Raw genomic sequence first — 52917 nt, 5'->3', positions numbered from 1 at the left:
AACCCATAATCCTCCTGCCTCTGTCTCCTCGATGCTAGGAGGGCAGGCATGAACTGTCACACTTATCTTAGTTTGTCGTATTCCCCATCCCCTGTGCATCTCCCCACCCTGTGCCCCAGGTTGTGAGCCTAGCCTTTAACAGCTGAGCCAGCTCTCCAGCCCCACTCCAATTTTACGTAGCCCAGGCTGACCTCAAGCTTACTGAATGTTACTGTGAATGCCTTCCAGTTCTTTGCCAGTCTCCCCTTCTCAGTGTTGGGGTGACATGAATCCCCAATCGGTGCTGAGGGTGGAACACATGGCCCTGGGGATTCCAGGCAAGCCCTCCTTCAAAGGGCATCTCCAGCCCCATTCTATCTCTGTCTGCTCTGATGATCGAGGGTTCCCAAGCCAAGATTGGGACTGTAGAGGAAAATAGTGGAGAAAACTTCTAGAAACATCCCCAATGCCCTGATCGGAGATTATCATCTCTCCTGCACCATGTATTTCAATGATTGGGCCCAGCAGATGGAAGCCCTTTACTTTGATGGCCAGAGCAGAATAGGCTTTATATATCAATGGCGGAGCTCTCCTACTGCAATCACTCTTTGCTGCTCAGAACCAGACCTGCTGCGTCTTTTGTCTTCCAGAAGGTGGGCCACTCTGAGCACTCTATGGCTGCTGTTGTCTAGGGCTGTAAGTGGGCAAGGGCCGTGGCTCTGGGTCCAAGTGTTGAGAGAACATCCCTGTGTGAGTAGGAAGGAATGCCAAGCTTAAAGTGGGTGAGGAAACCTTGGGAGTCGTTGTCGGAGACTTACAGAAATGCAGTGTGCTTGGCCCTAACTTCTCCCTGTGCGCCATAAATTTTGACTATGTCTTTTCTCTGATTTCTGCCATCAGGGTTTCCTATGTGCTAGGTAAGCACTGAGCTGTGTCTCTAGTATGTGCTTCTGGTTGAACCTGTGACCTACTCCTGCAGAGGGATTGTCAAGCCTCTATCCATGGGTCAAATCCATCTTAGCTTATAACCTGAGATGACCTAGAACTCCCAATTTAGTCAAGAATAACTTTCTGGGGGCTGGAGAGATGGCTCAGTGGTTAAGAGCATTGCCTGCTCTTCCAAAGGTCCTGAGTTCAATTCCCAGCAACCACATGGTGGCTCACAACCATCTGTAATGAGGTCTGGTGCCCTCTTCTGGCTAGCTGTATACATAATAAACAAATAAATAAAATATTAAAAAAATAACTTTCTGCCTCCCTCCCCAAGACAGGGTTTCTTTGTGTAGTTCTGGCTGTCCTGTCAGTTTGTAGACTAGGCTGTCCTCAAATTCAGAGATCTGACTGCCTCTACCTCCCGAGTGCTACTTAGTCAAGAAAAATTTTTTTTTTTTTTTTTTTTTTTTTTTTTTTTTTTTTGGTTTTTTCGATACAGGGTTTCTCTGTAGCTTTGGAGCCTGTCCTGGAACTAGCTCTTGTAGACCAGGCTGGTCTCGAACTCACAGAGATCCGCCTGCCTCTGCCTCCCGAGTGCTGGGATTAAAGGCGTGCGCCACCGCCGCCCGAAGAAAAATTTTTAAAATAACTTTCAAGTCCCGATTCTCCTGTCTCCCCACACCTTCAGTGCTGAGGTTATGCACTGTGCCACCATCCACAGTTCACGTGGGGCTGGGACGGAACTTGGGGCTTCCCGCACGCTAGGCAAGTGCTCTACTCACTAACACACCCCAGCCTGTTTGGTTTATTTCCATTTTTTACATTGTGGAAAACAACCACTCTGCCACACTCACGTAAGACACCTGGGGATGGCACAGAAGGCAGGTTTGGGTGCTTATGAAGAACTTTATTGGCACATACCCCTCTCTCCTCCAGGGCTCTGGAGTCTTCACAGGCAGAGTTAGTATCTGTAACATCACCTGTGGGACCTGCGCATTGTAAATTACTTGCTGCTTACTCCCTTTGTGAAAATTTTTGTGGGACTGGGGCTATGCTCAGTGGGTAAGGCGCTTGCCTAGCATGCATAAAGTTTGGGGTCCCCCCTCAGAACTGCATCAGCCAGGCATGGTGGTGCATGCCTATCATCGAAGCACAGGGGAGAGGCAGGTAGGAGGCTCACCCTTGGCATATAGCATCTTACAAGGCGAGTTCCAGGTTTCCCTTTGCTGCTGAGGGAACAGCCTATCACCATCCTGAGATACCACATTCCGCTGTGCAATGAAACAATTGTCTTGGGATTGGGACTGTTGTAAGGAGACTGCTTTGAACATTTTTGCATGTATCATCCAGTTACCATGCAAGTACCCAAGGCATGTAATTGCTGGGTCCTGGGGAGGGAGCACACTGAACATTAGCAGATATTACCAAACCAGCTTCCAAAGTAGCTCATTAAAAATTTCACTGCCAGGCGGTGGTGGCACATGCCTTTAATCCCAGCAATCAGAGACAGAGGCAGGAGGATCTCTGAGTTCGAGATCAGCCTGGTATACAAGAGCTAGTTCTAGGACAGGCTCCAAGGCTCCAAAAGCTACAGAGAAACCCTGTCTTAAAAAAAACAAAAATAAATAAAATTTTCAGTTAAAAAAATTGATCACTTTTTTGTCAGTGTGTACATGTGTGTGGGTAAATACACATCATGGTGTATGTATAGGTCACAAGCAGGAGGGAGTTTGTTCTTTTTCCACCTTGTGGGTCCCAGGGATTGAACTCAGGTCTTTATGCTGGGCAGCAAGCACCTTTATGTGCTGAACTGTCTTGCTGGTCCTCACTTTTTAATTGTATGTGTATTCTGTTTCCACCTGACTTGAGTTCCAGGGCTCAAATGCAGGTTTCCAGGCACCTGTGGCAAGTGTTCCTACTCACCAAGCCTGCTCACTCGCCCAGCTGTACTGGTTTTTGACTTCTTGCAGGGCTAGGGAAGTGTTCTGATGTGTTAACACTGAAATATTCCTTTTATTTCTTTGACATATTCTCGGGTATGTGAGTGTGTGTGTGTGTGTATGTGTGTGTGTGTGTGTGTGTGTTTTGAGGGGAGGGGACACACTGAGTTTTGTTTCTGTGATGACTAATGAGCTTGGACAGTTGAACCTTTTACCATCACTGTGGGTGAAGCGTCTCTTTAGCCCTTTCTGTCCCCACAGGCCCATCACTGAATCTGGAGGAGTTCTGACTATAGGCTGTAGCTAGCTTTTTAATCAGGTCTGTGGGCTGCCGTGGAGCTGAGGGGGTGATTGAGCTCTGAGAAGCCATTCAGGTGCAGTAAGGAAGGGCAGATGTTCTGCATATGGCTTTCACAGCTTCCTCCATGCTGGCATCAGTGGGAAGGCCAGGAGCCTAGGGATGGGGAGAGTACCTGGAGGGGCAATGTGCCAGCTGACTCAAGGGCTCTTTGATATCAAACTGGCAGATTCTGGAGTCAGTATTTGTGACGCCAGAGTTCTGGGGTTGCTCAAGGGGCTCTCAAGGGGGAGGTGGCTCTGCCCAGCGTACTCCAAAGGACTTGGCTCTGTCTGGATTTCTGACTTGGACAAGTTACTCAAGCCTGGGGAGAAGGTGTGTGCTTAGTTTTCTGTGTATTTTATGATTGAATGTGTGGTTCTGTGGTACTTGTATAACAATTTCTGGAACTTCTCATCTTCTGAAATGGACACTGTAGGCCTTGCACTACTTTCCTCTGCTCTGCGTGTCTTTGTTCTCTAAGTCTCGCTACCCTGGAAGTTCACTGATGTAGCCTCATGTATTTGTCCTTTTTCTACTTCACTTAGCTCAGTTTTCTTTATTTTTAAGTTTTAAATTTATTTTATGTGCATTGGTGTTTTGCTTGCCTGTATGTCTGAGAGTGTTGGATCTAACGGAGCTGGAGTTACAGTTGTGAGCTGCACACGGGTGCTGGGAACTAAACCCAGGTCCTCTGGAAGAGCAGTCTAGGCTCTTAACCCGCTGAGCCATCTCTCCAGCCCCCATAGCTCAGTGTCCTTAAGGTTCATCATGTTGGAGCTAAACAGATTTTCTTTATTTTTCCTTTTTTTTTTTTTTTTTTTTTTTTTTTTGAGACAGGGTTTCTCTGTAGCTTTGGAACCTGTAGCTCCAAGATTAAAGGCATGCGCCACCACTGCCCCGGCTGCCTCAGGATTTTTTGGATAGATTATTTTTTTATTTTTTGTTTTTTGAGACAGGGTCTCTCTGTACCTTTGGAGCCTGTCCGGGAACTAACTCTTGTAGACCAGGCTGGCCTCGAATTCACAGAGATCTACCAGCCTTTGCCTCCTGAGTGCTGGGATTAAAGGCATGCGCCACCACTGCCACCACCGCAGGGCTGTGCCTCAGGATTTTTAAAATTAACTTTGGCTGGAGGTGATAGTGCATACCTTTAACCCCAGCACTGAGGAGACAGAGGAAAGTGGATCTCAGTAAGTTCGAACCTAGCCTGGTCTACATGACTTAAGTCTCTTGTGAACTCCATTTTCAAGGAGGTGCTTTCAGGCCTGGTTGGCAGATAAGAACAGAGGATAAGTCCTGATGGTGTACTCAAGGTTATTTTAGAGGGCAAGGGGTGAAGACTGGGTTAGCTATGTGGCCTTTGGTCAAATATTTTTTTAATTATGTGTTTGTGTATGCGCCTGTGAGTGCAGTGCCCCCAGAAGCCAGAAGAGGGCGTAGGATCCCTTGGAAGTGGAGTTACAGAGGCTTTGAGTGCCTGGATGTGGGTGAAGCAAACCAACCCAGGAATCTCTACCCGCTCTCAAGGGCTGAGCTACCTCTCTGGGGAAAGGAGAGGTGGGGGTGCCAGCCGAGGTGCGGAAGAGACCACTGCAGCCAGGAGGTGTGCGGTGCGCCTGTCCTGCGCATGCGTGCCCGCTCCGCCCCGCGCGCTCTTCCCCCACTCCCTCAGCCCGTGGTACACGCTGCTTCCGCTTGCGCCGCCCCCTCCCAGTTGGTTTCCGCGCGCGCGAAAAAGCCGGGGTCTCGTTCAGAGCTGTCCTGTCGGCTGCGACCTGCGAGATGCCAGCACGAACAGCCCCGGCCCGAGTGCCCGCGCTCGCCTGCCCGGCAGGCCCGCTGCCCGACCATGTCCGCAGGCGGTAGGTGCCACGCGGGGTGGGGGTGGGGGGCTACACCGATGCCGAGGCGTTTGTGGAGGCATCTCAGGGTGCCCTGCGGCCGCTGACAGCCGGGGCGCGCATGCGCGGGGCAGTGCTTGGCGCGGGCCGCGCTTCCGGTCGGGAGTCCTCCAGGCTCTTGGCGCCAAAATGGGTGGGGGCCGGTTTGCTGGCCAGTCCACTGGCTGGGAAGCCCGAGGGAGAAAGGCGAGGGTATCTCCTAGCCTCGTGGAGGTGCAAGCTTGGGGCACCTCCAGGGTGCCTCCTCTTTGGTCAGCCAGGCTCCTGGGTATGCAGGAAATGTCCCCCTCCCCGCGGCCTGTGGACACCCCCAGATCCCTCCCCCCCAGCTCTGGCCTCCACTTCCGGTGCCCTGTGGATCTTGCCGTGCCCACCCCAGGGTCGTTCCGCAGGGTCCTCCGGAGGCCCTGGTGCAGGAGCGCTGCCTCGGCGTCCCCCCTCTTTCCGTGCCCCGCTGTCAAGTCCTCAGAGCTGCTCTTTCCCGGTGCAGCACTGGGCCTGGGCAGCTTGCAGCCCACGTGGGTTTTTGTTTTGCTGTTATCCTAAAGTAAAGGAGCCCCTGCGATCCTGGAGCCATCAAAGAGACTCTGCCAGGAGAGGGGTGGTGCGGAATAGGCCCTCCACTTTTGCAGTGACATAAAACCAGGTCCTGAGATCCCAGAGCAATCGAGGGAACGTGTGACCCTGTCCAAGAGGGTGTGTCATGGGGAGGGAGAGATGGATGGTAACGTTAGTGAGCTGTCTCGGGTCTTCCCATGGCTGTAGCCCCTGTGAACCAATTCGTTCGATCCTGGCACCACTGAGGAAGCTTTTTACGTTGTCCCATGTGCCTATTCCGTATACCGAGTGTCTTTTCTAAGGAGTGAGGGATGGCAAGTAACCCCACCCCTCCATTTTAGTGCATGTGAATCTCCCCCCACTCCTCCCAGCGGTCCGGTGTGTGTCACTGGCAGTGAGGGACCCTGGGTAATGGTGCCTCTTTGGGTGTTTCTGTGCGCAGAGATTGGCGGGAACGCTGGATCCCGCTTCCTGTTCCAGAAGGACATCATCAGTCAGTTCATTTCTGAAAACTTGTCCCACGTGCCGCTGTGCCTTGGTCATAGGGTCTAGTCATGGGTGCCTGGACCAGCCCTGGATGTATTCCAACCCGACCTACTTCTGCTGTCTGTGTCCATGGGTTTTGTTTACTGCGGTCATGCCAGGCCAGTTCCTAGTCGAGCTTTGGAGAAAGGAGCATGATTGAAATTCCCCGCCCCGTCAGACGCCCCCACCCCAGCTTGCTCCCAGGGTTGGACCTGAAGCTTTGTGCATGCAAGTTTTCTGTCACTGAGCTACACCTCCAGCCCTTTCTCTCTTTTGGTGGTGGGGGGAGAGGACAAGATTCTTGATGAGTTCCCCAGGCTGGCCTGGAACTCTCCATTTTCCTGCCTCTGTCTCAATGTTGGGATTACTGGCATGTGCCACCATGATGGTTTAGGTTTTGAATATGTTTTTGACTGTTATAGAGATAAAAAATAGGCAGCTTTTGTGACACCCCTCAACAGATTTTTTTCTTTTACAATTTAACCTTTCTAGCAAAAGTACGTAGTTAAAGCCGTTGATGGCTCTTTAGACAGTGAGATGAGCTCCCTTACTGTCTTTCCTCATTTGCTCCCTTGTGGTTTTTGTTTCCCAGGTAGGCTAGCTTCAGGCTGGTTTGTATAGCTCGGGCTAGCCTTGATCTTGTATCTGCTTCCCAAGTGCTGGGATTACAGGACTGTTGACACCACACCTGGCTTAACTTTGCTTGGTTTAGGAAAATGTAGTAGCAAAGTATAATCTACAGTGTGAAGAGGTGTCTATCTCTGGTAGGATAGTCAGGAGCTGAATTAGGCCTTGCGGCAGCTTCTGTCCATGCTGCTAGTCTGTATTTAAATGGCACCTGCCTAATAACAGCTTGTTTGCATAGTTCTGCCAGACATATAAAATAAAGTGTTTTCGACATTTGGATTCTAAGTCTTTTATTTATATGTATGTGGGTACATGCTACCGCTGGTGTGGAAGTCAGAGGGCACTCTGCCGGAGCTGGTCGTCTTAGTCAGGTGTGGTGGCACATGGTCTATAACCTAAGCCCTTAGAAGGCATAAGCAGGAGGGCATCTAGTTAGAATTCAACCAAAGCCTTGTTTCAAAAACTCATGCCTTTCAGGATGAGGTACTTCTTTTCCTGAACATGGTGGCGTCTTTCCCGTAGCTGAGACCTCCTTATTGACTCGGGGTTCTAATTTCTTTCAGCTTTATACATTTTTTTCAAGGCAGAGTCTCTGTAGTTCAGCTGGTCTTGAACTTAACGATGCTTGGGCCTCCCGAGTACTGTATTGACAGGTGTGCTTTACACGCCTGTCCTGCCCTTATTTTTTTAAACTTGTGTATGAACAGTGTGTGTCTGATGTACGTGTGCCACAGCATAAGGACAACTGCACTAATTTCATTATATGCACATGTACCACAGCATGAGTGTGGCTGCTAGACTTGTTTACACCATCATCCACCTTTATGTGGATTTGGGATCAAACTGAGCTTGTCAGACGCACCGATCCATCTGTCTCACCAAGTCAGTTAGTATTTGCTGTGTCTGTGTGCACATGTGAAGGTCTTTCCGAGTCAGTTCTCGGGGCTCCTCGAGCTGAGAGTCGGGACAGCAACAACTCAGGAAATCATAGCTGGCAACGGGTGCTTTTACTCATGGGCCATCTCATCTGACTTTTAAATTTTTTTTTTTCTTTTGAGACAAGAGTCTCACTATGTAGCCTTTGGTAGCCTGGAACTCTTTGTAGGCCAAACTGCCCTCAAACTCATATCTACCTGCCTTTGCCTCCCAAATACTGGGATTAAAGACGGCATGTGCAACCATGCCCAACTTAACTATATTTGAACTTTTTTTTTGTTTTGTTTTGTTTTTCGAGACAGGGTTTCTCTGTGGCTTTGGAGCCTGTCCTGGAACTAGCTCTGTAGACCTCGAACTCAGATCCCCCTGCCTCTGCCTCCCGAGTGCTGGGATTAAAGGCGTGCGCCACCACCGCCCGGCTATATTTGAACTTTTTGAATTGATTTCTTGCCTTCTACCTCATGCTGAGTGTGTGCAGGGGGCGGGGTAGGTAAATACAGGTGTTTTGCCTGTGAGTATATCTGTGCAGTTTACGAGCCTGGTGCCTAAGGAAGCCAGAAGAGGGCAGTGGATCCCTGGGACTGGATTTTTGCTTTTAATCTTAAATTTGAGACAAAGTTTTCCTTCATAACCCTGGCTATTCTAGAACTTAATATGTAAACTAGTCCTACCTGGAACTCTACAGACTCTCCTACCTGTATCTTGAGTATGGGGATAATTAACCTTTTTGTTGAGACCAATTGCTCATAACCTTGGAACTCACTGATTGAGCTAGTCTGACTGGCCTGCAAACCCAGAGGTCCTTTCTCCATCCATGTTTGGCTTTCTGTGGGTGTTGGGATTCAAACTCGGGTTTATGTTGTAGTATGACAGTCACTTTACTAATCTCCCCAGTCCTTTTTTAAAATTTGTTTTTATTGAGCTATATATTTTTCTCCTCTACCTTCCTCCTTCCTCCCCTTTTATCCTCTCCCATGATTCCCATGCTCCCAATTTACTCAGGAGATCTTGTCTTTTTCTACTTCCCATGTAGTATGTCTCTTAGGGTCCTCTTTGTTGTCTAGGTTCTCTGGGATTGTGCATTGTGGCTGGTTTTTCTTTGCTTTATGTCTAAGTCACTTATGAGTGAGTACATACTGTATTTGTCTTTCTGGGTCTGGGTTACCTCATTCAATGTTTTCTAGATTCATCCATTTTTCTGCAAATTTCAGGATGTCATTTTTTCCACTGTGTAGTACTCCATTGTGCAAATGTACCACATTTTCCTAATCCATTCTTCAGTCGAGGGCATTTAGATTGTTTCCAGGTTCTGGCTATGACAAACAATGCTGCTATGAACATAGTTGAGCACATGTCCTTGTGGTATGACTGAGCATCCTTTGGATATATACCCAAAAGTGGTATTGCTGGATCTTAATTTTGGTTTCCTAATTTTCTGAGAAATCACCATACTGATTCCCAAAGTGGCTGTACTAGTGTGCACTCCCATCAGCAATGGAGAAGTGTTCCCTTCACCCCACATCCTCTCCAGCATAGGTTGCCCCAGTCCTCTTACTGAGTTTTTCAGACAATTGGGGAGCCCAGGCTAGCCTCAGCTGCCCTGTGTAGCTTAAAATGACCTGGATTCTTGACCCTCCTGCCTCCACTTCCAGGTTACTTCCAGGTGCCAGTATCCATGTGGTGCTGGGGATGAAACTGAGAGCCTCAAGTGTTCTAGGCAAGCGGTTTACTCAGTGACTTTCCCTCTTCGATGCAGAAGTTGAACCCAGACCTATGTGTGTGTCTGTCAGCTCTATGCTAGAGGGGGTGTAGCTCACCGCAGGTCTGGAACACTGTCACTTGGTTGACAGGTGTTAAGTCCTTGGTGCTGTCCCTTACAGCTGTGTGGTCGTCATATTAATCTTAGTGCCCTGTCTGTGTTCATTTTTTAAAAAATATTTATTTATTATGTATACAATTTTCTGTCTGTGTGTATGCCTGCAGGCTAGAAGAGGGCACCAGACCCCATTACAGATGGTTTTGAGCCACCATGTGGTTGCTGGGAATTGAACTCAGTACCTTTGGAAGAGCAGGCAGTGCTCTTAACCTCTGAGCCATCTCTCCATCCCCTCTGTGTTCTTTTTTTTTTTTTTTTTTTTTTTTTTTTTTGGTTTTTCGAGACAGGGTTTCTCTGTAGCTTTGGAGCCTGTCCTGGAACTAGCTCTTGTAGACCAGGCTGGTCTCGAACTCACAGAGATCCGCCTGCCTCTGCCTCCCGAGTGCTGGGATTAAAGGCGTGTGCCACCGCCGCCCGGCTCTGTGTTCATTTTTTAAAGACTTATTTTTACTTACGTGTATGTGTGTGTCATGTGCATGCGGGTGCCCATAGAGACCACAAGGTGTCAAATCCCTTGGAACTTGAGTTAAGGAGGGGACATTGTAAGTCACCTGACCCAGGTGGGGAACCTAGGTTCTCTATAAGAGCAGTACATGTTATTGACCACCAAGCCCTATCTCCAGGGCTCCCCATCTGTTTGGGGGGGCACTGGGCATAGAACCCAGGTCAGATATTTTATGATTTAATGTGCCACTTAAGAAATGAGGCTGACCACTCCTGGTGGTTTTGTAGACCAGCTGAACTCCTGGTGGGAGTGAGTTAGAGTAGCAGTCTGGAGGCCACCACCCTGGGCCATCACAGCAGGGAGCAGGGAGCTTCTGCCTTCCAGGTGCTAATCTATCTAGTGCACTGCTATCAGCTGGGTTGGCTTTTTATGCCAAGCTTGTGGAATGCTCTAGGCTTTTTCTATGATTTGCCTAGATTTTGTCTGGACCTGTTAACCCTTCTGTTTGAAACTATCTTTGAATTCTCTTTGCTGCCTCAGCCTCTGAGTGCTGTTGGGATTCTTGGCATGAGCTGCCAAGACTGGTTTAGTTTTAGATCTTTTTCTCTGGTGTTGAGGTGAGCTATTCATTTTCTTTTCATACCTTCTTTTAGTGCTGGCTGTAGATTTGTGCTAGGCAAGTGCTATGCCTGAGCCACACCTTGGACCAAAGAGAGTCAGTCTCTTGTGTGGTGAGGGTCAGAAATGAGGGAGGTATAGGGTAGAAACCAAGATGTTCCTAGCTTGGGTTCTTTTCTGGACACACTTAGGCAGAAATGTATCCTCTCTCTGGGGAACTGGTAATTTAGTTTATGACTATTGCCAAGTCTGGGGTACTTGATTATTTTCTTGGGTGTGTGTGTGTGTGATTTTTAAGATTTTTTTTGTTTGTTTTTGTTTGTTTTTTTTGTTTTTGTTTTTTGAGACAGGGTTTCTCTGTGGCTTTGGAGCCTGTCCTGGAACTAGCTCTTGTAGACCAGGCTGGTCTCGAACTTACAGAGATCTGCCTGCCTCTGCCTCCCGAGTGCTGGGATTAAAGGCGTGCGCCACCACCGCCCAGCTTCATCAGTTTTTTACATGGGTTCTGGGCCCTTAACTTGGGTCCTTGCTAAGTCATCTCACCAGCCTGCTCCAGACCTGTTATGTCGCTGGGAGTACTGGACGTTGTGATGTTCCTGCCTGGGCCTCATGAGTGCAGAGGTGCGCACCACTGCTTCGTCAGCGTCGCCAGCATCTGAAACTGTCTGTCTGACTCCCATCCCACCCCAGCCCCCAAGTCAACCTCTTGGCCATGTCCTTGTCTCTCTGACCTGCAATGCAGCTGGAAAGCTCTGTGCTGAGGGAGTTTAGAATAAGCCCATGCTGACTGTCCCTGATAATCTTCCCATCTTTCCATCAGAAGCCCTAGAATCTCTTTTTAAAATATTTATTTATTTATTATGCATACAATATTCTGTCTGTGTGTATGCCTGCAGGCCAGAAGAGGCATCAGACCTCATTACAGATGGTTGTGAGCCACCATGTGGTTGCTGGGAATTGAACTCAGGACCTTTGGAAGAACAGGCAATGCTCTTAACCACTGAGCCATCTCTCCAGCCCCTGCCCTAGAATCTTAGTCACATTTTCAAAGTTGCTCTTGCCACATAAGTCACAGGTCCTGGGGTCAGGGCAGCAGCATTTTCTGAGAGGGACATCATTTTGCTACCCAAGATGCTATCATCAGATGGCCTCAACCCATCTGCTTAGCCAGAGGCTGGGGGGTATAACTTAGTGGGAGAATTATGTCCTTAGCATATTTCCAGGCCCTGGCTCTCATCCCCAACAGCAGACAGAAAAGGTGGGGTTCTAGAACTTTGGGCTTGTCTTGTAGGCTCTACTCTGCTGCCAAATTGTATCTCAGACCAGCATTTCTGGTTTAGGATGTTGAAATAACCTTTGCAAACTCCTATGTAGTTCATGTTTCTGTTGGACTGATTTTTCTAAAATTGTGGTTCCAATGTTGTCCTATCTTTCCATGGCTCTTCTAGTGGTAAGCTGCTGAGCTTTCTTTGTTGGGTCCTCTCCGGACTTCTTTCTGTCTGGCACTGTTAATGGCTGTTTCTTGGGTATCCCCTGAAGCAGCTGTCCTGCTGGAACTCTGCTCAGGAGGCTTCCTCTGCTAGAACTCACAGGTCCACTTGCCTCTGCCTGAGTGCTGGAATTAAAGGTGTGTGCCACCATTGCCTAGCTATATTAGATTTTTTTTTTAAATTAGGTTTATTGTGTGTGTGGCTTATGTGGGGAATGTAAGTGGAGGTCAGGACAATTCCAGGAGTTGGTTCTCTCCTTCCACTTGGAGGGGTTGAACTTCGGTCAGAATTGGAAGTGCCTTTATCCACTGAACCTTCCACTGGGGCCCTACATTATGTTTGAGACAGAATGGAGCCTTAAAATCCAGGCTGGCCTGGAACTTGCCATCCTCCTACCTCTACCTCTGAAGTGTTGGGATTGCAGTTCAGTGCTGCTGTTCCTGGCTATGTCTGCCTACTTTTTCAAAGGTTTATGTGTATTTTATCTTCCCTAGGTGGCTAAACTGTTGGAAGTAGTTAGGAATGGATCATGGCCTGTCAGGTCAACGTGGGGTGAAGGATGTTTCGAGTTCTCTACTTGGACTTTCTCATTCTTTTTAGACATACTGCTTTTTGTAGCACAGGGTAGCCTTGAACTTGATCCTGTGAACTCTTCCATCCGGTGTGCTAGAATTCCAGGCCTGAACCATCAAGCTTAATTGAGTCTTACCTGGTAGAATCTCAGATCTAGGGCTGTTGAGCTGGCCACAGCCGCTGTGCCCTGTCTTCATTTTGAGGGAGTGTGATCTCTTGCTGGGTTCCATCCCAGCATCTGGTGGGGCACCAAAGCGACAGTCACATGCATTGCTGTAGCAGCTGTGTTTATGCCTCTGGCTATAAACGTCCACCATGCAGCTGACTTTGAGTCTTGCCTTGGGCCAAGTGACTGTAGGGTAGGATGACTTGCCAGTGAGAAGCTATGAGCCTGGAGGGATTTTTATTTTCCTTTGGGTGCTGCAGTAGAACTCGGGGCTTTTTGTGTGTTAGGCAGCACTCTGCCACACTCCAGTCTGAGCTTTGGAAAAACAGCCATTCCAGAGCCTTTTTCTTTTAGTTTCCTGGAGCCTAGGCTTGCCTTAAATTCATTTTATAGTCTAGGCTGGCCTTGAACTCCTGAACCACCTCCTCCTAACTTCCTAAGAGCTGGGCTCACAGATAATGCACCCACGTTCCTGGATTGCTGGTACTGGGATGGAACCCAGGATATGTGTATTGAACACACATTTCTCAGGGCCTCAGCTCTGCAGAGCTAGAGTCCCTGTTGTACTGTGGTTAACTGTAACTGTATCGTTGGCATGGCATTGAACATCTTTTCTAAGGGAAAACCCCTTTGCTGATATTAGTCCACTTACCCAGCTTCTGACCAGGAACAAAGTAGGGTCTGCCAGTAGCTGGAGTAACCACCGTGCCCCTGGTCCAGCAGCCGCTGGAAATACTGAATCTACCCTCTAGCTACCGAAAACGGAGCACCCAGACTTCAGGGCTGCTGGAATGGGGCAGAGTTGGCACAGGCCTGGCTCCTGTCCATGGCGGTTAGACCTGTTCACCTTCCACTGTCCCCAGGCTTGGTCACAGGCTACCACTTCTTCTCGTGGTCCCTGACCAGAGAGGTGAGATAATCAGCAATCTGACAGCTGTCAGACAAATCCAAGAGAATTCCGTACTTCCAAACTTAGGTACATATTCTCGAGGTTGAGCTCTTTGAGATCTTGGCTGGCTTTGCTGTCGTGTCCGTACCCTGCCACCCGTGGTGCTAGGGATGAAATCCAAGGCCGCCTGAGCTGCATTCTCAGCTCACCATCTGACCCATCAGATTTCATCTCCAGCGCCTCTGTAAATGGGCATGCCTGATGCCCTAGACACCTCATTTTCCCCATTTTATCCCTGGCCTTTAGGAGCCATCAACTGGCTGGGCCTCACAGTGCAGCCATGACTCATGCCGACATCACTCACGCTGTGGCAGACCCAGTTGGAAAACAGTTGTGGGTCATCCGGGAAAGACCCTGACCTTGGCCTGTTCCCAGTTTCCTTTCTTGTACCTTCTGCCCCTCTACTTTGAGACAGGGTTTCCTGTAGTCCAAGCTAGCCTCAAACTCGCAATGTATAACGAAGATGACTTTGAGTTCTTGCTCCTCCTGCCCCTTCTGCTTCTCAGAGGTAAACGAAGTTGCTTATTTTATTTTTGTATCACTTTCTTTACTCAGGCTCAAAGACTTGGAAAGAGACGGTTTAACAGAAAAGGTAATTGCTCTTCCTTCAAATATTCACTTGTATATGTACGGTGTGCCTGTGCGTGTGTTCGCATATACATGGGTGCCCATATGCAATCAGGTGAATGCATGTGCATGTAGAGACCAGAGGTTGATGTCAGATGTTTTTCTTTATCACTGTCCACTTTGTTTGCTAAGGTGAAGACTCTGAATCTGGAACTCATGGTTCAACCAGTCTTAAGTAGCCAAGCTTGGCCTAGGAATCCCCTACCTGCCTGCTGAGTGCTGGATTCTGCCAAGCTTTTATGCCAGTACAGGAGATCTGATCTTTGGTCTTCGTGCTTGCATGACAAGTGCTTTAATGACCAAGTTATCACCCTAGTTCATTTCTGAGGCAGGGTTTTGATCCATAGCTTGGGCTGACCCTGAACTTATTAGATAAACTGACCTCAAATTAAACTGGCAACCCTCCTTGTCTAAGCTTCCCGAGTGTTGAGATCTCAGGCATCCTACACTATGCCTAGCTTGATATTTTTTTTTTTTGGCTGAGCTAGGGATGTCAGCACCCAGCCACTGGGATGGCCAGGTGGCTTATCTATGAGTTTGTTAATTGCTGTCTTGGGAGACTGGGGGTTCCTCAGCTGTGTCCTTCCACAGGAGTGTGTGAAAGAGAAATTGAACCTGTTGCATGAATTCCTGCAAACAGAAATAAAGAGCCAGTTATATGACTTGGAAACCAAATTACATAAAGAAGAATTGTCTGAGGTAAGTTTGTTTCCCAGTCTTTAGGGAGGCAGAGACTCCTGTTAGTCTCACTGTGCCTAAATATTCCTTTGCTGTTGTAGGAGGGCTACCTGGCTAAAGTGAAATCCCTTTTAAATAAAGATTTGTCCTTGGAGAACGGAACTCACTCTCTCACTCGGAAAGCCAACGATTGTCCAGCCAACGGGAGCCGGCCAAGCCGGAAAGCAGAAATGGCAGATTCAGAACAATCCTCCAAACTCCAGCCCAAGCCTCGGACACCCAGGAGAAGCAAGTGGGACAGTGAGGCCAGCTGTAAGGACACGTGACATAGTGGCTTACGGTTGTTTGCTTATTTTGGGTTTCTGGCTGTTTTGAGACTGTGCTTGTCTATATAGCGTAGACTGGCCGTAAACTCTGCCCTCCTACTTCAGCCTCCTGAGTGCTGGGATGATAGGCCTTTGCTACCTCGCCTGTCTCACTTGACTTATTTCCATCTTGAGCATGCACCGCATACATGTATTTTAGTTGTTTCTATTAGCTTCTGGTGCTGAGAGGAAGCCTAAGGCCCTGTGAACACTTGAGAACATGCTGACATTTAGCTGCACCCTTATTCTCTGGTTAAGTTTTTTAGCTTTTCTTCCCTTATCTGTTTGTCCTGTCTGTCTCTCTCTTTTGCAGTGCCAGGGATGAAACCTAAGACCTGCAGTGTGCTAGGGAAGGGCACATCTACCAAGCCCCAGCTGTTCTATTCTCTTTTGGGGGGATGGTGGTGGTGTTGATGGAGCCCAGAGCAGTGTGCATGCTGTACAGGTTCTTTGCCACGGAGCTGCACCAAGCCTCTGGTTTATTTTCTGTGCACCTCTACCTATCTTAGACTCTCATAGATGGACCCTGCATGAGGTTTCAGTTTAGGGATTTTGTTTATAATGGTTTGACATGGTGCTTGGTCACCGTAAATCATTCTTGGGTTCTGGGCTTCCTTTCCCTGGGTTGTATGCTATCGTCAGCTACTGGACAATGGCAGCTCTGAGGGACGGTCTGATGACATGTGCAAGCTGGTATGCAATTTAGTCTAGATTGAAAGCCAAGAAGTGTATATTCGTGCAGCCCTTGGCCTTCTGCAGTCATTTGTTCTCATTGAAGAATGCCATGTCCTTTTTCTTGTTTTTAAACAGCTGAAGCGTCATCTAGCTCCATGGCTGTGAGAAGAATCACTAGGCAGACCACCATCACATCTCACTTCATGAAGGGGTCAGTATGTAATGAAGGGGCTATTAGCCACTTCTTGGGGTCTGGTAATTTTCGAAAAATATGAATGGCTTTCATAATTTTTTTTTTTAACCTTTATTTTAGTACTGAGGATAGACTCCAGGGTCCGGTTCACATTAGGAACCACTGAGCCATGCCCCTACCCCCATAGGGATTTCTTTTTTTTTTTTTTTTTTTTTTTTTTTTTTTTTTTGGTTTTTCGAGACAGGGTTTCTCTGTAGCTTTAGAGCCTGTCCTGGAGCTAGCTCTTGTAGACTTGTAGACCAGGCTGGTCTCGAACTCAGAGATCTGCCTGCCTCTGCCTCCCGAGTGCTGGGATTAAAGGCATGCGCCACCACCGCCCGGCCCCCATAGGGATTTCTGACAGAGGATTTCCCACTGAGCTGCAGCCCTACATATGTCTTATTCTGCAGGTTTTTGTTCTGTGGACATTGTCAAACATTGCTTGTAAACACTTCGTCTTTTTTCACTTTTTGAGAAAACTTAAAGCATACATAAAACTCTAGTATATAGTGCTCAGTGCTGGAGAGATGGTTTAGCAGATAAGAGCACTGGCTGCTCTTGCGGAAGACCTAGATTTGATTTCCTCCACCCACGTGGTAGTTCATGGCCATCTGTAACTCCAGTCCTGGCAATGTGATGTCCCCTTCCAGCCTTCTTACGCACTGTAAGCATGTGGTGCACAGATACACATGTAGACAAAACATCCATACACATAAAACTTAAAAGCCGGGCGGTGGTGGCGCACGCCTTTAATCCCAGCACTCGGGAGGCAGAGGCAGGCGGATCTCTGTGAGTTCGAGGCCAGCCTGGTCTACAAGAGCTAGGTCCAGGACAGGCTCTGAAAAAAAAAAAAAAAAAAAGCTGCAGAGAAACCCTGTCTTGAAGAAAAAAAAAAAAAAACAAACTTAAAGAAAGAACAAAGAAACAAGAACCCTCATACTCATCACCCATAATAGAAAAATAAAGCATAATACTGTTTTCATGACTTATGAACTTTTTTTTTCCCAGTACTGGAACCTTCACAAAGCTATAACAACCAACTTCATATGGACCTATTTATATAGGCATATCCATGTTTTGTTACAGTTTTGTTAAGATTTAATTTTATGTATGCGAGTATTTTGCATGTGTGTCTGTGTACCACATTGTGTAGTGCCTGCAGAAGTCAGGAAAGGGTGCTGATCCCCTGGAACTGGAGTTGCTAATTGTTCTGAGCCACTGGGTGCTGAGCCCTGAACCCAGGTTCTCTGTAAGAGGAGCAGGTGCCATCTCTCCAGCTTCATATGTACACTGTGTACATTCATAGTGTGTATATGTTATGTGTATGCCTTTCTTCAACATGATCACCCAACTGGACAGCCAGGGCCTAGGTTGAACTCAAGCCTTCAAGAGCACTGGGTGGTCTTAATTGCTGAACCATCTCTATTACAGCATACAGTGTTCCTCTGAAACATTAGAATTTTGCCTGCTACTTTGTAAGTCTCAGAGCAATGGGTCTAGACAGCAATGGCTTCTTTTGTGTTTTCTTGAATTCAGATATCCGCCTGCCTCTGCCTCCTGAGTGCTAGAATTAAAGATGTGCGCCACCACCGCCCAGCTGGCTTCTCATTTTCTCATTTTACAAAGAGATACAACAGATTTTTGACAAAGGTGACTCTGTCCTTTGAATCAGCCTCAGAAAATATAAAGCTGAACAGCGGCTTTTCCAGAAGATCTGGTTTAACTTCTAGCCCCTACATGGTTGTTCATAACACCTTTAGCTCGGAGATCTGATCCTCTTCGGGCTTCTGCAAGTACCAGGCATACACAGTGCACAACATACATGCAAGCAAAACACTCATACACATTAAAAATACTTAAGTATAAAGCTGGAGATAGTGAGATCTAGCAGGCAAAGTGCTTGCTTGCTCTGCAAGCACAAGAACCTGTTTTCAGATCCCCAACACAATGTTAAAAGCCAGGAATGCCAGTGCATGTCTGCAGTCTTAGCACAGGGAGGGCGGAGACAGGTTCTGGGCCCTGGCTGTCCAGATAGTCCAGCTAAGCTGGTGAGCTCTATGATCAGTGAGAGACTGTCTCACAAAAAGCAGAGAACAGCTTTACGCAATCCAAAATGGGTAATCACATTGCCGAAATGCATGCATATAACATACATACACTATAAATGTATATGAATATGTGTGTGGGCCTGGAGAACTGGCTCAGTGCTTAAGAGCACCTGATGCTCTTGCAGAGGATCAGGGTTCAGGGCCCAGCACCCAGCTCACAACCTCTGGTAATTCCAATTCCAGGGGATCCAGCACCCTCTCCGTTCTTCTACAGTTACTACCCAGTGTGGTGCGTAGACACAAATGCAGGCTGCTTTAAGCAGCCAGGTGGTGGTGGTGCACACCTTTAATCCCAGAACTCAGGAGGCAGAGGCAGGCGAATCTGAGTTCCAGACCAGCCTGGTCTACAAGAGCTTAGTTCTAGGACAGGCTCCAAAGCAACCCAGAGAAACCCTGTCTTAAAAAAAAAAAAAAAAAAAAAATGCAGGCAAAGCATTTGTACACATGAAATGAAAAGATTTTAAAAACAAATATATGGATGTTGAGCACTGGTGTGTTCACAACTACCTGTAACTTCAGCTCCAGAGCACATGATATACTCTCCTAACCCCTAAGATACTTGTATGGTTTGAAGTTGTGTAATGTAACTTTAAAAGAAACTCTTCAGTCCTGGAAAGATGGGCCCTCCTGGCGGGGAAGACAAACTGTGCCTTCAAGAGGTTCTTTTGTAAAAGAAAAGTTATTGAAGGCCACTGAATGGCTGGGTTTGTGTGTGTCTCAGAACTAACGTCTCCTTACCGTGTGACAGCACCACTAAACGGAAACCCAAGGAAGAATCCGAGGAGAGAATCCTAGATGAGTCAGTTGCAGAGGAGAGAGACCAGGTGGGCCATCCTGTTGACTCTGGACATTTAACTTGGATGTGTTTGGCAAAAGCTGGTCTGTCTAAACAGATTCCTTGTAGTAGGGGTGTTCAGTGCTTGTGGGACAGGGCTGCTGCCGCAGTGTGCTCTTGTGCTAGCGCCTGATGGCTTTGAAAATGGCAGTGTAGCCCAACAGACTGGAGTCCTATAATAGTTGATGCTGTGGCTCTGGTCTGAAGGCATCGGGAGGCAGGTCTATTTTTTTCAATGTTGGACTCAAACCTAGGGCTTCACCCATGGAAACACTGTACTACTCAGCTACACACAGGGCCCCTGTGTTTGATATACACAAATACATTGAGACAGTATTGTATGGCCCGGGGTAGGCTTGAACTGTGTGTACTTGGGCCTGGACTTGAAGTCTTGGTCTTCCTGCCTCCACCTCCCAAGTGCTAGGATGACATATTTGCACCACTATCCCAGATGGTTGGGATTTTTGTGTGTATGTTTGTGGTTTTTGTGTGTGGGTATGTGTACATGCATGCAGGTGCCCAAAGAAGCCAGACATGCCAGATCACTGGAGCTAGTTCCTGGGGTGGTGACCATGAACATGTGTCCTGAGAAGTGAATTCTGGTGCTCTGGAAGAACAGAGTGCACTCTTAGTGAGTGAGCCACCTCTTCATGCATCTTGGTTTTTTTTTTTTTTTTTTTTTTTTTTTTTTGAGTCAGGAAATCACTGGATAATCCAGGCTACCCTGAAACTATCTGAGGCTGACCTTGATTTTATAGTGATTGCCCTGCCTCAATTGCCTGAGTGCTGGGTTGTAAATGTGGGCTAGCATACCTGGCTCTACCCCTCTACCCACTCTATTTAACTGAAGTTGGAGGTTGATCAATTTTTTGGTTTGTTTTATTTTTTGAGCTGCGGACAGAACCCAGGGCCTTGTACTTGCTAGGCAGTCACTCTACCCCTGAGCTGAATCCCCAACCCCGATGTACCTTTCAAACCAACATTGTCTTATTCTCTATTCTTCCCTCTGCCCAGGATAAGAGACGCAGAGTTACAAGCACGGAGCGGTGAGCATCCTTATAATCTCCTCTTTGATTTGTCTCAATTATAGAAATTATTTTCTGAGAACTAAAGAGTTCTGTAGTAAGTTTCCATGGCAACTGTAATCCTGTTAAGGATGCTGAATTTGGAAACAAAGTACTAATCTTTTAATTCATGTAGAATTCTCCCTCATCCCAGGAGTTGAGGTCTCCTGGTATGAGACCTGAGTTGAAAGGGTCTCCCTCAGTATTCGATGGTGAGACTGTCAACTGTCCTGGGGTGGCAATTACTCTTGGTGTAGGAAGCTGGGCTCGGGACTGAGCTGCTTGGTTCCTGCCTATATAATAGTCTACTTTGCCTGACAGTGGTGCTGAAGTTTCTGTAGTGGAACCGGAAAGTGTAACACCAGGAACCCCCTCGTGTCGGGAGAAGCCAGGTGACCAGGTAAAGCCCTTGACACCTTCTTTCCCTGAGCCTGTCTCTCTGGTTTCCCTGATGAGGTGGAGGTGGGGAGAGCAGCAGTGAGTCTAGGAAACCTTGACTGAGTCTCTGTGGAGGTCTCCTTTTTGAGCAGTGGGAAATGCTGGAGGTTTCATAGCACCATCTAGATTCAAAGCCGCCCTCCTGGGCTGGGTCCTGGTTCAGTGGCAGAGTTTTGGCATGGCATGCTTGAGGCTCCGGGTTCCATCGTAAGCATAAACAAAAGAAAGCCTATCCACATTGCCCCCGGCTGGAATCCTTCTTTCCATCAAGCCAGCACTGGGAGGAAATAGTGGTGAAGGTTCTGAGCTGCACATATCCTTTGCTTAGCAGTAAGACATGGTTAAGTTTTATACACAGAGGCCTGGGGATATAGCTTAGTTGGAGCACTTGCCTGGCCTGCATGCAGCCTTGGGTTTCATCATTCCCAAGAACGACAGAAAATTTCCAGGCACACTTATACTCTTTAGTACTTGAGAAATAGATTTCATTCTTTGTTACATGGTAAGTTCAAGGCAAGCGTGGGCTACATGACACTATCTCAAAAAAATCAAAAACAAAACATTTATTGTGTTTGTGGGTCCACATATGTGGATATCAAAAATCAAAAAATAACTTGTATGCATTAATTCTGTTTCATCAAGTGGGACCCAGATATCAAACTCAGGTCATCAAGCAAAACAGCAAGTGCTTTTAGCACCGAGCCCTCACTGGCCCTGGGTTTGGCTTTCTTGTGTTCAGAGAACTCTAACTCAGGTCATTAGGCCTGTGTGACCCTCCCCACCAGGGTTTGTCTCATCAGAATGTCTTCACTGTCTGCTGACTCCACCAAAAGAAAAGACAGTTGTTTCTTTCTTTATTTTACTTTAGTTTTTTTTTTGAGGCAGGATTTCTCTGTGCTGCCTTAGCTGTCCTGGAACTAGCTCTGTAGACCAGTCTGGGCTTGAAGTCGAGACCTGCCTCTGCCTCCCGGTGCTGGGATTAAAGGCGTGCGCCACTGACACCCAGCTGGACTTTATTTTTTTACTTTTTCAGGGGAGAGCATGAGTGCAGTCTTGTTTTTAAGGAAGCAGAATTGAGGTTTTATAAAGATACTTTAATGTGGGATTAATGTGAGGGTTGAGAGAAAAAGACCACCCTAGAGCCTGGGTATGACTCCTTAGTCACAGAGTAAGACAAGTCTTAAGTGTGGTCTGGATTCCAGGGAGAGCCGCCCTAAACAGTGGTCTTGGTAAGTGTTCATCGTACCGACTTCACTAACTAGAATCCACTAGGATTACTGCAGGTGTGTTAATTCCATAGCAGGAATTCAGGACAAATTGGGGAATTGGCGTTTTTCGTGGTGGTGGTGCCAAGAGTCTCACTGTAACTTTTATTCTCTTTTAGGAACCTGACAGGAGACTCCGGCGTCAAACCAGAGAACTGTAAGTGCAGCTGGCATGCCTCTGTGCCCTGCGGTGCTCAGCTGTGGTGTCACAGCTGCAAGTGAGGGGCAGAATAAGGCTGGCTGGAGAGATGACTCAGCTATTAAGAACACTAGCTACTCTCTGGAGGGCCTGGGTTCTGTTCCTGATAACCACATGGAAGCTAACAGCTGCCTTTAGCTCCAGATTCCAGGGGATCAGACATAATGTTGACAAAATACCCACATGCCTAAGGTATTAATAGCTGAAAAATAGACCAAGGCACAGTGAGATGGCTCGTCTGGCTAAGTACTTGTAATATAAGTCTGACAATTTTGAGTTCAATCCCTGGAACCCACACAGTAGAAAGAGACCCACTCCCGAAAGTTGTCTTCTGACTTCCATATGTATCTACACTCACATTATACAGATAACTAAAGTTAAAGGAAGCTGGGCATAGTGGGACACATCTGTAATCTCATCTTGGGACTGGAAGCTAAGGCAGGAAGGTTGCCATGAATTCGAGGCCATCCTGAGCTACAGAGTGAGACACTGTCTCAAAAAAAAAAAAAGAGAAAAAAAAAAAAAGAAATTGGAGCATGTGGTGCATGCCTTTCATCCTAGCACGAAGAGACAGAAGTGGATCTCTGCAAGTTCCAGGTCAGCCAGAAATACATAGACTCCATGTCTCAACAACAAAAAGTCTTGACTACCCTAGCAAAGACTGACATAGTCGCCTTTGACCTTTTGACTCAGGTCTTGCCTCCGTGGTCACACTGAATGGTGTGTGTGTGTGTGTGTGTGTGTGTGTGTGTGTGTGTGTGTATGTGTGTGTGTGTATATATATATATATATTATGTTAGCTTGTACTCAGAGTGCTGGCTGATAGTCCCAAAGCTCAGCAGCTTAAAGCTAAGCATTTATTGAGCTCCCTGGAGGCTTACTAGCTGGCCGCTGATCCTGGCAGGGACAGTGGTCTGACTTGTCACCTGAGCATATTATTGTGGCAGTGGATAGGCACAAGTGAGTAGTGCTGGTCTTTTAGTATTTATTAATTTGTTTGGATGTTTTTAATAGATAGGCTCTCCTGTGTATCCCAGGCTGGCCCCAGACTTAATCCTCCTGCCTCGGCATCTGGAATGCAGGGATTGCAGGCCGGTTCCACTAGATCCAAATAGAGGTACTCCTTTTTCTTTGACACACGTCTTACATGTGGGCATGTGTGTGCAAATGAAATGTAGCCCGAGGCCGACATAAGTGTCTTCCTTATTGCACCTGTTCATTCAGGCAGGAGCTCTTGATTGAGTCTAGGGGTCACTGGTAGGACTAACCTTAATGAGTCAACTTGCTCTGGGGCTCCCCTGCCACAGCCTTCTAAATGCTAAAACTGTGGGTCCTACACAGCCAGTGTTTACGTAGTGTATTCGTCAGTTTGAACTCTAGTGCATATCTGAGCTATTTTTCCAACCTCAGAGATAGGGGTTTTTTTTTTAATTCAATTTTTAATTTATTTTTTGTGTTTATGAATATCTTTTATTTTTTATTGAGCTCTACATTTTTCTTTGCTCCCCTCCCTGCCTCTCCCCTCCCCTTCAACCCTCTCCCAAGGTCCCCATGCTCCCAATTTACTCAGGAGATCTTGTCTTTTTCTACTACCCATGTAGATTAGATCTCGTTTTTGTTTTTAAAGCTTCTATTAGTACCCACTTGAGTGATGCAAATATTGAAGTCCCAGGTCCAGAGGACAGCAAAATATCTGACCTGAGGGCGGGGTTGCTACTGAAGAATTAAGTTGACAGTTGGACTCTGAGGCCAGCCTTGTGCTTGCTGATGCTGACCGCACGCCAGTCCTTCCATCTCAGCAGTGTTCACAGGGCAGGTGCAGACAGCCCTTCAGGCCCGAGTGCCAGTGGGGCCTAATCTAAAGAACTGAGGGGTGTGACTCATAGATCCAGGGCACTCATGCATGTGCATGCAAGTCCATTTGAAAGTATTCATGCTACAGTTGCCTGCAGAGGTAAGAGGGCTGCTCTCCAGATTCAGTTCATAGCTACCATGGTGGATTGCGGAGATCACGTAGATCGTCAGGCTTATGTGTCAAATCCTTTATCTGTTTAGCCATCTGGCTGGACCCAATTGAGAACTTGTCATCAGTTCATAATGAACTAGGTTTGAGCCCCAATTCTGCAAAAATATATAAAGTCATAAGGATATAAAGGATAAACAGGTGGAGGATAGGAAAGATCCCCTCTTCTTGAACTCTGAGAGGTTGTCATTTAAACCATCCATGCTTGGATGGTGCCTAGAGTCATGGTCACCAGTGCTCATGTGAGTTTTTCTTTTATGTGGCAGATCGTCAAGGCGGAGATCATGGGAGGAGCCAGACAGAGAAGCAAGACCAGGAACTCATGAGGAAATGGACGATGACGAAGATGAAAAGGCAGAGTCCTTATCTAACTTAAATGGGCGTGTCTGTGTGTCTGTGTGCTCCTGCTGGATTGGTAGAGATGATGCTGGGCAGGCTTCTGCGTGCAGATCTACCCATCTCACTTGTCACTCTGGACTTGTCTGGTCTCCCTTGGGTGTTGTCACTGCATGTCTGAGCCTGTTTACCTGGACCAAGGTGCTTGTGAAGTCCGTTTCTGTAGAGACCTGGTCCACCTAGAGTTGAAGTTTGAGTTCTTAGTTCAACAAGCCCTCCCCCTTCGTCCTAAGTGCAATTCTTGACTCTCCCTCCCCGCAACTTGCTCACCTGAACACCCTCACAACCTAAGACAAGTCTGGGAAAATGGTGCACACTTGTAATCTTGGCATCAGAAGGGCAGAGACAGGAGTAGGAATTTCATCTCCTTAGCTGACGATGAGGACCAAGGCCAGCCTAGGCTGTTGGAGACTGTCTCAAAACAACAAAAGACCTCCATTCGAGGTTAAAGCATACAATTGGAAGGTGGTGCAAGGATTTTCTGTAAAATGTGTTGAGGTTGTTGTGTGAGCAGCCCAGTGTTTGCCTGCGTCCTTGTGACCTCCACAGATCTCCTGTGCATGTGTGTTACCTAGTACTCAGAATGCTGTTTACTATTACAGCATTGTTTAGGGAACATGGCAAGGACAGTCTGTGTGGGCTGAGGATAGTTTTCTGAACCTCTTGCATCTGTGATTGGTTGAATCTCCAGGACATGGAAGACTTTATTCCCCAATGTGCCAAGGCCTCTGATAGGGTACAACACTTGGTTTGTGAATTCCTGCTTTATGGAACTCTAGAGCAGTAGATGAGGTCACACACTCGTGTCTTGGCTCTCCACCTTAGATGTCTGAGAACTGTCCACCTGGTTTCCTCCACTGAGATTTAGAGTGGAGACTGAGCCAGTGTGAGTGTTCTCAGTGCTGGTCTCGTATCACCCCAGGGCGTAGTAATGCTTCCGTACCTCCCTTTGCCCAGATGCAAGTGGGTCACTGTCAGGGCTTGCCTCAAGTCAGGGAGCTCTTGTTTATATTCATTATTTTCTGTGTGTCGGTGCATGTAGACATCAAGAGGACAGCTTGTAGGAATTGGTTTTTGTCCACTGTATGGAGCCCTGAGATTGTCAGGTTTATGTGCGAGTGCCAAGTCATCTTGTTGGCTGAGCTTTGTTTGGGATGGGTTCTTGCTGTGGGACCAGAATGGCTTCAAGCTTGCGTGTCCTTAGCCCAGAGTGCCTCACAGCTGCCCTGTGGAAAGGGAGGGCTAAGGTTAACACTTGGTTGATGTGCTAGACCCACTCATCCAGATGAGTAAATCAGTGAGGTGCACTCTACGTGCTCAGAAATTACTAGACTTGCCGGGCGGCGGTGGCGCACGCCTTTAATCCCAGCACTCGGGAGGCAGAGGCAGGCGGATCTCTGTGAGTTCGAGACCAGCCTGGTCTACAGAGCTAGTTCCAGGACAGGCTCCAAAGCTACAGAGAAACCCTGTCTCGAAAAACCAAAAAAAAAAAAAAAAAAAAAATTTACTAGAATTGTGTCTAGATGTGTACTTTCTGTTTTGCTTTTAAACAGTCTCACTATGTAGCCAAGGGTCACCTTGAACTCCTGGTTCACCTGCCTGTCCCCTACTGCAGCCCTCAGTGATGGGATCACAGGTCTGTTCCACCACTCCAGTTCATACTGAGCTGAGGGTGGAACCCAGGACGTCTTGCATGCTTGGCAGACACTTGACTCACTGAGTTCCAGACCCTGTTTGTTCTTGAGACAATCTCATTATGTAGTCCTGGCTGGCCCAGACTAACTCACGTGTTAACCAGGTTGGCTTCAAATTCAGAGATCACCTGCGTCTGCCTCCCAGGTGATATGATTAATAAAAGTGGATGCCACTGCTCTCAGCTGTGGTTCTTTTGTTTCTGTTTTAAGGCAAGGTCCATGTTGACTTGGGCATAAGGAGGCTCCTGCTTTTCCTTCAAGTGTTAGGTTACAGAGTTCTTTAGAAGATTCTTTAGTGCCTGCTGATTTGCAGTATTGGGGAAATGGGGGACACAGTCAGCCTCTGGTCCCAGGAGAGAATGTCTCCTGGTGTTCAGAACCAAGATGCTGACCCTGCACACTTGAGCTTGAAGTCACCCTGCTTAGCCTCTGAAATGTTGTTTCCCCTCCTCTCCTCCATTTCTTACTGTCAGGATAAAAGAAGGCCCAGGCCCAGAAGTCAACCCAGAGATCTGTAAGTGTCAAAAGTGCTCATGTCTTGCTGTCGTGTTAACTCCGAAAGGCTCTGTTAGGGAGAAGTACAGAACTGACAGTCTGAGGGGCCAAGCCATACCTGCTCAGCTGTGTGGGGCTTAGCTCTATCACCTTGCTCATTAATCCGTGGGGGTCCTCTGGGCCATCTGCAGACCCTTCAAAGGAATTCTGCCTTGAGTCTTCATGACTTTTTGGTTTGGGGCTTGGGAGTGTTTAACTGTTTCTCATGGGGAGGTGTTCATCTGTCATTTCCAGAATAGTTATGCTGGAGTTGGATTCTCAAAGCTAATGTTCCTTATTCACAGAGCCACCAAACGGAGACCTAAGGAAGCAGAATCAGAGCAGATAGCTTCAGAGTCTGAGGAAGGAGATGAAGAGGAAAGGGTAAGTAAGAAGAGCCTGGCTCTTCTGTTTCTTAACTTTGAGGGCGGGGGGAGGGAGGGAGGAAGGAGGGAAGGAAGAAAGGAAGGGAGGAAAAAAGCTGGGCAGTGGTGGTGCAGAGGCAGGCAGATCTGAGTCCGAGGCCAGCCTGGTCTACAAAGCAAGTTCCAGGACAGTCAGAGCTTTTACACAGAGAAACTCTGCTTTGAAAAACAAAACAAATAATTATTGTACATGTATAGGTGTTTTGCCAGCTTGTATATCTGTATACCATGTTTGTTCAGTGGTCACAGAAGCCAGAAGAGGGTGTCATTTCACCTGAAACTGGGTTTGGATACTAGAACTTACACCTGGGTCCTCTGAAAGAACAGACAGTATTAACCACTGAGACAACTCTTCAGCCTCACATTTGTTTAGAATCAGAATCTGCATGTGTAGCCCAGGCTGACTTCAAACAGCAGAAGTCATCCTCTGGTTGTTACCTGCATACCATGACACATGAACACTCACACATAATACACATACACACACAAGATAGACAAATGTAATTTTAAAATCTCTAAGAGGGAAGGACTTGTTGTGAATAGAACCACAGTACCACAGTGAATAAAACCCCAGCGCATGTCTAGTCTGCTAGGATCGTAGTCTTCCAGGGTTTATTTGTATTGAGACAAGGTCTCCTTATAAACATAGCCTTGCACCTCTGGTTTTGAACTCAGGCATGTGCCATTTCAGCTTGCTTCCTGTCTGCTGTTTTTTTTTTTTTACATGAGCTGTGACCTACATTAAACCAGAAAACAAAAACCAGGCAGTGGTGGTGCCCACCTTTGATTTCAGTACTTGGATCTACAGAGCAAGTTCCAGTACAGCCAAGGCTATACCAGACCCTGTCTTTGGGGAAGAAAAAGAAAAAAGGATCTAGACTATATGCAATGAATTTCATGCTACCTAATGACCTCAATATGTTCCAAGAAATTGGCCATTAGGTAACTTTGTCTCTAAGAAGTTAAACTTTAATTTATGTAGTTAACAAAAACAAAGATGCTGCAGGTCGCTATATAGTCACAGATGACGTATCACGGTCTTCTAGATGGTCCATAGATCAGAGCATCGTTATGTGGCTCAGGTTTGTTACAAATAATGTTGGGAAGATCTCAGCACAGGCCCCAGTTTATGGAAAGTGTCCTGGGTTTTCCGAGCTTCTTAGTTGTCTCTGGCCTGTTTCTTGCTGTTGGCTGCTCTCTGGGAACTCTGGAGGTGTGGTGAGCCAGTGGCCCCTGTGATGAGGTTTTTAGCTCAGGCTTAGGCACTGAGGACTTTGTCCAGAGTACTCTCCATCCTTTCAGCTTCTCATATCATTTGTCTTTAAGTATTGGAATGAGAGCCAAGTGTTTGTCTGCTAGGCAAGCGCTCTGCAACTTGAGCCGCACTGTCAGTTCTAACCCAATGTTTTTATTCTTTTTGGTTTTTTGAAACAAGGTTTTTATTCTGTAGTCCAGCTTTACCTCAGTCCCGTGTCAATCTGACTGCTGGGATGTAGACACGACATCATACTTGCTAGTGTTGTCTAAGACTGAGTAGAAGTTGCCGAGTGCAAGAAGCTGATTCTCTCCTTTGCTTGTTTATGGGAGTTCATTTGAAACTGCTGTCTTTGTGCGAAGCCTGTCTTTGCAACTTGAGCCATATTTTTTTCTCGCTGTTTGAGATAGTTTGTGTCTGGGGTCAAACCTCCATGGTTGCTAGTGAGGCCACTCCGGTGACCACTTAGCCTGTGCAAGGCTCTGGATTCCCTACCAGCTCTGCAAAGGGAAAGTGAAAGGTTGAGAGGGAGCCAGAAGTGGAGCTATGACTGCTTTCAAAGCACCTGGGGCAAAGACGGGGTCACTTCAAGCTTGGTCATAGTGAGATCCCATGTCAGCCAGTAAGACATACCCACAGCCTCTGGTCACTGTGTTTCCAGATGGTGCCACCTCCCAAGTTCCAAAAAAAAACAGCCAACAGCTCTGTATCTGCAGGAGACAGGACTGGCCAGATCCAGAACCTAGGAAAACAGACTGCCTTCCACAAGTTAGGACTTTATATTTGAACACATAGGCTACATAACACTTGGTCAGGTCCCGTGGCTATCACGTGGTGCCATCATAGCCATCAAGGTACTGTCACAGTGCATTGTCTCTTTTGGTATGGGTCCTGATTTGACTGTAAAAATGGCTCAGGGGAAGCAGGGAAAGGTGGCTCATACCCATAATCCCAGCATCAGGAGACTGAGGCTGAAGGATCTAGAATTCAATGTCAGCCTGAGCTATATAGTCAGACAATCTTGAAAAAAAATATTTAATTGAAGACTTGACAGTTTAATGAGAGGTCAGTTGGAAGCGCACACATCAACTAGCCTACCCTTTCCTAGACAAGGGGCACATTTAGATGTCGGAGAATAGTGCTGCTTCCAAGTGATTCTGTGGAAACCATAATCCAGAGTGTCAGTGCTCTGGAGCTAGGATGCTTAAGGGATGGGAGAGCAGTGTGGGACCTTGGCTCTAATAGGTTTGACATTGTATGGGAGGAGGCACCAGAGTTTACTCCAGCTCCTCTACTTACAGTTGCCGTTCTAACCTACAGAGTAGCCACAACCCTGTACTCAAGAGGCAGGAGGGCCGGGCGGTGGTGGCGCACGCCTTTAATCCCAGCACTCAGGAGGCAGAGGCAGGCGGATCTCTGTGAGTTCGAGACCAGCCTGGTCTACAAGAGCTAGCACCAGGACAGGCTCTAAAGCTGCAGAGAAACCCTGTCTCGAAAAACCAAAACAAACAAACAAACAAAAAAGGCAGGAGGCAGGCAGATCTCTTCAGTTTGAGGCCAGCCTGGACTATATAGGGACTTATTTCCAGGCCAGCTAGGGCTACATAGTGAGGTCCTATCTCAAAATAAAGTAGCAACATGACTTTCCTTTTTGCATTTTGAAAGTCCTTTTAAATGGAAGTGATTCTATACATTGCCTTTCTCAGCCTACCTGCGATAGGCATCTCCAGTAATGCATGTAGTTTTTGAAGCTTGTGGTTTCAAGACGTCCATGTTTAGGAGGACCCTACAGTTAGCTGTGAGAGAGACTGCTCTGGCTCCCAGAGCACTTCAGTGTTGCTATGCCCTCACGTAGCTTGGTGTAGTACAAGGAGAGACTGGACTCTGCTGTCCTTCTCATGAAAATGGCGTGTCTTTTGTATCAGCGCTTCACTGTTGGGGCCACGCTGAACCTCACTCACCTCGCTAGGGGCCTTGGCCCTGATATAGGAGGTGGGCTTTTTTATTCTTTTGGTTTTTTGCTTTTTATTTGTTCATTCATTCATTCATTTTGGTTTTTCAGAACAGAGTTACTCCGTGTAGCCCTGCCTGCCTGGCTTCAGACTCAGAGATCTTCCTGCCTCTGCATCCCAAATGCTAGGATTAAAGGTGTGTGCCACCACCACCCAGCTCTTTTTTTCTTTTTTTGAGATTGGGTCTTGCCAAATATCCAAGGATGACCTCCAACTCATGGTCCTTCTGCCTTAGGTTTCTGAGTACTGGGTTAGGGCAGGCTTTTCATGGGATTTGGACATTGGTGTGATTTGGGCCTTAGTACCTACCTGACCCTTTACCAGCTTTCTTCCTGAGTTTTGTGACAATAACATATAGGAAGTTTGTTTGTTTGTTGTTTTCGGAGAGAGAGAATAGTGTCCTGGAACTCGTTTTGTAGACCAGGTTGGCCTCAAACTCGGATCCACCTGCTTCCACCTCCTGAGTGCTGAAATTAAAGGTGTGCGCCACCACTATCTGGCAGTATAGGAAGTTGTTAATCTAAAGTGCCATTCAAGCCTAAGGTGTCCTGACTCTGTTCTTCTTGCTCCTGTTTAGGAAGAAAAGAGACGAAAAATGACACCCAAAAAACCGTAAGCACTTCGCTTTCCCTTACAGAGCAGGTGATGCTGTTAGGCAGTTCTAGAGAGGGGTGAGAGGAGGCTGTTCAGCAAACCGCTGCACTAGCCTTAACTTCCTGTGGGTCAGAGTGGAAGCCAGGCACTTTGCTTCTGCTGGGCAACCTCAGTACCATGATGGTCACTGTGGATATTGGCACCAGCATGCCTGGGCTAGCTTAGGAAGAGTTGGTGCAGGGCTGATGGTGGATAGCGTATTCCAGTTTGATGAAATGCCAGCAACCTTGTGCTTCTTCCAGAGTGGAGAAAAAAGCGGCTCGAACCAAATCAGCCGTGATCTCAAAGGTAAGGGCACCTCCAGGAACTTGGCCAGCAACAGCACAGCAGTTCCTAGATGTTGGAGAGCGGCCCTGAGGCCGTACCTGTTCTTCCCACAGACGGATTCACCACGGTGCCCCCAGTGCGGCCAGTTCCTAGATGACCCTGACCTGAAGTACCAGCAACACCTTCCGGATGCTGTGAGTCCGTGCTCTACCTTCACCCTTTCCTCTCCTGCCTCCTGGTATGCCCTTGTCACTGTCCCCTGTCCTTCAGGTGGATGAACTCCAAATGTTGGTCAGTGAGAAACTGTCCATCTATGAATCCAACTCGTCTGGATTTGAAAGCTACGAGTCATCTCCCCAGCACAGGGTGACCTGCTTCAGGTAACCGCCATGCCCTGTGGGTGTGCTCTACTGGTGGACACCTGTGTTCGAGGCATCTGAGTTTAGTCATTAGTTCTAATCATAGGGCTTCTCAAGCTGCCCTCCTTCTGACAGTAGCTAAGAAGCCAATTAAGGTTGAATAGACTTCAGCCACAAATAAAAATTTTATGACTGCTGTTTTTCTGGTTTTTTTTTTTTGGTTTTTTTTGCAGCCTGGGCCAGCCTCAAACTTGATAGGTAGTCAGGATGACCTTGAATTCCTGGCCTTCTGTGCTAATACTCCCATATGTATAGTTCTCTGTGCAAACCAGAGCTTCATTTACATCAGGCAAGCCCTTCACAGCTGAGCCATGTTTCCAGCCCTGGTTTTGATGGAGAAGCAGGACCAGATGTGATGAGGCTGAACCCACAAGTCCTTCTGGGTTGTATGGTGAAGGGGTCCCTTCAGGAGCACCCGTTGGTGTCCCAGTAGCCATCATTTCTGGGTGCTCTTAGATATTGAACCCACCATGGGCTGGAGTTTTTGGGACCATTGGGTCAAGATCCCTGAGTGTGGCTGTGGCAATACTCCCTGCATGTTGGTTAGTGGCTATCTCTCTCCTTACCACTTACCACTGAAACATGGTAGATCTGCCAGTGATCTACAGGGCTTTGTCCTAAATAGGCAGTAGACCTATGGAGCCAGTTAGAGACTGTTTGTAGATAGCAGTCAGCTGTAAATCCCACTGTGGCATCCTCAGAGAACTGAAGCCAGGCTTCTCCTTCACTCAGTTACATAGCCTTTTTTTCTGGTGGGGGAAGATGGCTGAGGGCGTTCAGCCCTTGGCTGGCTAAGTGTGGCCAGTGAACAGGCTTTATGCAGGATCAGGACTGGTACTCCATTTCTTTTTAGTCTGGAGAGAGAAATCAGCAGTCAACTCCAGTTGCTGATAACCTGTGCAGGCAGCTCACAACCAGCCAATTATAACTCTAGCATGTGGTGTGAGACACTGTTGGATGGTGGATATTGCTGAGTCCAGAACCCTCACTTAGTCTGGGTACCTTGAGTCTGACGGTGATTTATGGTCATCGGTGCAGAGCTGGGTGGTGAAGTAATGTTTGTTGCCTGTGTAGTGTATATTGCAATAGAGGTCATCTGTGTCCTGTTGACACTGGTCTCATTGAGAAGAACATTGAACTCTACTTTGCTGGTTGTGCCAAAGCAATTTATGATGAAAATCCATCTGTGGAAGGTACGTGTATTGGTAAAGGTATGTTCAATGTTCAAGGGTTGTTAAAGAAGCAAACAAAACTTGGGAGGCAAGATAGAACCCGTGGGAAGTACTGTTTTGAGAGGAGAGCTCAAAGTCCTGCCATTAACTGAGCAGTGAAGAGGTTGCATGCTGGCTGGGTTTTCTAGCTGGAGAGAGCGAGCTGTGAAGTCTCCATGTCTCGTGTTTCTTAGCGAGACTTTTTTCCACAGGTGGTATTAATTGCAAAAACCTCGGGCCGATCAATGAGTGGTGGATCACTGGCTTTGATGGCGGAGAAAAGGCTCTCATTGGCTTTAGCACCCGTAAGTTTCTGCCTAGTCACAAGTGTCGTGGAACCTCGGCCTGTCTGGGCTTGGTCGACCTTGGAGAGAGGTCTCATCAGGCACAGGGAGGACCTCGTGACCTGTGTTCATCTTTACTGGCCTGAAAGCTGATCCTCCAGTTGTATGACAGGTGTTTACAGCTCAGTGCCGGTCTCAGCTGACTCATTTCCACCTGGCTCCTGCAAGCCCAGGTGGACCTTAGCGAATGGAGAAGTTGGATTCTCGTGGGTTAGGTTGTGGGGTTTTTTAAATTTTAGATTGTTCTGGAAGCTTGGAAGATACATACTTGCCCGTGTTCAGCCTGGAGGCCATCGGATTGAGATGGCTTTAAATTTTTTTGTGTGTGTAATTGTGTGCACCACAGCATACATGTGGGATAGTAGTAATTGATTCTCTCCCTCTACCATGTGAGGCCCTGGATCAAACTCAAGTTGTCAAGCTTGTAGGAAAGTGCCCTTATCTGCTGAGCCATTTTACTGGTTCTGAAACAGCTTTTTAAAATGTATTGCCTGCTGGACATAGCAGTTAACTGTTGTCCTAGCTACTCAGGAAATTGAGGAGTTGGGGCTAGCCTAGGCAACATGACAGGACCCTGTTAAATAAACCAAACAGCCATCTGCATAAATGGTAGGCTCTGGAGGAGCTGGAAATGCTCATAATCACCCTAATTGGACTATTTTTAAAAACCAAGTCATAGCCGGGCGCACGCCTTTAATCCCGGCACTCGGGAGGCAGAGGCAGGCGGATCTCTGAGTTCGAGGCCAGCCTGGTCTACAAGAGCTAGTTCCAGGACAGGCTCTAGAAACCACAGGGAAACCCTGTCTCGAAAAACCAAAAATAAAAAATAAAAATTAAAAAAAAAATAAAAACCAAGTCATGTGTTCTTCCTAGCATTTGCGGAATATATTCTGATGGAACCCAGCCCAGATTATGCGCCAATATTTGGGTTGATGCAGGAGAAAATTTACATCAGTAAGATTGTGGTTGAGTTCCTGCAAAGCAATCCTCACGCCGTCTATGAAGACCTAATAAATAAGATTGAGGTGAGAGCTTTACCTTCTCTAGGAAGGGTTTGGATCCACATGTACACAGCATAGTTGATGCTAGAGAAGACTGTATTCAGAATCAGAACTTCCACCACCACCAGAAGAGTCTTGATAGAAGACTAATGCAACAGGCCTGGGGCGTGGCTTAGTTGTAGTGCCCCTGTCTAGAATCCCCAATGGGGGCCTAGGTGCTCAACTTTTGGTACATTGTTTGTCTAACATACATGAAATACTAGGATCCCTTCACCCAGCCTTACAAGGAGGCAAAACATTGGAAAAATCTGATCATTTTGGTTTTTTTTTCTTCCTCTCTCCCCAAACCAAAGACCACTGTCCCTCCTTCTGCCATTAACCTGAACCGGTTCACAGAGGACTCCCTGCTGCGTCATGCCCAGTTTGTGGTGAACCAGGTAGAGAGTTACGATGATGCCAAGGACAGTGATGAGACGCCCATCTTCTTGACTCCCTGCATGAGAGCCCTGATCAAGCTGGCTGGGGTCACTCTGGGACAGAGGTAAAGATGTAGCAGGAATTAGATGGGAGACTTGAGGCCAGAGAAGGCAGTCTGTGTCTGGTTCCCTAAAATGGTGGCCATCTGTCTCAGGCGAGCGGAGAGACGCTATAACCTCAAAGATTCTACTAAGGAGAAGGACAAAGGGCCCACAAAAGCCACCACCACCAAGTTGGTCTACCAGATCTTTGACACGTTCTTCTCGGAGCAGATCGAGAAGGACGACAAGGAAGACAAGGAGAACGCCTGTAAGCGCCGCCGCTGTGGCGTCTGCGAGGTGAGCAGGCTAGCCTCGCCCGTGAGCCATCCTCAGCTCTTCCTTAGATGTCTAGGAGTCAGTACTCTAGGGGAGCTATCTGTCTTGCCGGACGGGTGGGGTTGAAGTCGAGAGTCCAGGGCCTTTTTAGGTGGATGCCATTGGCTACATAGCCTGGTTTCCTGAGAGATGTTAGCTCTACCTCCATGTCCTGTGGGTGCTGAGAGATGACTGACCCAAGAGCCAGAGTCGCCCCTCAGGCCACATCACACTCTGGAATTCTGTTAGAGCTTCTGCAGAAGTACATGTCTCTCTCAGCTTAGGTTTGTGGCTGCATAAGCCCTCTTGATATGACTTGGGTCTTAATCTAGCTCAGACTGGCCTGGAAGTCTCTATCCTACCTTATTCTTCCAAAAACTGGGTTTATAGACCTGTGCCACCATGGCTGGCTCTTGTGAATACTTTTTGTATAAATGGTCTTGGAATCAACCTGTGTCATATTAACACAAAACCCCAAATTAAAAACAACAACAACAAAAAAAAAACAACAAAACCCTCAATGTGGTTAAGCTGGAGGCACAAGCCTATCCCGACAATGAGGATCAGGATTTCAAGGTCATTCTCAGTTATACTGAGTTTGAGGTCAGCCTGGGCTACAGACCATATACTGAACCATGGCCTGTATGTGCGTGTGTATTCTGACAAGGCTGTCCTGAACCTGCTGGTGCTCCTTCCCCTGCCTCCTGAGAGCTGAGTTGTTGTACTGCATGCCCAGTCCTGTGAGATCAGTTGTCCCAACACCAGCTTACCGGACATGCCTTATGCTATCAAAGGAACTTAAGCGTCCTGAGAGCTCTGAGTGAGAAGACTGTGTGCTATTCTTAGTACACAAGGGACTGCTGGGTTCTTCTTAAGAAGAAGCCATCCTAACCGTGTGACACTCGTTGTCTGTCTTTTTGCAGTTTACTGTTTTGACTTTCCCTGGATGTAGTAGAGCCTTGCCGATCCTTACGCCCACAGTAGTATCCGTCTTTTTCTCGTGGTGTAGGCCTCCTCAGGATACCTGTCCTCGCCTTTATTTGACTTTTTCTCCATGTCCTTGTATTTGATGTTAATTCCTTTTAAAGTTGTTGTCTGTTTCTGAACAAGGGAGCTGGGTGCTTGGTTCCTTTTGGTTACCTTGTTCTCGTGCTGTTGTGTTTTGTTAGTGACTGTCCCCACTGACTCCTTGGAGGCAGGTGGGGGCACTGGTGGCTCTGTAACAACACCTCAGCAGAGCTGCTTGTGAGTTTCTAGGGAATGCTCAGCACCCTGTGTGCCTCCACATACTCGGATGCAGAGGCCCCTTCTGCCCCTTCTCAGGGTGCAGTGTGTCACCTGTGCGTATCTGTCACAGGACCTTAAGTCATAGCTGGATGACCTGATACCTGACACAGGTTACGTCTGAGTAGCTGTCAAGCTTAGGGAATCGTGGGAAGAGTCTGAAGTGCTCAGCGCAGATGCGGTGTACTTTCACACTTACTAGAGGGTGCGCAAAGGCTGCAGTGTGCATGTGGAGGTTGGAAGTAACTTTGGAGTTTTAGTCTTGCTGTGGGTCTTAGGCATTGAACTAAGCTTAGGAGGCTTGGTACCGTTACCCACCAAAACACCTCACTGACCCTGAGCATGCATAGTTTTGAAAGTTCTGGGCTGGGTATGGTGATGCATGCCTTTAATTCCCACCCTGCATTTGTCTGCAGAGGCAGGTGGATCTCAATGAGTTTGAGGTCAGCCAGAACTATGTAGAGAGACCTTGTCTCAAAACAAGAAACCAAACAAAAAAAAAAGTTCCTCCCTGTGAGTGGCTGGTTGATTTACCCTTTTATTATTTTTCAGGTCTGTCAGCAGCCTGAGTGTGGGAAGTGCAAAGCCTGTAAGGATATGGTTAAGTTTGGTGGCACTGGGCGGAGTAAACAGGCTTGCCTCAAGAGGAGGTAGGCTTTACTATGTTCTATTCTGGTAGCAGAAGCCCGGGTGGCAGAGGCAACGACATGGTGTGGGGCTGACAGGATGCTTTCCCAGGGGTTGACGGCAGAGTGTGTTCTGCAGGTGTCCCAACTTGGCCGTGAAGGAGGCAGATGATGACGAGGAAGTTGATGATGACATCCCAGAGTTGCCATCACCCAAAAAGATGCATCAAGGAAAGAAAAAGAAACAGAACAAGGATCGCATCTCCTGGCTTGGACAGCCCTTGAAGGTGAGGCCTCTTCCTCTTGCATGCTGCTGCACACCTGAGCCTAGCCCTGAAGCCAGGAAGCCGCAGGCTCACCTGTGAGAGGCAAGCTGCAACCCAGCTGCTGTCTCCCCCCCCCCCCTTCCCGTATTTAGGAGTAGAATGCAAGGCCTCAGGCACTCTAGGCTGGAGCTCTACAACTGAGCCACATCTCAGCCTCACTGGTAAATCCTGAGCTGCCTCTGTAGCCCAGGCAGCCCATATACTTCTACACTTCACACTACTCCATTTCGACCTCCCAATTGCTAGATTACAGACATATGCCACCATGTCAGCCTTAGGTTTGTTTTTGGTTTTTTTTTTTTTTTTTTTTTTTTAATTTAAAACAGGGTTTCTCTAACTGTCCTGGAACTCTCCATGTAGACCAGGCTAGCCTCTAACGCAGATCTGCTTGCTTCCTGAGTGCTGGGTTTACAAGCATGCAACACCGTGCCAAGTTTAATAGAAATTATTAAACTGGACTGTGGTGGCACACGCCTGTAATCCCAGCACTTGGATGGTAGGCAGATCTGAGTTTGAGGCCTGTCTGATCTACAAAACGAGTTTCAGGACAATCAGAGCTACAGATAGCTACAGCTATCTCAAAACAAACAAAAATTAAAAATAATTTAAGCTGGATGGTGGTGGTGTGCTCGTTTAATACCAGCATTTGGGAGACAGAAGCAGGCAGATCTGTGTTTTAGGCCAGTCTGGTCTATAGAGCAAGTTCTAGGACAGCCAAGGTAATACAGAGAAAGGCATTCATTCAAAAGCCTTGTTTGGTTTGTTTTAAAGATAGGCTCTCACTTTATAGCCCAGGTTGGGTTAGAACTTTTATTTTTTATCAATTTTTTCAGATTTACCACATGTAGTTTTGTTTTTTTTTGTTTTTTTTTTTTTTTGTTTTTTTTTTTTTTTTGTTTTTTTTTTTGCCTATATGTATGTACATGAACCATGTGCATGCCTAGCGCCCACAGGGGTCAAAAGAAGGTATGGAATACCCTGCAGCTGGAGTTATGAATGGTTGTGAGCCACTGTGGGTGCTAGGAACTGAGCCCAGGTTCTCGAACAGCAAAAAGGACTTTCCACTGCTGAACCCTGGACAATCTTGATCCTTTGCTTTGTTCAGCCTTTCAGGTGTTGGGATTACAGGCATATGCTAACAATCCCAGCAACTCATGCCTTTTTCCTTTGGGTTAGGGTTTTACTGTGTAGCTCTGACTGGCCTGGACCTAATGTGGGCTAGGTAAGCCTGCTAGGATTAAAGGTGTGTACCTTTACACCAGGCTTTCTTGATTTCGTTACATTTATTTGTGGATGTACACACATGCCACAGCATGCGTGACTGTCAGAAGACAACCTACGTGAGTCCCTTCTCCATGGAGTGGGTCTCGGGGATCAAACTCAGGTCAAACTTAGTGACAAAACTTTACCCACGGAGCCCTCTTGTTAGCCCTCATGACTATCTAATAAGTCGTGTTTCCACTTCTTTAGGGTGCCTGGGGTGGAGCCCAGAGCCTGGCATCTGGTCAGTGCTCTTTGCACTGCTGATCCACACCCCTAGTCCCAAGTAAATTTCACAGAAAGTTAGGGGAAATGTTGGACATGACCCTCACCCAAGCTCAGATTGGTTTCAGATTGAAGAGAAGAGAACTTACTATCAGAAGGTGTGCATTGATGAAGAGACACTGGAGGTCGGGGACTGCGTCTCTGTCATTCCAGATGATTCCTCCAAGCCGCTATATCTAGCCAGGTGTGTGTCCTCCTTCTGCCAAATTTGAGTGCCTGCTTTTTCATGTCAGACTGAAACCAAAAGATACCCAAGGGTTTATGTGGTCCAGTTCTGCTGGTTACATGAGATATCTGTTCCCTGTCCCGTCTTGCGGCTGCAGGGTCACAGCACTGTGGGAAGACAAGAATGGGCAGATGTTTCATGCGCACTGGTTCTGTGCTGGGACAGACACAGTCCTTGGAGCCACCTCCGACCCGCTGGAGCTGTTCCTGGTGGGCGAGTGTGAGAATATGCAACTCTCCTACATCCACAGCAAGGTCAAGGTCGTCTACAGAGCGCCCTCTGAGAACTGGGCCATGGAGGTGAGTGCCTCCTCTCCTCTCCATACTCCACCCAACCATTAGGAGCAAAGGCTGCCCATGTTTTGTTTCCACAGGGAGGCATGGATCCTGAGACCATGCTGCCAAGGGCTGAGGATGATGGAAAGACCTATTTCTACCAGCTGTGGTACAACCAGGACTATGCAAGGTTTGAATCCCCTCCCAAGACCCAGCCAACAGAGGACAACAAGCACAAGTGAGTGCGCACCAGCTGTAGGCCTTCTCTGCCCCATCCTGCTCTGGGAGCCTTCCATTCTTTCAGGTTTCCAGGGAAACGTTTACTTATTCCCCAGCTGTGTTCTTTTTTCTTTGGGTGTTGTTGTTGTTGTTGTTGTTGTTGTTTTTTGTTGTTTTTTGTTTTGTTTTTCGAGACAGGGTTTCTCTGTGGCTTTGGAGCCTGTCCTGGCACTAGCTCTTATAGACCAGGCTGGCCTCGAACTCACAGAGATCCGCCTGCCTCTGCCTCCGGAGTGCTGGGATTAAAGGCGTGCGCCACCACCGCCCAGCCCCAGTTGTGTTCTTTGCTGACCAAAGAGGCCTGACATTGTGGATGTGTTTAAAATGTGTGGACCTGGCCATGTAGTGGTGCACTCGGGAGGCAGAATCAGGCAGATCTGAGTTCGAGGCCAGCCTGATCTACAGAGTGGGTTCCAGGACAGCCAGGACTTAGAGAAACCCTGTTTAAAGAAAAAAGCATGGACTATCTGGGGGTTGTCATAGATAGGCAAGCATAGCCATCCGTTTAAAAATAGTCATTTCTGCTGGGCAGTGGTAGTGCATGCTTTTATTACCAGCACTTGGGAGGTGGGAGGCAGAGGTAGGCAGATACGTGTTTGAGGCCAACCTGGTCTTCAGGGTGAGTTCCAGGACAGCAGTGCTATATAGAGAAACTTTGACTCAAAAAGCGGGGGGATACTCATTTGTGGTGCTAGGTTGTAGTCCTGGGCTTGGGCATATGCTGGCCGAGGACCCTGCTGTTGATGTACACAGCCCCTGGCTTCTTTGCCAGGCTAGTATTAATTTCTTTGAGCTGTGGTCATAAGGGGCAATTCTCCCAGACTTCTGCAGATACTTTCTCCTCTCGGATTTCAGTGGCTGCTACAGTCACCATTCTGTCACCTCGGAGCCTTGAGTTTCTGCCCTTGGCTTCTACAGGTTCTGCCTATCCTGTATCCGGCTGGGTGAGCTGAGACAGAAAGAAATGCCTAAGGTCCTGGAGCAACTTGATGAGGTGGATGGCCGGCTCTACTGCAGTTGTATCACCAAGAATGGTGTTGTCTACCGACTAGGCGACAGTGTATACCTGCCTCCTGAGGCCTTTACCTTCAAGTGAGTGCCCCATCCGTGGTCCATACCAGTCAGTTGGCTTGATGATCTTTCCAGCTGCTCCCCTTAAGCTAGTGTTTAGGCCTCTCCTTGTGAAGGTTCTGTCACGTGCTGGTAGTGCTCCCGGCACACTGCCTCGGGCCTGTCACCATCTGAGCTGTGTCTGGCTGAGACCTGCAGTGCTGGACAGTCAGTTCTTGGCTCAGCTCTGCATCTGAGCAGCTCTGAGGCCTTGGGGCATAGGCTTCTTCCCTGAATCTTTTTTTCTCGAAGCTGATGGGATCTCCCTGCCAGAACTCCAGCGCTCTATCGGTCTGTTGGATGAGATCTGTGAACAGGACTACCTCAGACTCCGTGTTGGAAGTCAGGACCATCATCTCCCTTTCATCCATTCTACATCCTAAGCGCTAGAGCAAGTTGGAATTGCAGCTCATGTTTCCAAACATAGCTCAGTATCTATAGTTGGAGGATCCATTTTCCTAGTGTCTGGCTTAGTTGCTGTGACCCATGGAACTAAGGAATGAGTGGATACTTCTACATTGATGGTGTTGGGTATTTTACCCAGTCTTGAAATGCTCATCTTTGTCCTATAGGTTGTTCCCTGTGGTGTCATCTACCACATAGAAGCACACCAATTAGGCCACACATAAGCACTCAGGGGTGCTCTAGGGCTCGAAAGTCAACTGCTAGCCAAAGTGGGAGCCACCTTGGAAGATCACCTTCTGTGTCCTTGTGGGTAGAGTAGCTTTGCTATGAGTTGGACCAAATTCAAGCTTTCTGAGACTCCATCCTTCACATCACGTTTGCATTGGTGCTCCGTAGTCAGGGAAGTGACCACAGCGAGTCCCCGAGGCCCGGGGCTTCTTGGAGCACCGTGGTGGTGCTCGTGGCGGACACTGGGGAGATGGTCCCTGTGCCGTCTTAGAAGCTGCTGTTTTCCAGTGCAGTGTCTCCTAGAACATCTCAACTTGTGTCTGCTGACAGCACCTTGTCAAGCACCAGTCGGCAGTGCACTGTGCTGCATGGCTGGGAGGTACCTCCGGGTTGGCCTACCTGGAACTCCTGAACCTCCTGTTTCAGTTTGTTTCCCAAATCCTGGGATGACAAGCATGTGTAGCCACAGCCCCCTGAGCTCTGAGAGCTGAGTGGTATTTTAAACAGATTTCATTTGAAATATCTTTCATTAATGGTACTAGGCTGTACCAACTCATGAGGAATCAGCTCACTCCAACCTGTCGTCTGGACTCTTAAGGCCTCGAGCTCCGTTATATCCTTTATTCCTCTCTGCAGCATCAAGCTGGCTAGCCCCTTGAAACGTTCAAAGAAGGAGCCTGTGGATGAGAGCCTGTACCCTGAGCATTACCGCAAGTATTCTGACTACATCAAAGGAAGCAACCTGGATGCTCCTGAGCCCTATCGCATCGGCCGGATCAAAGCAATCCATTGTGGCAAGAAGAATGGCAAGGCCAACGAAGCAGACATCAAGATCAGGCTCAACAAGTTCTACAGGTCGGTGTGGATTCTGCCTGCTGGAAGGCCCTTCCAAGAAGGCTCTGCTTGCACAGATGGCTGCTTCTAGTTATCCTGGGGGCATGGGTGTATTGCATACCTGTGGCCTTGGTAGGGGGGTGTAGGTGTGGCTAAGTTGGGAGCCTGTGTCTAGCAAATGGAGTACTGTGGGCTCCAATTCAACCTGTAAGAAACAAAAGCTGCAGAGTGGCAGGGAGTGTGTCCTGGTTTGTCTAGGTGCTTTGCCCAAACCAGTCTCCTGTTCAAGTCTTCACCGCTCTCAATCCCTCTGTTCTGCACCTTCTTTACTGGTTCTGGGTGTTTTTGTTTTTTTTTTTTTTCCAGCCCTTGGCTTTACTAAACACTCCACATACACTTTATGTACTTGTGCGTGCACTCGTGAAAGCATGGCTTCTGTTTGGAGATAGGGTTCAACAGTAGAAAGTAGAAAGGCAGTAGAAAGGGGGCTACGGGGAAAGAAAACTGGCCCTGATGACCTGTGTGTGCTTGTTTAACCAGCACACCTAGAACTTGAGATCCCCTGTATCAGCATCCCAAGTACTAGGATAATAGGCACCTGTTACTACACCTGATTTTTCTGGAGTCTTTGTAATGATCAACGTGGTTAGAAAAGAATGGGGCACTCGGCATTGATGGGCAGGATGAAGCAGAACATCCCTGATCTGGTTCCCAGGAATTCCATTTCTGCAGTGGGGTTGGGTCCAAGTAAGGGTGGTGTTCACCATGCCGATGGAACTGGGATGTGTGATCTTTCCATGATGCTGTTTATAGGTTGAGCATACCCAAACCAAAGTACTCAAATTACACAGCTGACCTCTCTGACAGGCTACCTCAAGTGTTAATGCCATGTAAGGGCTGGAGAGATGGCTCAGTGCTTTAGATTTGATAAGTTTAATTCCCAGCACTTATACATGGTGGCTCAAAATTGTCTTAATTCCAGTTCCACGGGATTCGATGCCCCCTTCTGGCCTCCATGGGCACTGTATTCACCTGTTGACTGACATACAAGCCAGCAGAGCGCCCATACACATTGAATAAGAATGAATAAATCCTTTTTAAAATGCTGTCTAAGATGTCCTGTAGAGACCGGGTTGGTGGTAGTTGTCTGTAGTCCCAGCACTTGAGGTGTTGTGGCAGGAGAACCGCTGAGCTGGAGGTCATCCTGGGAAGCACTGTCTCAAACAATAAAGGCCTTGAGGTATGAGGTGTACAAGACTGACAAGATCCCTATTGTCTCACTCAACTCCCCAATTGCTGGTTCCAGGCATTGCAGATGAGGGTGCTTTGACCTGTGATTATAAACTTGTGGTAAAGTAATACTTACCTGGTGTCCGCTTTACAGGCCTGAGAACACCCACAAATCCACCTCGGCAACCTACCATTCAGACATCAACCTGCTGTACTGGAGTGACGAGGAAGCCGTGGTGGACTTCAGTGACGTGCAAGGCCGCTGTACTGTGGAGTACGGGGAAGACCTGCTTGAAAGCATCCAGGATTACTCACAGGGGGGCCCTGACCGCTTCTACTTCCTTGAGGTGGAGCCAGACTTCAGGGGCAAATGTGCGAGAGTGGGGTGCCCAAGAAAGCAGCTCAGTCTGGGGTAGAGCTCGGTGATAGGCTGGATCGTGCTAGACTTGGTCCTGGATCTATCTTAGGATAGGAGATACAAGGAAGACTACGGAAGCAGCTGATGTGCAGTGGGTTTGGTTTTTGTTGGTTTTGAGATAGGGTCTCACTGTATATTTATATAGCCCTGAAACTATAGGTAGACCAAACTGGCCTTGAACTGGCAGATCCACCTGCCTTTTCCTTCCAAGTGCTGGAATTAAAGGCTTGTGGTACCCGCCCTACCCAACCTATAGTCTTTTGGTTTTTCAAGATTTTTGGATTTTTGTGTATCCCTGAACTGTTTCTGTAGACAGGGCTGGCCTTGAACTTAGAAACCCACCTGCCTCTAACTCGCTGGCATGTACCACCACCACCTGACATCTGTGTAGAACCTTAGGAGTAGGATTTTGACTTTGAAAGAAAACAAGGCAGCTGGAGATATGGCTTGATCCAGTAGAACTCTTGCCTAACATGCACAAAGCCCTGGGTTGGGAGGCAGGATTGGATGTTCAGAAGGAGACTGGTGTTGGATGCCCAAGGCATAGGGCACATTACTTAACAGAGCTGCATGCCCATGTCAGCACATGACCCAGGCCTGTGATAGCAGGTGGTTCTGGAGTTCAGTGCTTAGCTTTTGCTTTTCTGGGTTTGGTTTGGGTTGTTGTTTTCCAAGACAAGATTTATTTATTTGTTTGTTTGTTTGTTTGTTTGTTTGTTTTTCGAGACAGGGTTTCCCTGTAGTTTCTAGAGCCTGTCCTGGAACTAGCTCTTGTAGACCAGGCTGGCCTCGAACTCAGAGATCCGCCTGCCTCTGCCTCCCGAGTGCTGGGATTAAAGGCGTGCGCCACCACCGCCTGGCCCAAGACAAGATTTTTGTATATAAAACAGTCCTGGAACTCGCTATGTAGCCCAGCTGTCCTCGAACTCACAGAGCGCCACCTATCTCTGCTTCCCGACTGCTGAGATTAAAGGTGTGCACCACTACTGCCCAGCTTTGTTTTTGTTTTGTTTTTGAGATAGAATTTTTCTTTGTAGCCCTGGCTGCTCTAGATTTAAGAGTAAAAATTGAGAGTGTAACATTTTACTAACGTCATTAAAATTTATCTGAGGGACTGTTTTGAAGGCCTCTACCAACCATACCTAGGGTCTTGGTATGTGTTGGGAAGAGTACACTGTCTTCTGTCTCTTGTGACCAGGTAGTGGCCATGGTTTTGAGAAAGGATCCAAGATCCTCTTGTACTGACCCATTTGAGTACCTGGAGCTTGGGTCTTCAATGTTGTTAAGTGTCCATTTTTTTTTTTTTTTTCTGTGTGCATGTTTATGTGACATTGGACAGCAGGCTCCCATAATGCCCTCCCTTTCCTTCAAATGTATGCTCTGGGTGCTTTAAGTAGCAGATGTTGGTGCAGACCATGAGAGGGTTAATAGAAGTGATTTTAGACAGCCTCTCTGTAGTGTGGAATGGCCTCGGCCTCAGCACCATGACCAGCTGGCTATAGTCTTGTCTCTTTCCAATAATAAGATCAGACTTTGTTGGTGGCTGATTGGCTGTGGTCCTCCTAGGGAATAAGATTATCAGACCAAGTTCTTAAGCTGTGGGGGGTCCGTGCATTTCTTCTTAACTAATATGGCTCATCTCTGCAGGCCTACAATGCAAAGAGCAAAAGCTTCGAAGACCCTCCAAACCACGCCCGCAACCCTGGGAATAAAGGGAAAGGGAAGGGGAAAGGTGTGTCCCGTCTGTTGCTCCCCTGTATATATGGTTTTCAGGAGACAAGGTTGGTGTTGTCCAAGCTAGCCCGGAGCCCTGAAGTTTCCCGCCTCAACCTCTCAGATTCTGCCCATGTTTGGGAGGCTGAATCGGGAAGGTCTCCCAAGAGGCTGCTCTTAAGTCACAAAGACAAGGTCTCCTGAAAAAAGCCTCTGAGGAGAGCCATCTGGTGGGCCCTTCTCACAGCTGATGGCCTATTCCTCCTTTAGGGAAAGGGAAGGCAAAGAGTCAGGCGTCAGAGCCCAGAGAGCCCGAGACAGCTATCAAGTTGCCCAAGCTCCGGACTCTGGATGTGTTTTCTGGCTGTGGAGGGTTGTCAGAAGGATTCCACCAAGCAGGTAGGTACTGGTTGTGCAGACTCCGGCCTGGCTGGGCAAGGCGAGGCGGCCACGGTGTGTCTGAGCAAATGAAAACAACAAACCTCTGCTCTCTGTCCCCTAGGCATCTCTGAGACACTATGGGCCATTGAGATGTGGGACCCAGCAGCCCAGGCATTTCGGCTGAACAACCCTGGCTCCACGGTGTTCACAGAGGACTGCAATGTGCTGCTGAAGTTGGTCATGGCTGGCAAGGTGACCAACTCCCTGGGCCAGAGGCTGCCGCAGAAGGGCGATGTGGAGATGCTGTGTGGTGGACCACCGTGCCAAGGTTTCAGCGGCATGAACCGTTTCAACTCCCGAACTTACTCCAAGTTCAAAAACTCCCTGGTAGTCTCCTTCCTCAGGTAAGCATGGACAGCCCTCTGTCATTTGCTGTCTGGGGGCAGCTCTCGGCTAGATGCGGCTTTGTGGGAGGGAGCCCCTCTCTGATGGGAGATGGACTGTGACCTTTGTCCTTCCTGCCCCACAGCTACTGTGACTACTACCGGCCGCGGTTCTTCCTGCTGGAGAATGTCAGGAACTTTGTGTCCTTCAAGCGCTCCATGGTGCTGAAGCTCACACTGCGCTGCCTGGTCCGCATGGGCTACCAGTGCACCTTTGGTGTGCTGCAGGTGGGCCTCCCGCACTGCAGTCACCTGGACTGCTGCCCACCATCACTAACCGGGAGACTGTTCAGGCCTGCTGGGTAGCAGAGGGCTGCGTGATCACTAGTGTGTTGGTGAGGATAGAGGCAGCTCAGCTCAGACAGAAAGGTTATAGGATTAGCCAGTGTGGTGGTGCCTGCCTTTAATCCCACCTCTAGAAGCGGGTAGGTAAATCTGAGTTTGACACTAGCCTGATCTACAGAGCGATTTCTAGCACAGCTAGAGCTGCAAAGAAACCCCACCTCCCCCTCTCCCCCCAAGACAGGGTTTCTCTGTAGCTTTGGAGCCTGTCCTGGAACTAGCTCTTGTAGACCAGGCTGACCTTGAACTCAGAGATCTGCCTGCCTCTGCCTCCCGAGTGCTTGGATTAAAGGTGTGCACCCCCACTGCCCGGCCTAAGAACCCCTGTCTTGAAAGAAACACGGGGTGACCAGGTGTGGTGGCACAGGCCTGTTGTTCCGGTCTTAAAGGCTGAAGTGGAAGATCACGGGCTCAAGGCCAGTGTCTCAAGATTAGAGCTGGGCTGTAGCGGAGTGCAGTGCACTCACAAGTAACACATGGGTAACTGCACATTTGCCAAAGGTAACCAGGGTTGGCTGGGGCCCAGTTGGTAGAGCACTTAGTAACCTTCAGTAAGCCTGGGTTCCTTTCCCATCACCACTAGCCCAAATATGGTTGCACACACCTGTCATCCCAACAAGTAGGCAGTGGGTAGGTGTCGGATCAGGACTTTAAGATGTCATCTTTGTCTACATAGCAAGTTTGTGGCCAGCCTGGGCTACATGAAACCTTGATTCCAAACTCAAACATCCAATGGGTGCTGAAGTCACAAGAGCCCGCATGGGGGAAGTGCTGCATTCCCACCCTTTGCCTGTAGCCAGGCCTGCTCACCAGCAGGCCTGTGACTGTTGGAGTGGGGGCCCCCAGCTCCCTGTTGTCCTTACCACTTCTGCAGTGTCCCCTAAAAGGGGCTGTCAGTGACAGTAGATAAAGTGGCCCCCAGCAGAACCTGAGATTCTGAGAATCCAATGCAGACTTGGGGTTGGGGCTCTCCAGTTGGTCACCCAGAGGTCTTGCCTCCCCTTCAAGCCCATGAGTCGCTGTGAGGAGAGGGAAAGACAAAAACAGGTGGTAGATTAATATTTTGGGGGACTGGGGCTTGACAGAATTGGGGTGGCAGGGAGCTTACAAAGACAAGTGACTAATTCTGGAAATTCAAATTATTGTAGTCTTAAGGATTGGTGACCATTTAACCAAAATGGGAATTTTGCAAATGGCGTGGCCCTGGCTGACAAGCAAGCGCTGCTCTTGTTGGTCAGTTGCAGTGTTGACTTGATGAGTTGCAGGTGCATTACCTGCTTCCCAATCCTGGTTCTCGGCCCGGAGACCAGCTAGGCAAACACCCTGCCTGATGCCACCTGTCTCCATTCCCCTCTTAAAGGCTGGACAGTATGGTGTGGCTCAGACGCGGAGACGGGCCATCATCTTGGCTGCAGCCCCAGGAGAGAAGCTGCCTCTGTTTCCAGAGCCTCTGCATGTGTTTGCACCCCGTGCTTGCCAGCTGAGTGTTGTGGTGGATGACAAGAAGTTTGTTAGCAACATCACCAGGTAGGAGCTGAACTCAGCACACCAAGAGCGGGACAGTGGCAGTAGGTCATGATTCCTGGGTCACTGAGGTTTGTGCCAGGCTCTATCTGGAAGCTCAGTGCTATTGCAAGTCTAAGCCATTCCAGCCTCAAGTTCTGCCTTGTCGCAGGCAGCTGGTTTGAGTAGAGCACACACTACAGCTGCCCCCCACATCAGCAGAGACTGCCTGCATGATATCTAAGAAGGCACCCTCTGCTGCAGGTTGACCTCGGGCCCCTTCCGAACCATCACGGTGCGGGATACCATGTCCGACCTCCCTGAGATCCAGAATGGAGCCTCGGCACCTGAGATTTCCTACAATGGAGAGCCACAGTCCTGGTTCCAGAGGCAGCTGCGGGGCTCACACTACCAGCCCATCCTCAGGGATCATATCTGCAAGGTAGCGGTTCCTAGCCGCCCAGCTAGCTTAAACCCAAAATAATCACACAAACTTAATTAAATCAGCTGCTTGGCCCATTAGCTCTAGCTTCTTATTGGCTAACTCTTATATTAATTTAACCCATTTCTATTAATCTGTATATCACCATGTGGATGTGGCTTACTGGGTAAAGTTCCCAGCGTCTTATCTCTCTGATTCCGCCCTTCCTCCCAGCATTCAGTTCGGTTTTCTCCACCTACCTAAATTCTGCCCTGCTATAGGTCCAAAGCAGTTTCTTTATTCATTGATGGTAATCCCACATCACCTCCCCCTTTCTGTTTAAATAAAAAGGAAGGTTTTAACTTTAGCATAGTAAAATTACATAAAACATATGAACCTCCCACACCACCCTGAGTCTGCTTCCTGGGGTCTTGCCTGGCCCAACTTCTCTCTGGGCTTTCTGGCACCTCCACAGGCCTGCAGGCTCAACATCTCAGGTCTCCCACCCCTGTGGCCAGTAGTGTCATCCTCAGGTGGCACTGGAGCAGCAAGCATCCAAGTGCCTCCCCCAATACACCCTCTAACTGCTTTTCCGTATGGACTCACACACTGGACTGCCCCTTTGTGTGCTTCCCTGGCTGGCCTCACACTGGACCCTTGTCCTGTGCATTCTTCTCAGATGTTTCTCTAGGCATGCCCTTGGCTCCATTCTTATGTAATCAGCTCTTAGAGCTAGGGCTGGGTAGCAGTCTCCTGATAGGATCTGAGCCTCTGGTTCCCTCTTGTGCTTCCTGACCTGGATTTCAGCTGGGATTCCCTGTGTTCTAGGATATGAGCCCGTTGGTGGCTGCTCGCATGCGGAACATTCCACTGTTCCCAGGATCGGATTGGCGTGACCTGCCCAACATAGAAGTGCTGCTGACAGATGGCACTACGACCAGGAAGCTGCGCTACACCTTCCATGACAGGAAGAATGGCCGCAGCAGCACTGGTGCAATGCGTGGGGTCTGTTCCTGTGCAGAAGGTGGGACCCCAGGCTTTAGTCATCCCACTTTCACTCCTTGTCTCCCACAAACGTGGATTCCATGACTACAGCCCTGTGTGGTCTGGCCGCTTAGCGGGGTGGCTTCCTAGGGCTCCCTAGCAGTCTCCACTTGACACCTGCTTGTTAACCCAGAGGCTCTGCCACGCCTGGGTGCTGCTAATGCGTGCCAGAGTGAGGTTAAACAGTTGTGCCTCTGCAAAGGGGGACCAGATGCTCTGTGCCTGGATTAGGCAGCCATCAGAGTCCCCTTCCCTCCCCCTGGGAAGCCCCTTTGCCAGAGGTAAGTGCCCCAGAGTCTGAGTCTCCCTGTGGCCTGGCACCAGCCCTGGCTATAGCACAGTATTCTGTTGCAGCTGGCAAGTCCTGCGACCCCACGGCCAGGCAGTTCAACACCCTCATCCCCTGGTGCCTGCCGCACACTGGGAACCGGCACAACCACTGGGCCGGCCTCTATGGGCGCCTGGAGTGGGATGGCTTCTTCAGCACCACTGTCACCAACCCTGAGCCCATGGGCAAGCAGGGCCGTGTGCTCCACCCAGAGCAGCACCGGGTGGTGAGCGTGCGGGAGTGTGCCCGCTCCCAGGGCTTTCCGGACACCTACCGGTTCTTCGGCAACATCCTGGACAGACACCGGCAGGTTAGCCCAGCACCAGAGCTTGTTGCCAAGCGGCCTCAGCTCTCATGTAGGGAGTGGGGCCCAGGGCTTGTGACTCGGGCTGTGTCACTGAGAGTATGGGGCAGCAGCAGCAACACAGTAGCACAAATGTCATTCCCAGGCTGGCTATCCCTAGTTAGGAGCTACTATTGAAAGAAAGAGGTCCATCAAAAATACTGGCCTGTGGGGGCTGGAGAGATGGCTCAGAGGTTAAGAGCATTGCCTGCTCTTCCAAAGGTCCTGAGTTCAATTCCCAGCAACCACATGGTGGCTCACAACCATCTATAATGGGGTCTGGTGCCCTCTTCTGGCCTGCAGGCATACACACAGACAGAATGTTGTATACATAATAAATAAATATTTAAAAAAAAAATAATGGCCTGGCCTGGCCTGGGCTCCATACAGACCAGCCCCAGGCTCCCTCAGGCCCTTGTTTGGCTCATAGTGGAAATCACAGTGGGCTTCGGGGTCTCTGTGTTTTGCTTCCAGATTTTCCTAAAGCCTTTTAAAAGCTTACTGTCAGCTAGGTGTGGTGGCTCACACCTTTAATCCCAGCACTGGAGAGGCAGAAGCAGGTTGATCCGAGTTCCCAGCCAGCTTGGTCTGTTTAGAGAGACCCAGCCTTAAAACAGAGTAAACGAACAAACAAAAAACTCCCTGTTAGTGGACTGTGGTCTGAGGGCATCACAATGGAAGGCCTGTGCCACTTGAATAGACTGAGTCTCTAATGTCCAGGTCACTGTCCTGCCTTGGTCAGAGCTGAGGCAGGCAACTAGTGACACCCAGTGACAATCTGATGTTGCCTCTTTCCTTCCCACAGGTGGGTAACGCCGTGCCACCACCACTGGCCAAAGCCATTGGCCTTGAGATAAAACTCTGTATGCTAGCCAAAGCTCAGGAGATGGCCTCAGGTACGTGCTGCTTCCCTCATAGCTAGCTCTAGGCCCTGGGACTTGGGCACAGCCCCAGCTCCACCTGAGGACAGAGTAGTGGAAGGGAGGGCTCACTGCTATGGCTTTGGAGGCTCTGTGAACCTTCCTGCTGACCAACATGGTCAGCAGCCACCAGAGTGCAGGAACTGCATGTCTCAGTGCTGACTGTCGTCAGCTGATGCTCCAGCCGTGAGCTTGCATGCCACTGTGTGCTCAGTTAGGTAACTTCTGCTTTCCTCTCTTCAGCTGAAGTTAAAAAGGAGACTGCCCCGACGGAATAGTCCTGCTCTTGCCCAGAGCCCTGTATGCACTGATGTTTTTAACTGTCGAGCCCCAGCATTTGAAATGTTGTGCACAGTGTCTGTAGCCATGGCTGACACTAAGCTGTTTGTGTGAGGTTGCTTTGTGACCAAGCCGTGCAGTACTTTGTGCATTCTGGATTTTAACGTTTTTTTGGTTTTTAATTCTGTATTCTATCAGATCTGCCACTGCAGGTGGCAAACAAGACTTGATGTAGTTTTTATATGTTGTAATATTTCTTCAAATAAAGCGCTTCTATAAAGCACCCAGGTAGCGATTGGTTTCTCTCACTGCTTCCCCACCAACAAGAGGGGAAAGGACCTCCAGCTTGAAGGCATTCGTGGAGGTGCATCTGCCTCACGGGATACATTTCTGTGACTCAGCTTTGGGCAGTGAGAGGCAAATGGAACTTTCTAATAAGGCTTTCCAGAAAGCCTCTTTAGAAAATGGTCTTGGGGGCTTGGGAGATGGCTCAGAGTCTGAGTACTGTCCCCAGCAACCACGTGGTGGCTCACAACCATCCATAGTGAGATCTTGTGCTCGTCTGGTGTGCAGACAGACATGCAGGCAGAACACTGTATATATAATAAATCTTTTAAAAAAAAGATTTTGGCTATCTTTGTGACTACTTTACACTTTTGTTTTGGAGTTGACTGTGGTGTCTGGAAATGCACAGCCGTTCTGTGGCCATGATACCTGGGTGGATGCAAGGGGAGAGGAGGAACCACAGCTGAACTGCCCTCTATACCCTACCCGTCTGCCCTCATGCAGAGCTCCAGTTGGCTTAAGACCTGCCTGGGTGGTCTGACTTGATGTACTGATTCTACGTGAACAGAACTTCAGTTTATCCTTAGGAAATGTCAACTATAAAATGCAAATGTTTATCAAATTTGCTCTCCACTTCATGAGTCATAAGTGTGCCAAGGCCAGGGGCAAAGTGACTCAAGCCCTCCGGAGCAAACAGGAATGACCTAAACTGAGGGCAT

General features: G+C 48.3%; 1 protein-coding gene across 1 annotated transcript; it reads left to right on the top strand.

The window, feature by feature from the left end:
• The first annotated feature begins 4886 nt into the window (after positions 1-4886).
• Dnmt1 (DNA methyltransferase 1) lies at positions 4887-52196 on the top strand. Its single transcript, XM_038321964.1, has 39 exons — positions 4887-5054; positions 14412-14448; positions 15075-15182; positions 15263-15473; positions 16337-16412; positions 19290-19365; positions 20391-20422; positions 20762-20840; positions 22263-22300; positions 24632-24719; positions 26929-26969; positions 27295-27373; positions 31259-31293; positions 31578-31623; positions 31716-31796; positions 31873-31982; positions 33096-33214; positions 33445-33537; positions 34450-34601; positions 34931-35118; positions 35209-35392; positions 37247-37344; positions 37460-37607; positions 39260-39375; positions 39515-39716; positions 39791-39930; positions 40890-41063; positions 42351-42569; positions 43933-44125; positions 45844-45928; positions 46180-46308; positions 46412-46694; positions 46820-46961; positions 48436-48602; positions 48843-49020; positions 49828-50023; positions 50398-50681; positions 51520-51610; positions 51878-52196. Exons 1-39 carry the CDS (start codon positions 4975-4977, stop codon positions 51910-51912), a joined length of 4833 nt encoding a protein of 1610 aa, XP_038177892.1. The 5' UTR covers positions 4887-4974; the 3' UTR covers positions 51913-52196.
• Positions 52197-52917: the final 721 nt, after the last annotated feature.

The sequence above is a fragment of the Arvicola amphibius genome, chromosome 3 (genome assembly GCF_903992535.2).
Source record: "Arvicola amphibius chromosome 3, mArvAmp1.2, whole genome shotgun sequence".
In the NCBI taxonomy this organism is placed as follows: domain Eukaryota; kingdom Metazoa; phylum Chordata; class Mammalia; order Rodentia; family Cricetidae; genus Arvicola; species Arvicola amphibius.
The sequence above is the reverse complement of the archived record's forward strand: the minus strand, read 5'-3'. Positions and strand labels throughout refer to the sequence as shown.

Excerpts from the sequence above, each read along its gene's own strand:
- Dnmt1 (XM_038321964.1), top strand. The coding sequence starts at position 4,975 with ATGCCAGCACGAACAGCCCCGGCCCGAGTGCCCGCGCTCGCCTGCCCG. Across the intron at positions 31,797-31,872 it reads AGCAACACCTTCCGGATGCT|GTGGATGAACTCCAAATGTT; the intron begins GTGAGTCCGTGC and ends CCTGTCCTTCAG. Across the intron at positions 39,931-40,889 it reads ACAGAGGACAACAAGCACAA|GTTCTGCCTATCCTGTATCC; the intron begins GTGAGTGCGCAC and ends TGGCTTCTACAG.